Source organism: Manis javanica, chromosome 7 (genome assembly GCF_040802235.1).
Source record: "Manis javanica isolate MJ-LG chromosome 7, MJ_LKY, whole genome shotgun sequence".
Lineage (NCBI taxonomy): Eukaryota > Metazoa > Chordata > Mammalia > Pholidota > Manidae > Manis > Manis javanica.
The window spans coordinates 302,827-368,171 of record NC_133162.1 but is presented as its reverse complement, the minus strand read 5'-3'; the positions used below and the strand labels follow the sequence as shown (position 1 = coordinate 368,171).

General features: G+C 50.8%; 2 protein-coding genes and 1 pseudogene across 10 annotated transcripts; all 3 read left to right on the top strand.

Annotated features, from left to right (window-relative positions):
• Window positions 1–5,547: 5,547 nt before the first annotated feature.
• SCART1 (scavenger receptor family member expressed on T cells 1) lies at window positions 5,548–46,299 on the top strand. 9 transcript variants are annotated; one of them, XM_037011718.2, is made up of 19 exons: window positions 5,655–6,827; window positions 30,108–30,177; window positions 30,826–30,961; window positions 31,156–31,266; window positions 31,995–32,213; window positions 33,777–34,094; window positions 34,970–35,266; window positions 36,204–36,259; window positions 36,389–36,512; window positions 36,885–37,190; window positions 37,329–37,646; window positions 37,718–38,032; window positions 39,574–39,888; window positions 40,060–40,131; window positions 40,205–40,519; window positions 40,773–40,808; window positions 41,411–41,548; window positions 42,056–42,246; window positions 42,723–42,925. In XM_037011718.2, the coding sequence occupies exons 5-18, from the start codon at window positions 32,147–32,149 to the stop codon at window positions 42,235–42,237; spliced, it is 2,859 nt and encodes a 952-aa protein (XP_036867613.1). In that variant the 5' UTR covers window positions 5,655–6,827; window positions 30,108–30,177; window positions 30,826–30,961; window positions 31,156–31,266; window positions 31,995–32,146; the 3' UTR covers window positions 42,238–42,246; window positions 42,723–42,925. The 9 variants fall into 9 exon arrangements, 8 of the variants coding, with proteins under 8 accessions (XP_036867611.1, XP_036867614.1, XP_036867610.1 ...); XR_005059491.2 differs by adding an exon at window positions 43,144–46,299 and having other exon boundaries at window positions 5,656–6,827; window positions 36,204–36,512; window positions 42,723–42,826; XM_037011715.2 differs by having other exon boundaries at window positions 5,553–6,827; window positions 36,204–36,512; window positions 40,063–40,131.
• A 102-nt stretch (window positions 46,300–46,401) lies between these two features.
• LOC108395413 (olfactory receptor 13A1-like) lies at window positions 46,402–53,024 on the top strand (annotated as a pseudogene).
• Window positions 53,025–59,319: 6,295 nt separating this feature from the next.
• LOC140850322 (olfactory receptor 13A1-like) lies at window positions 59,320–63,940 on the top strand. The gene is made up of 2 exons (XM_073240080.1): window positions 59,320–59,923; window positions 62,099–63,940. Exon 2 carries the CDS (start codon window positions 62,177–62,179, stop codon window positions 63,104–63,106), a length of 930 nt encoding a protein of 309 aa, XP_073096181.1. The 5' UTR covers window positions 59,320–59,923; window positions 62,099–62,176; the 3' UTR covers window positions 63,107–63,940.
• Window positions 63,941–65,345: the final 1,405 nt, after the last annotated feature.

Genomic DNA, 65,345 nt, shown 5'->3' with positions numbered 1-65,345 from the left:
TCATTCAGATCTGAAGGAGAGATTAAACTTTTCCCAGATAAATGGAGGCTGAAGGAATCACTACCATTAAACTGACATTATAGGATATGTTAAACGGACCTCTGTAGATGGAAATGTTCTTAAGCCTTAATACTTTTCACAGTGAAAATAAACCCACAGTAAATGTAGGAGACCAATTACTTACCAAGCAACTATAAAATTAAAACAAAACAAAAGTAGTAAAACCAACTATACACGAATATCAGTCAAGGGATATACCAAAAATGCAGATTATAACATCTAATACATAAAGTGTGGAGGAGGAAGAAGAAAAAAGTACTTTTAGATTGTGTTCAAAATAGAGCAATCATCAACTTAATATAGACTGTTACATAGTTAGGAAGCTATCATCAAACCTCTGGTAAACACACTAACCTAAAGCCTATAACAGATACACAAAAAGTTAAAAAAGAGAAATCTAATCACAACACTAAAGAAAACCATTGAATAACAAGAAAAGAGTGTAAGAGAGGAAGAAAAGAACAGAGAGGAGCTATAAAAACAACCAGAAAACAATTAATAAAATGGTAATAAGTAAATACCTATCAATAATTACTTAAATGTAAATGGACTGAAGGTACCAATCAAAATACATAGGGTGGAAGAATGGATAAAGAAACAAGACCCATCTATATGCTGCCTACAGGAGACTCACTTCTCATTCACACAGATGAAAGTGAAGGGATGGAAAAAGATATTTCATGCAAGTAATAGGGAGGAAAAAAAACTGGAGTAGCAGTACTTGTATCAGAAAAAAGACTTCAAAACAAATAAAGTCACAAGAGACAGACACTGCATAATGATAAAGGGCTCAGTCCAACAAGAGGATATAACCATTATAAATATATATGCACCCAACACAGGAGCACTGGCATATGTGAAACAAATACTAACAGAACTAAAGGGGGAAATAGAATGCAATGCATTAATTTTAGGAGACTTCAACACACCACTCACTCCAAAGGACAGATCCACCAGACAGAAAATAAATAAGGACACAGAGGCACTGAGCAACACACTAGAGCAGATCGACTTAACAGACATCTACAGAACACCCCACCCAAAAGCAGCAGGATACACAGTCTTCTCAAGTGTACATGGGACATTCTTTCAGAATAGATCATATACTAGGCCACAAAAAGAGCCTCAATAAATAGTTTGTCTACCGTAAAGATCCTCTGAGCTTTGCCAGTTAAACCCTCACTCCTTCCCCCTCACCCCCTGGTAATTGACTTTTTACTGTCTTCATAGGTCTGGCGTTCAGTTCCCTTGGATATACACCCAGGAGTGGCAGTGCTGGGCCCGGGGGTCCTGGCCCTTGGGCAGCTCGCTCTTCCTGGGCAACCTGGGGGACCAGGCCTGCAGAGGGCCTGGGTGGTCCTGGCCCTCGGGTGGCTCCCCTGTCCTGGGCACAAGCCGCCTGGGCCTTCTCACCTCTTGAGTGGTCTTGTCAGTGGGAAATCATGGATTTGAACTGCCTGTACCTATCACAGGGAAATTATCAGAAATAGGGGAACAACTTTTGGCCAATGCATGTTTGTAAGAGCATCAGTGGTCTGACGTGAGAGGTTGGGGGCGGCACTGTGGTGGGCGTGCGGTCCTGGAGCGCCTCGGAGAGGGGAGGTCTCGAGACTCACACCGGGAGGAGGAGCTTAGAGGCGGCGGTGGAGCTCAGGGTGGTGGCTTCCAAGTGCAGATATTCTCCAGACTCATTGGATGATACGTTAAGTACGTACAGCGTTTTTGTACATCAACCACACGGTAAAAGAGAAGAAACGAGCTCAGAAGTGAGCCTGCGTGTGAGCCCTAAAAGCTGACAGGGTAAAACGAGACCAGACACGCTGGCTGTCTGTGTCTCAGAAAACCTTCCACTTCTGTATCTTCCCAATTCCTAGGGTGTCATTATACTTGGGAAGATAGGTTTACTGAGCCAAATGGGGAGCGGCCCCCTGTTTTCCCAGACAAGCGGCAGCCCCACAGCGGGTGCTGACTGGGAAGTCCATGCACCTGCCTCGGGGGAGACCTCCCATCAGCTTTTAATGAGCTCCCGGTTAGAGGCAGCCCGGACTCCAGGGCCTCAGCGGCCCCGAGGTGGCACCGGAGTGCCCAGGGCCGGTAATACTCCTCACCAGGCCTGGCAGCAGGGCTCAGTGCACGTCCTGGCTGCCAAGCACCCCTTGTCTCTGGGCCTCATCAGGACCTGCTCTAGCGGGCACCCACCCTGACTGCAGATGGGGGAAACAGGCTGAGCACTGGGGGGCACACTCCCATCACCTCCCAGGAGCCCTGCCCCAGGCAGCCAAGACCTTGGCACATTCAGTGTCCTGCCAGCCAGCCCAACTCCACACAACCCTGAGGGTGCCCCACAGGTGTACAGCAAAGCCCTCCGAGGGAGATGCTGGCACAGCTCAGAGGGTGAGCCCTTGCCCACAGCCGCCCGACTGCCAGCAGCCCACCCACATCACAGCTTCCTCCCATCCCCACTGGGCTGGGGCACCCCGCACAGGGCAGCAGCAGACCCCAGCTAGTCTCTGGCGGCAGCTATTTCTGGAAGGCGAGGCCAGGAGTGGGGCAGCCTACGGTTTGCTTTCCAACCTGTGGGGTGTCATCTCCTAGTTTACAGAGAGCGAAGCTGAGGTGCAGAGAACCTGCCAGGAGCACCCAGTGCCCTGTGACAGCCTGGGCCTGGAGCCCCACCCCAGCCCCCACTCTCACAGAGTGGGCACCAGTGCAGGGCATGGCCCAGGAGACAGCCCAGCGCAGGTGAGGAATGGCTGCCAGGCAGCACCAAGGGTAGGAGGCCCTGCTCAGGCCCTGCACCACCCCCGAGCCCTCCCCAGCCTCTGCAGAACTGGCAAGACCCCCTTGCAGGCCTGAGCCCTGGGGAGGCCAGGTGGAGGGCACGAGTAAGCGGGCACAGGGCTCACCCTCCGCCCTCCCTCTGGTGGGTGGGCAGGCCGGGCTGTCTGGAGTGGGGCCCCTGGCTCTGAATCAGATGGATTTGCTGCATGGGGTTCTAGCTGGAGCACCAGCAGCCTCAGATCTGGGCTCCCGGGAGGGATGTCAGTCGGCAGCTCACGGCCTTGGGGTTAGGGAGCCATTACCCTGGAAGAGGAGGGCCTGCCTCTGAGGGAGGAGGGCAGCCTGGGGGCAGGATGACGCAGCGGTGCTGCTGGCTCCCCCAAAAGGCTGGGGCCTGGGTCTGCACCGGGCTGGGTGCTGCTGGCCACCTGAGCGACGAGAGTCCGTGTCACCCGGCGGAGCTGTCCCCGGACCTGCAGCACTGTGTTGGTGGGCAGTCAGGCCGCCTTCCTGGGTGGCTGGAATCTGCCTCCTGGCCACTGCAGTGGGTGTGTGGGAGCTGTAGGAGGGCTCGGGCTGCTCCCTGCAGGCCCGGAGCAGCCAGTGACCCCGGAACCCGTTCCTTCCTGCCACGTCTCCAGGACATAGGCATCAGAAAGCAAGCGGCTGAGCCAGCAAGAGACCGTTGCGGACAAGTGAGGGGGTCTGCCATCCACAGTGGCATGCCTGCACTCCCCTCCTGCTTCAGGGGGACTGTCCTGGGGCCTTCACAGACCCCCAATCACACTGTGTCCCCACCTGCCAACCTGCCAGAGCAGGTTCTCCCCCACTGCAGGTCTGTTTGCCCCCTCTGGCCCCTAGGAGGAGTCACGTTATGTGGGGTCCCCACAATGGGCTCATTTTGTCCCTTTGAGTCTTCTCAGGGGACACCTTGCAAATGGGGGCGATTCCGTGGGATCAGGGTGGTATGCACCATGCACTGCTGGGTGGATCCTGATGCTCACCCACTGGCACATGGGAGCAGTGCCCTCTCCTCCCACTGTGAGCTGCTACGTGGGAGCCCTGGATGCGGGGTGGTTGGAGTCTTGCTGAGGCTGAGTCCTCGTGGTGGTGACGTTCAACAGCCACAACGGTTTTCTAAATGAGAGGCTGTCTCCTGCAGGCTGAGAAAAAACAGCCCCACCCCTCGGGTCCAGACCCAACGCCCCAGGCTGAGTGGCTCTTGCTGGCAGCTGTGGGCTGCAGGGCCGAGGATTGTGAACTGCACAGCAGACCCAGGCCCCAGTCCCACCTAGGCAGGGGTCTATGCCCACCCAGGGTTCAGGAGACCGGCAGGGAACGCACTGCTGCAGATGGTCCTCTAGGGGTTTGTTTTGTCTGAATGCCCACTGCAAGGCTGCGTGGCTGTGGAGGCAGCGGCCCAGTGCCAGGGCAGGTGTCTGGCGGACCTGGCTGGAGCATGGGCCATTTTGTTTCTGTCACTGCCCTGTGGGCCGAGGGACCCTGAGTCCATCGGGAAGGGGGTTAGTGCTCCGTGGGCTGGTCCAGGGAGTGTGAGCGTGCACACAGTGTGAGCCCAGGCCCCTGAGTCCATCAGGAAGGGGGTTAGTGCTCCGTGGGCTGGTCCAGGGAGTGTGAGCATGCACACAGTGTGAGCACAGGCCATGAGTGTGTTTGCAGCAGGAGCACCTGTATGGTGGGTGTGCATGTGACGGTGGTGAGACAGGGACCATGGGTTTAGGCAGAGTAGGGTGAGGGCCTCCGGAAAATGACCCCTACCAAAACTCTGTATTGAATAATTAAGCAAAGTCAGAGTCACATTAATTCTTTAAAGTAAAATATCAAACTAGGAATATAAGCATTCTTAGTGAAATTAGTTAAAACCAAAAAGCCAGGAATAACTTGGCCTGGAATGTTTGAATATCCCCCAGATAAGAGAACATCTCCGTATAGCCCATGTCTTCGTTGTTTCAGTTAAATCAGGCTATTGTAAAATTTACTTTAGCCTGCTAAAAGGCCCAGCTTATTTTCTGATGCTGCTTTTCTTCCTCCAGCCCTAAATCAAATGATTTGCAACCTGGGCAATTAAAAATGGCAAGCAAACCCAGTCATAAACAACATAATAAAAACAGGAAGGACTCCATCTTAAAGATAAGATTGCATTTTAAAATCCAAGAAGTCAAAAAATAAGTTTCTTGACATAACAGACAACTCAGCCCTCCTTGGGAGCAGGACAGGCAGTCTTGATTGATGTGCTCCCAGACCAAGAAGCTGCTCTTCGGCGAAAGAATCAGCAGTGAATTTCTTGTGTTAATAACTGCAAAATAACCCAGACGACTGATAATAAACTTAGTGTCTCTTCAAAAATAAACATTTGGGGACCATCTGGCAGGTCAGCATCCCCAGCCCTCTGCCTCTCAACTGCCTGTAAAACCCCTAAGCAAGGCACAACCACGGGCTCTCTTGTCCCCTCCTGGTGCAAGCCAGGAGCTCTTTCCTCTCACTGTCTCTCTAAATAAAAGGCTCTCCCTTGCTCTCCTACTGGAGTGTTGGCGAAGTTCATTCTTTGACTCCGTGAACAAGAGTGAACAAGAACCCCGGCATCTGCCTGGGAGGGGTGGGGTCAACCCAGCACGCGCTGCGCCCGCCTGTTGCCGTGGCTGCTGAGCGTCTGGAGCTCTTACTGACCGGCCCGCCTGCCTTGAGCCGGTGCCAGTGGGTCCGGAGCAACGAGCGCACGGGCCTCGGGCACCAGGTCCAGACGCGGGTTCCGGGAGGGTCGCGGGAGGCGCCGAGGCCCCCGGGATACCCCCGCGCCCCGCGCCCTCCCCGCTCCTTCCCCGCTCCCCCAGCACTGCCATCCCAGCTCCCCGCCGGCAGGGGGCGCCAGGGACACAGCTGTTGGCGATTTCTCATCCCAGCGGCGCCCGCCTGCCTCGGATCCCAGCTAACAAGGTCCCGGTGGGCAGCCCCTGGGGGAGGAGGACAGGCCCCTCTCCCACAGGGATGCTAGGCCCCACTAGGGTCCTGGGATTGTAGGACGAGTAAGCCCCAGAGAGGGCTGGGGAGGGCCAGGCCCGCTGTTCCTGAATCCCCGGGAAGACTGCGCGAGGGGGAGCCTTCGTGCTGCTGGTGCTCTGTGTCCCCACACGGCTTCGGGGCTGGGGCCACGGCCAGAGCCTCTCCGCAGGGCCGCTCATCCTGCTGGGCTTCCCGGGGCCTGCTCCTCCCGGTCATGCATCTGCTCCCGGTGGCCGGGAACCCGGCCATCAGCTCCCAGGTGAGGGCGCTCCGCCGCCTCCAGACACCCGTGTATTTCTTCCTCTGCAACCTCTCCTCCCTGGAGAGCTGGTTCGCCGCGGCCTGCGTGCCCCAGACCCTGGCCGTGCTCACCCCGTGGAGCTGGGCCCTCCACCGGCCGTGCTGCCCAGGTGCACATGGTCTTCCGGGCGGGCTGCTGCGGGTACTTCCTGCGCGCTGTGGCCCCCCGCCGCTGCCTGGCCATCTGCTTGCCGCTGTGCTCTGTCCACACGATGACGCCCAGCCTCTCCGTGTGCCTGGCCCTGGGCTCCTGCCTGTGCGGCTTCTCCTCCATCACCGTGCCTGCCTCTCCTGCGGCTCCTGTGTCAAACCAGCCACTTCCATGACATCGTGCCCTGGGCCGCGCTGTCCTTCCGTGACTGGTGGGAGGTGGAGCCCGCATCCTTCAGCATCGCCTTCTTGCTTCACCACGCTGGTCTCCTATGCCTACATCATTGCCACCGGAGCCAGGACCCCCTTGGCCCAAGGTCCAGGGCTGGCACAGGGCCTTCTCCACCTGCTCTCACAGCAGTCCCGGCAGCTCCACTACCTTCCTGCACGTGAGGACCTTGATGGAGAGCTTGCTGGACTTGACCAAGGCTGTCAGTGCTCAACACCGTTGTGACCCTGGTGCCACAACCCCGCATACACCTGGAGGAACAAGGACATCAGGCGGCTCTGCGGAGGTGGGTGCAGGGTAGCTGAGCCCCTCAGAGATGGCTCTGCAGGGCCAGGTCCTCCAATTCCCCATTGTGGGGAGTCAGTTCTGGGTACCAGTCTCTGCACAGCTGAAGCTGGTGCCCTGATATCACCAGGTGGCTGGGGCTCCTGGGAGGCTGAAGCCTGGGCCCAGTTCTCAGCAGTCTGGAGGGGGCTCCCATCCTAGCCTCCGGGAGGTTCTGTGGCTCTCACAGGGCTTACCAAGGGCTGCTCAGGCCCCCTGCATTCCAGACACAGATTCCAGAAGGGAAATTGGGGCACACAGCCCTGGAGGTCAACCACAGAGGTGACAACTCAGAGAAATCTGTGTGAAAACCAGTATCAGGAAGCTAAGCAGCCTTGGACGGCTATTTAGGGTCAGTGTGGGAGTTTGCCTCTCTTTAGGGATCCCCAGAGCACGCCCACCACGGTGGTCTCACATTTCTGGGGGCCTGAACCCTGAGCCCTCAGGCATCAGAGGAAGGGGCGCTTGGTGCCGCCTCTGAGTGATGTCACGTGAGGTCGCTGGGGACCGGAAGCTCCATGAGAGGCCTGGCCCAGCCTGACAGCCATGCTTACTTGTTCTTGGGGCCGCATGATGGGGTTAGAAGCACAGGCTCAGAAGCTGGGTGTCTGGATCCACCCTGCTGCCCCATGACTTGTAACCACTCTGTGTCTTCATCTGTAAGTGGGAATCTGAAAGCACAATCTCATGGAGCCCTAATGAGTATCAAATAAAGTAATGTGTTTGAAGTGCTTAGAATAAGGTGTGACTGGAACAAGCCCCGGGGAGACACTGTTGTTACTATTAATGTCATCTTAGCAGATGAACCAGTGCATGGGGCACCCCTTGTTTCTCCTTCACCAATCAGGCCGTGTCCCTGGCCCAGCACCCACCTTGGTGGCCCAGTCACCAGGGACTTCCAAGAGAGCTAGACTCTCCTGCCAGCCAGGCCCAGGACTGCCTGGACTTGGCAGGCACGGGCCATCAGGAGCTATGGCCACAGCGTCTACCCAGGGACAGAGCATGATGCTCAGGCACGAGGCCCGTGGTCACGCCAGCCCAGCCTGCCCAGGGCTGCTGGCCAAGCTCAGGAAGGGCCTGTGGGGCGTCCTGGGCTGTGGGAGGCCACTGCAGTGTGAGTGCACAGGGCCCAGGGCCCTCTGAACAGTGCGCTGCCCCCTCCATCTTGGCCCAAGAAACACTGCTTGAGCCTGGGGCCGAACCCCGAGTTCAGAGCCGCACACTGGCCCGGGCCCCTGCCACTGGCTCCGTAAAGGACACATTTCTCTCTCTTGGACTGGGACACCGTCATCTATAGCTAATGACACTTGTGCAGTCTCTGCTTTTGTGAAGCTGTTTTCCGAATAATGAATTAAAGAGCGTCCGCATTCAGTTGGCGCATGCTTTTGCTGGCCTTATGGGTGAATCAGGACCCTCTGAATCAGCATGGTGTGTGGTGCTCACAGTCACACTGCAGGGGAACTTGATTTGGCCTGCAGACCTGCCTAGGGAAGGGGAGGGAGGGACGCAAAGGTTGGTAACTCTATCGCTGGGGCACCCAAGGCCCAGAGAGGCTGACTGACCCCTCAAAGCCACACAGCAGGCATCACCAGGGCCCACCTCAATCCAGGTGGTCCATGCTGCCACAACCCTTCGCTGTAGATTTCTCTCCTCTGAGACTGAGGCAGGGGCTGTGAGTGGCCCTGAGAGGTGTGGGGGTGCCACCAGGGCCCCTCCTTGCCCTGCCCCTCTGCCCTGCCCTTAACCTTGGCCCCAAGTCCTCCAGCCCTGGCCTGTGCCCCTTGGTGCAGGTTAGGGCTCCGGAGCAGCGGGCAGGCTGCCAGACCCTGGGTGTGGCCTCAGGGCAGAGGCCGATGCTGCGTAGATGGCCACCTGACCAAGCCACCTCCGAACGCTTCCTGTCCTTGCTGAGGTCAAGGGTTTTCCGGGGCTAAGGACCGAGGGCCCGAGGCGGCCACGGCTGGGCTCTCCGGGGAAGGCGGGCGCGCGGACGTGACCGAGCGCCGGACCACGGCCTGCAGGCGTCCTTCCTCGCTCCCCTGGGGGGGAGACTCCGCAGGGAACCCGCGGCTGGGACGCGGGCTCCTTGGCTTTAGGCGCTGGCGGGTGGCGATTCCTCGGGGAGCGGGGTGCGGGCGGCGCTCGGGGCCCCGGTGCGCTTCGGCCGGCTGATCCCCGGGGCCTCATTCCTCTTGCACGCGTGTGGCGATCGCAGCGCCGCCGGGTGTCAGCGCGGCTCCAGGGCACCTGTGGATGAATGGGCACAAGTCTCCGGAGGACAGGCGCCTCGTGACCTGCGTGGACGTGGGCCTGGCTTTGGAAAGTTGGGGCTCTAAAACGGGCAGGTCTGCAAAGAGCAGCGCGCCCCACGTCGTATGAACCTTGCACTTGAATGTCACTGTTACGCGTAAACCCGTTCTTCTCAGGGCCCAGCTCAGACCCACCCGGGAGCTTTCTCCTTGCAGCGCCCGGGGCTCCCTCCCGCTGAGCAGCCAGTTGGCTCTGGGGTTTTGGGGATCCCCAGTAAGTCAGTGAAGGAGAACCAGACTTGTAACATTTCCTGCTGTTATCATCCTTCTCTCTCGCTCTTTAGGTGAAAAAATTTAATGGTGGCTTTTAAACGTATAAACTTAGCATTTTTAGATTTATAGAAAAATTGAGCAGAAAGTACAGAGTTCCCAAATAACACCCCCACTCCAGTTTTTCCTTATTAACATCTTGCATTAGTGTGGGGTACCTTTGCTACAACTGGTGAACAAATACTGTGCATCATCATCGACTCAAGTCCCTGACCGACGTCAGGGTCACTCTGCTGTCCAGTCCATGGGCTCGGACAAATATATACGCAGTGCATCCACCATCCCAGTGTCATGGAAGTAGTTTCCCTGACCAAAAATCTCCTGTGCTCCACTCGCTCATCCCTCCTCCCCTCCGTCCTGAACCCCTGCAGTCTCTCATCTTTTTCCTGTCTCTGTATTTTATCTTTTCCAAACTCACACAGTTGCAATAGTCCACTATGGAGTCTCTTCCGACTGGATTGTTTGACTTGGTAATATGTGGTTAAGCTTCCTCCATGTCTTTTTGTGACTGGATAGCCCATTCATTTTTTTAAATTACCGAATAATATTCCAGTAATTTAAATTACTGAATAATATTGTCTGGATGTACCACAGTTTATTTATTCATTCACTTATTAAAGAGTATCTTGGCTGCTTCTAGATTTTGGTAACTGAATAAAGCTGCTATAAACATTTGTGTGCAGGTTTTTGTGTGGATGTTTTCAACTTGTTTGGGTAAGTATCTAGGAGTGCGATTGCTGGATACTGAGGGAAGACCATGTCTAACTGTGCGAAGCCGCCGACCTGTCTTCCGCAGGGGCATGCCACTCTGCGTCCTTGCCAGCGGTGAGTCAGAGTGCCTGTTGCTCCACTTATTTGCTAGGATTTGGTGGTGTCAGTGTTTTTGATTTTAGTCATTCTGTGAGATGTGTAATGGGATCTTGTGCTTGTTTTAATCTGCAGTCTTTGATAGGCATCTTTTCACACGCTTATTTTCCTTCTGTATATCTTTTTTTGTGGGGTGCCTATTTAGATTTCTTGCCCCTTTAAAAATTACTTGGTTTTCTCATTGTTGAGTTTTAAGAGTTCTCTGTGTATTTTGGATACCAGCCCTTTTCAGATGTGCGTTTCTCCTAGACTATAGCTTGCCTCTGTATTCTCTTAACTATGTCTTTTGCAGAGCAGAAGTCTTTAATTCTAATGATTTCCAACCTACCCATTTCTCTTTCATGGATCGTGCTCTTGGTGTCGTACCTTAAAAGCCATCATCTAACTCAAGGTCACCTCAGTTTTCTCATATGTTATCTTCTGGAAGCTTTACACCTTTTCATTTAACGTTTAGTTCTAGGACCCGTTCTGAATTAGTATTTTGGTGAAAGGTGTCAGGCCACTAACTCGATTCAATTTTTTTTTCATGTAGGTGTCCAGTAGCAGCACCCTTTGTTGGAAAAACTGTCCTTTCTCCATGTGTTGCCTTTGCTTCTTTGTCAAAGATCCGTTGACTATACTTACGTGGGTTTGGACTCTCTCCTCTGTTCTGTTGATCTGTGTATCTATTCTCACATCAATACCACGTTGGCTTGATCACTGCAGCTTTGCAGTGAGTCTGGAGGTCATGTATCCATCCACCCGTCCATCCTCCTGTCCATCCATCCATCCATCCAACCATCCACCCATCTGTCCATCCATGAACAGGTGGCATGTGGGGAACCTCAAGAGTTCTGCTTTGCACACCTAAGTCTGTGAGGTGAGAACACACCTGAGTGGAAACTGGGTGAGCAGCTGGACCCAGGTGTGGACTTCAAGGGAGACTTGGGTGGTGGCCCTCATTTGAAGATGTCACAGTGCAAGTCACAGGACTGGGTGAGATCCCAAGAGAGGGGGTGGGTGCCAGAGAGAATAGACGTGGGTGATGAGCCTGGGCTCATGATGCTGGGAGGCTGGGAGTGTGTGGCAGCGCCAGCCTCGGAACCAGGGGCCAAGGGCAGGTCCTGCTGATGGCGCCGTCCCACCCTCGTCCTGACCTTGGGCTCAGCTGTGGGGGAGGTCGCGTGACTGTGGCAGGGCAGGTCAGGTGAGGTGGTGGGGATGGAGCGGAGGCGAGTATTGAGGGCACACCGATACCCCATCAAGGAGCCAGGAAGTGGGGTGAACCTGTGGGTATCATCGTGTTTGAGAGGATGCCCAGGAGCTGGACAAACTCAGCAGCGTGCTGGAGTGACCCTGGGTCAGGTGAGGCACTGTGGGGCCACCCTGTGCCTCTCCGGCCCTAGGCTGAGGCTCCATGTTTGAGACTTTTAGACTATTTCAGTAATTCTTTGAGGGCCAGAGGGAAATGTGGCACCTGTTTTCCTTGTATCTGCAGACATGGAATCTGGAGCTCATCCGTGGGGAGACCCAGGGCTGGAGCTCTGCCGCAGCTGCCTCCCCCAGCAGGTGCTGGTGCACTGACGCCTGTGGGGGAGGCAGCGGCTGGCTCCTTGCTGTCAGCAAGGGCCTAGGCGTGCCCGGGTCTCTGCTTAGCTGATTTCACACCCTGGAATCTCAGCCTTCCTGGCGGGTGTGTGCTGCTAAGTCTCGACAGGCATTCTAGGCAGCAGGTAGCAGTTTCCACCTGCAAGGAGCTGAGGTCCAGTGGTGGCTCTGCTTCCTGTGGGCTGTCCTCCAGCACAGCTTAGCTGCCCTGCAACTCTGCCTTGGGCTGTCTCCCCATCCTTTGTCCCTTCCCTGACCTGTTGAACCCCAGGGAACGTCTTTTATTCTGAGCCCTGTTTCTGAGAAAAAGTTTGTGTTCTTCAGGCAACTGGGGAATTGTTTATAAACCTCTTGGTACCCAATCAAGTGTACAGTTCACAGATTCCAGCCAACTTTGATGGGAGAAGTTTTAAGAGCTGGGAGACCTCCGTGCTGCCTTCCCAGGGGTGTTGTTAAAAAGAAGGCAGGAGAGTTTGTGGGAGGCCGAGCAGCTGCAGGGAGGCACCTTGCCAGGCCTCGGTCAATTAGAAGTCGGGTGGTTGTGGCTCGTTAGGCACAAGGAAGCCCAGGTCAGGCCCCAGGGGGACACCATGAGGATGGTGAGGGCTACCCCAATTTAATAACGACACCATATTCACTGCAGGGTTCAGCGTGGAGGAGTCAGTTAATTACAAACAAATAATTATGTGACAGGCAAGGTGCCCCCTGAGGGCTGCAGTGTCTGCAGCTGGAGACAGAGCCGAGAGGAGAGGGTTGCAAACAGTCTCGTGGAGGTTTCCTTCTCCCAAGATCTTACCAGGGGCAGGGCTGTGGGGGACGAGGCATGCGGAGCTGCTGGGTCTCCTGGCTCCGGGAAGCTCGCTGTAGAGTGTGTCGCCATCACACAGCCAAGATGTGTGAGTGCTGACCTGCTGTGAACCAGGCTGGGCCATCTGCGCTCCCCCCACCTGTGACCAGCACACGGCCAAGCCCTGCAGGCAGCCACCAGGCCGTTTCATTTCGTAGTGTACTGATTTTCAGCCATTCAGCATCTCTCACTGTATTTCAAAGGGATTGTATTTTTTTGGTCGGTGTGTGGTTGTTTTTGATTTCTATTAGGCTATATATTATAAGCAAATATGTGAAAACTTTGGTAGCCCTTTGCATTTTTATCTATTTTTATTGAGATATAATTGACATATAACATGATATTATTTTCAGGTGTACAACATGATTCGATATTTGTATATATTGTGCAATGATCACCATAATAAGCCTAATTAACATCCATCACCACACAGAGTTCAAAATTTTTTATAAGAACATTTATTATCTACTCTCCTAGCAACTTTTAAATATGCAGTACAGTGTTGTTAAGTAGAGTCCCATGCTGTACATATATATATCCAGTGTGTGAAGTTTCATTGAGGTATAAAATACATTTAGAAAAGCACCCAATCTTAAGTGCCCAAACATAATTTGATAAATTTTCATGTCCTGCACACACCCATGCAACGAGCATGTGATTGAGAACCCGACATGGCTAGGACCCCAGAGCCCCTGTCCCTCCCCCCATGGCCCCCAGTGGTAACCACGGTGTTGACCATCTGACACCATAGACCAGTACTGCCCATTGTTAGTCTTTATGTAAGTGGGATCGCACAGAATGTGTTCTTTGTGCCTGGGTTTTCCTCAGCATCATATTTGTGAGCTTCCCCCCAGGTGCTGTGTGCAGCTGTGACCTACCATTGCATGAAGAGGCCACAGTTCATCCGTTCCACTGCCGACGGACATTTGGTTATTGTAACAGTGGTGCTCTGGTAATTCTTATACGTGCCTTTTGGGGGGAATTACAAATATTTCTGTTTCGTAGATACCCAAGAAGGGATTGCTGGGTCATAGGTCTGTGTATGATCACCTTTAGCAGGTAACTGTCTTCCCAAGCAATTGCCACACTGTCCAGTCCCTTCGGGAATGTAGCAGTTAACTCCATCCCTGCCAACACTTAGTACTGTCTGTCTTCATTTTAGGCATCTTGGATGGTGTGTATCACATTGTGGTTTCAGTCTGCATTTTCTCTTCATCAAAACAAATAAAGATTTAAGCATAAAACCTGAAATGGTAAAACTCCTAGAAGAAAACATAGAAGAAAAACATCTTGACATTAGTCTAGGCTATGGTTTACTCTTGTTAAAATTCACCTTATATTCCTTTCTTCTGTAATTTGAATGAAGATTTTTTGAAAAAAGAATTTTAAGAGGTTAAGCAGTGAAAGTGCTTAGATACAAATTTGGCCAGCCATTGTCTGGACAAAAATGCTCTAGCTCACTGAGTGAACCTAGCTTATTTCCAGGTAGTTTTTATGAATATTTTAAGGACAACGTAAAGCAGTGTTAAGCACTTGAGAGTGGGTGAGGACCCACAAACACACACAGGTGCTGGGGGCACTCTGGGGCCATGTCATCTCCATCTGGGGCTGGCCTTGCTGCCCTTGAGGAGGCATGCTGCCATACTGTCAGGGGCCTGTGCAGAGGGCCACATGGCAGTCAGAAAATGGGGACATTGTCCTACAGCTATAAGGAGAAGATTTTGGCCAAGAACCCGAGGGAGCTTGGAAGAGGGTCCTTCCCTCGTTGAGCCTCGGATGAGATCGTGGCTCTGATTGCAGCCTGGTGAGGGCCTGAGCAGAGGACTCAGCTGAATTGTGCTAAGACCTCTGATTCATGGAGGCTGAGATCATACACATATGTTGGCTGGGTTGCTGGGTAATTTGTTGCATAGCAATAGAAAACCGATATAAATGGTGAAGGCAGGGTGGTGGAACGTAAGGTTGAAAATATTTTTAAAGTCAACAATTATCTGAAAGGTTTTGTGTGTCGGCATTAGCAGGTCTTCTCTGAGAGAAATGGGATGGTTTAATTAGGTGCTCTGATGGTGGGCACAGAGGAGAGGCCCCTTGGGAGGTGGTCCCCTGAGCTGCACTTGGGAGTGTGTCTGGAACCTTCTTTAAAGTCTGTGCCAGTCACTTCTGAGTGTCCGTGGTGGTGGCAAGCCTCCACATGAGACGTTTTAGGAGAATGAATCCAAGTTACCACGTGCACTTCCCTGACGTGGGATTTGAGGACAGCGAGTGCTTTCAGCTCCTTGAAGACATTGTTTCACCGACTTCCAAGCTGTTGCTGAGTCAGATTCCAGTTCCTTAGAAGGTCGTCTGCCCTTCCCCGGCTGCTTTTAAGAGTTTCTTTTCATCTTTGGTGGTCTGTATTTTTAGTGTAATCTGTCCAGACATTGTTTTATTAATTCTGCTCAGGATTCATTGACTTTTTTGGAACCGCAGATTTCTATTGTATATCAGTTCTGGAATATTCTTGATTACTGTCCCATCAAACACTGCTCTATACCCGGGACAGAGGGTCAGGTAGTATGTATTTTGAGCTGTGCAGGTCTTAGTTGTCCTGCCTGCCCCTCCCTAACTCCCCACAGGCAACCATTGATCTGCTGTCTCTTACTGTTGATCAGTTTACATTTTCTAGATTTTTATATATCAGACTTTTTCATTCAACATAATTATCTTGCATGTATCAATAGTTCATTCCTTTTTATTGCTGATAAATCCAGTATCTGGATATACCATAATTGGTTATACCATAATCTGTTCACTTTTTTGTGGACATTTGAGTTATTTCCAGTTTTAGGCTATTACAGATAAAGCTGTCAGGAATATACGTTTACAAGTCCTTGCAAGGACGTATGTTCTCATTTCTTTGGGTAGATATCTAAGAGTGGCTGGGTTACATGGTAGGTGTGCATTTAATTTTTGGGGCAATTCCCAAATTGTTTTCCAGTGTGGTTGTACATTTGCATCCCCACCAAGACACATGATTTGAAAGTATTTTCTCCCAGGCTGTGGCTTGTCTTCAGTATTTTAACTGTCTTTGCAAAAGCAGATTTTAATTTTGATGAAGTCCAACTGAAGAATTGTTTTTCTTTTACTGATTTTGGTTTTACTTTCATTATCTAAGACATTTTTGCCTAACCCCAGGTTCTCATATTTTTTTTAGAAGTTTTAGATTTCATATTTAGTTCTATGATCTCCTTTGAGTTTATTATTATATATGGTGTGAGGTATGGATCAAACCCCTTTTTTGGGAGTCTGGATATCTAATTTTTCCAAGTCTATTTTTTGAAATTGCCTTTGCGCTTCTGTCAGAAATCAGTTGTCCTTATGTATGTTGGTGTATTTCTGGAGTCTCCCTATTACTCCCTACTACTGTTTATCTTGATGTCTTTTTTCTGTACCTTTATAATAAGACTTGACATCAGGTGATGTTAGGTTTTGACTTTGTGGCTCTTTCCCTGACTTGTTTCTGGCTTTCTTAGTGAGATGAGCCTGGCTGAAAGGACCCCCCTCACCATGAAGGAGGCCTCTTAGTCAGAGACAGCACATGGCGCTCAAGACAGAAATGGGGGCCTCCAACATCCATATGTCCCAGGATTGGGGGTTTTGGAGGAAAGACACAAGGGGCACCCAGTCTCCCACTGTTGAGTGTATCCCTTCTGTGTGGGGAGAGTGGCCGAGGGCCAGGCAGCCCCCAGCTGATGCCCCCACCCCCAGCTGCAAGTGTGTTTCTAAAAGCTAACCGAGTAGTGAGTGAGGAGCCGACCTGGGCCCTCCCTTCTCACATGACAGGAACTCACAGAAGAGACACAGAAGGAGCCAGAGCTGGTAGAGGGCAAGGGAGAGGCTCCTTCCCACCCCACTGTCCCATGTGTGTGTGTGCGAGACACCAACACAGGGCACAGCTCCTCCCAGGGTCCCCTGTGACCAGCAGCATCAGCCAAAGTGGCCGGAATCAGAGGCCAAGTGGAAAGCTGCCTCCTTCCCTGCTGTCCTCTGGGCACAGGCAGTTGTGACCTGCAGGTAGTACGTGGGTACAGGTGGACACCTGCACCCACCCAGCAGCTGCTTGGAGCAGCAGAAGGACCCAGGTAGAAGCTCCTGGCCCCACCCTGGCCAGGGCTGTGGGTTCAGTAGTGGACCCAGGTTGAACCCCAGACGCTGTAGTCCTGGGTGGGCTCCACCCTGCCTGCTCAGAGTGGGGGCTTGGGCCCCAGGCCTGCCTCTTGGTCACCCCCTCCCTGATCTCTGGTTGGTCCACTGGGAGGGTCACAGCAGGTAGACAGAGAAATCCCTTTGTGAGCTGGGAAGAGGCCCAGGCACCTGAACCCTCTGCCTGGGTGGGGGAAGTCTCCCAGCACCTCACAAGAGGGCTGTGCCCAAATGACCCGTCAGTCTCTGTGCTCAGAGAAGGGACCCTGCAGGCTGCAAGGGACAGCTGGCCAGCCCCTTAGAGGTAGGCAAGGGCTTGCTGACCTCTGACCTGGGGTCCTGGCTCCAGTGGAACCCAGATCTGGTGGCCCAGGGTGCGGGTAGGTTGGTTCTGTGTCCCTTTGCCCCAAAGTCATTTCACAGCCCTACTTCCTCATTTATGATTTAGTGATACTTGCTGGGTCTTACTGTGTGTCAGGCGGGGCTCTGGACCCCGACAGGACAGCGAGCAGACAAGTTCCTGTGTGGAGCTCAGGTGTCGGTATAGTGAAGCCTGTTGCCAGCCAGCAGGAGGGGGAGGAAACTTGGGTGGGCAGCTGGTACAGAGTCCTGGAGACAACAGGGAACAGTGTGCCAAGTGGAGGGAACAGCGGCTGCAAAGGCTGCGGAGGGCATGGGGCTGGTGTTGGGGGGAGGGGCCTGGGCCTGGGAGCTGGGGAAGGTCAGGTGGGCTATGTGCTGGGAAGGGGCGGCGGGTGAGGCAGCAGATCTCAGGATGGTGCTGGGTCAGTACAGTGGGCCTGGCAGTGCCGCTTGGCAGGTGTGGAGGGTTCTGGGCAGAGGCTGATGACTGCGCTGTGGCCAAGATGCCACTGGATGGGTTTGGGGCGGGGCCTGCTGATGGTCTGGAAGTGGGTGTGGAAGAATGAGGGGTCCAGGGCTCTGGGATCAGTGGTCTTGGGGGGCTGGAAGGAGTCAGGAGCAAATTTTCAGTGTGCTAATTTAGAGGTGACGGGACACGTAGGTGGGGATACGGACAGGTTAGTCTGGAGTTTGGAGCTGGGCTGGAGGCAGGCACTCAGGGCCTGCCTGGTACATGTCATTTCATCATGAGACTGAGAAGAGCACCAGGACTGGGTCCCCGGTTGAGGGTGTGGAGTGGGGAAAGCCCCTGAGCAGTGGGGGGGGGCCCTGTGGGTCCACACATCTGCTCTTCCATTGCTGTGGGCCAGGTCTGAGTGTGCTGGAGCTCATCTGGGCGACTGAGCATGGCCAGCACAGAGGACCAAGGGAGGACCCACATGTGCTGATGTGCGCCATGTCCACCCTCACAGCCCTATGCAGTCTTCCTGCTGGGCCTTGGCAGGGGGCAACGGGGCACCCAGGCAGGACTGCCCACCCTCAGCCTGTGTCTGCAGCACTGGTCTGGGTGCCCTGCTGCCCCCAAGTCCTATGCCAACCAGGTAGCTTTGCAGAGGGGAGGCCAGGCCTCCTAGGGAACAAGCGCATGGCCCCGCATGCATGCCCAGCCCTCCCTCAGGTGCTTCTGCGCCCCTGCACCCTCCCAGGAGCCTGACGCTGTGCCTCCCCAAGTCATGGGTCCTGGCTCCCCAGGCTGCTCACAGCAGGTCTCTGGGCTGCTGGGAAGTCTCGCCTGTTTGCTGAAGCCCTTGGCGCGTGGGTGGAGCTTCTCGGGAACCCCAGCACCCATGGACAGCCCCCCTGACCAGCTACTTCCCAGGGCCTGCTCCCCACAGGTACTTGGCTTAATGTGGCCCAAATGTCACCTCCAGGTCCTACAGTCCTGCCGATTTCTCAGTCACTCTCATAGCACCCAGGCCCACCTCAACAAGTGCCCAAGATGTGGGGCTGCCACCCCTCCCATCCCCCAGGGTTAGCATTCACCTGGCCCCCTGCAGTGGCCCTCCTGGCCCCTGCCTTCCCCACAGGCTTCCTAAACCCTACACCCTCACGCCGCTGTTCTCAGAAAACAAACCAGGGGGCAGATGCCCCACTTCCTGCCTCCCCTGCAGAGACCTGATCTTTATTCACACACATCCCAGGGCGCCCTGCCAAGCCGGGCTGGCCTCCTGCAGGCTGTCTGAGTACTTGACTCTGTCCCCCACCCGAAGGACCCCTCCCTGGGCTTTGTTCCTAGGCCTTACCTTTCCTGGTTCTAATGTCAGCATGGAAACAGGCTCCAGCCTGCGGTCTTAGAGAGGAAAGGAAGCAAAGCCCAGGCGAGCAGCCGCCCCACCTCTCCTCACAGACCCCCCTGTCCGTGACCGTTCTGGTGGTCCCTCAGCAGGGAGGAGGCCTCCCGCCCCTGGCCTGTGGCTGGCTCTTGGGGTCGCTCAGTGTTGTCTGTGGGGAGGAGGGAATCCACCCCCAGCCCCGCCGTTTGCTTCTGTCTACACTGCGAGGTGCACACGCCAGAGGCCGCCCAGCTCGGTCCTGCCTGTGGCTCACCTCGGTGGCGCTCCCAGCCCTTTGGGTATCTGTGTGAATTTTAGAATCATTTGTCAAAACCAGTGTTTGGGGGAAATCTTACATCTTTGCGAAATTGAATCTTCTGTAAGCTTGACTTAAAGTTGGTGTATTTCCATATTTGCTTAAACTTTCCCTTAATGCCGCTCAGTTTTCTGTGTAAGGGTCTTTCCCCATCTTTCATTAGTGTAAGTCCTAGATATTTAATATTTTCATATCTTTTATACGTTGTAGCTATCTAAAAGAATTAATTTTCTGTTTATTGCCCTTATGCAGAAAAAAATTGACTTTTGTTTATTGACTGTGTAATAAATCAGCTTGCTGAACTTTGCTGCGAATTCTGCTAGTTCATCTGTAAATCCTGGTTCTTTGCATTCCCAGTGGCACGTGGGTAGTGACGGCTTCACCTTCGTTTCCAATCCTTAAAACTTTTCTTCTAGTAAGTACCACGCAGGTGAGGACCACAGGGCGGTCATCGGAAGTGGTGAGGGCGGCCTCAGAAGCAGCTTCTGATTTCAGAAAGTAGGACATTTGCTGTGAGATGCTTGTTATCAGATTTAAAAGTTTTGACCTATTTTTAGTTTGCAAAGACTTTATTACCATAAATGGATATTGAATTATGTATTAGAAATTTGTATCTCTTCAGGTGATAATGTGATTTTTCTCCCTTAGTATTTCAGTGTGGCAAATCACAATGCCTGATTTTCCAGTGTTAAACCAACTCTGCACTCCTGAAGGAAAGCCAGCTTGGGCACAGTTAGTATGCCTGGTACACATTCCCTCTGTACTGGTCCTGGGGGGCGGTTTTCCTTTGTGGGAGGTTTATTTTTCTTTAAAACACCATTATTGAGGTGTAATTGACATATAATAAATAGCACATATTTCAAATGTACATTTGATTGGTTTTGACATGTGTGTCCACCGCAAAACCATCCCCACACTCCAGAGCACGCTTCCCCTGCGCCAGGGCCCCTCCCTCCTGCCCCACCTCACACCCACTCCTCTGGGCTACCGAGGACCTGCTTCCTGTCTCTGTAGGTCGCTGTGTTTCCTGGAAGTCTGTGCAAATGGAATCATGTACCATGTGCTCTCTTTAGTCTGGTTCCTTCTGGTCAGCTTTATGTTGAGGCCTGCCCACAGCTCACCCCTCTATTCCTGAGCTGTATTCCATGTGGGGATGTGCCAGTTTGTTTATCATTCACCTGCTGATGGACATTCCAGCTGTTGACAGCTTTTGGCCCTCATGAATTTTGCTGCTAAGAATATTCATGCTTAAGTCTTTATATACACATGTTTTACTTTCTCTGGTAAATACTGAGGCGTGGAACGGCCAGATCATGTGGTAGGGGTAAGTGTAACTTACCACAAACACCCAAACTGTCTTTCAAAGTGGTTGTACTGTTTTGAGTTCCAGTCCCTCCACATCCTCTGCAGCAACTGGGGTGGTCAGTCTTCCATTTCAGCCGTTCTGCAGGTGTGAGTGGCGCTGTGCTCTGGTTTCAGTTTGCATTCCCTAGTATATGCCCTCCATGTTTCTTCTTGGAGAAGTTCAAATATTTTGCCTATTATTTTATTGGATTTTTTGTTTTCTTATTCTTGAGTGTGAGAGTTCATTATATCTTCTGGGTATAAGTCTTTCACTAGATATATGGTTTTCAAATATTTCCTCCCAGGCTATAGCGTGGAGGAATATATTCTTTTTATTCTTTTAAGTTTATTTTGAGGAGAAATTTTAAATTTTGATGAAGTCTAATATTTTTACTGGTTCTTTTATATTTTGGCATATTAAAGAAATATTTGCATGATGCAAGGTCACAAAGATTTTTTCCTCAGCTTTCTTCTAGAAGTTTTATAACTTTAGGTGTTACATTTTGGGCATATGACACATTTTTGAGTTACTCTCTGCATATGGAATGAGGTATAGATCAAAGTTCATTTTTTTCCTGCTGAATTGCCTCTGTGTTTTTGACAAAAAGCGGCTTTCCGTGTTTGTGAGTCTATTTCTGGTCTCCCTATTCAATTCCATTGATCTCTTTGTCTATTTTGACACTGGTACCACATTTTCTTGATTATTATAACTTTATAATAAATCTTCAGATCAGGTGGTGTTAGTCTTCCAAATTTGGCACTTTTTCGGAGTTGTTTGGCTCTTCTAGGTCCTTTACTTTTCCATATGAATTTTAGAATAAGGTTATCAGTTTCTACAGAAAAGTTTTCTGGGGGTTTTGGTTGGCATTGCATTGAATCTGTAAATCAGTTCGGTAAGTTTAATATTAACAGCGTACAGTCTTCTGGGCCAAGTGTATCTCCTTTTTACTTAGGTCTCTTTAATTTGTCTTAGCAGTCACTTGTAGTTGTTGATGCATAAATCTTTCACATCTTTTGTTGGATATATTCCTAAGTAGTTCATATTTTGGTGATATTGTAAGTGACGTTTTCAAGTTTTAGTTTGTAATTGTGGTAATGTATAGAAGAACAGTTGATTTTTGTGTATTGATCTTGTGTCATGAAACATTGTTAAACTCACTTATTAGGTCACAAAGTTAAGTGGAGACATGGAAGAAACATAAAAGAGCCAAATCAAGTCACTGAACAAAATTAATCCCAGATAGGACATGAAATAAAAGGATCATATGAACATAATACTAATATAGGTAGACTGTTTGGAATGCCTATTGTGTTAGGAATATAGCTAAAAAGCCAATAGAAATAAAGTGGAATACTAAAGAAGCTTAATTAACCCAAAAGAAGTTAGGAAAAGAGGAACAAAGAGTAGATAGACAAATAGAAACTCTGCTGTATCAGTCATCACATTTGGTGTAAATGCTTCAACAATCTAATGATAAGGCAGATTGGATTAAAAAAACATGGCCAAGTTATACACTATTTACAAGTGATGTACTTTAAATATAATGTCACAAATAGGATAAAAAAATATATATATATTCCATGCAAATAGTGAGTACATGAAAGCTGTTGTGGCTACATGAGTGACAAACAAAATTAGACTTTAAGACACAGTGTATTGCTGAGATTGAAGATCACCTTATTGTGCTGACAGGGCCAGTTCACCACAATAACAAGGTGATCTTATCAGTGAATGCAATTATTAACACTTTGAAAATACATGAGGCACAAATCGACATAAGAGCAGAAATAGACAAAACCACCTCACAGTTATTGTACAGTATGTAGACAAAAAATTCCATAATTCATAGAAAATGTAAACATTATTAACCAAATGATGTAATAAAAATTCATGAACATTATACTGAACAACTGCACAATATACATTCTTTTCAAAACCTTATGGTATATTCACCTGTATAGACTGTATATGGGCCATGCAATGAATGTCAGTAAGTTCGGAAGGATTGAAACCCTGAAAGTATCTTCTCAGACCACACAGAATCCGACTAGAAATCGGTGTCAGAAATACGTCTGGAAACCTCCTAAATATTTGGAAATCAAGCAACACACTTCACAGAAACAGGCTAAAGCAGAACTCACAAAGGGAGTTAGAAAATATTTCAAGCTGAATGATGGTGAATACAAAACAAACCTTTCTATAAAGGAAAATCCAGACCTATATGACCTCGCTGGTGAATTACATCAAATATTCAAGAAAAAAGAATTGGAACTGCAGATTGGAGGGGAGAAGGAAGTATTTTCCACATCTTTTAATGAGGCCAGCATAACCCTGAAATCAGAATCTGCCAGGGAAATACAGAACAATATGATTTATAAATACAAAATCCTTAACAAAATATATACAATCAGATTTTAGCAGCATATAAAAAGGATAACATATCATAAGCAAGCTCGGTTTGGCCCAGGAATGGAAGGTTAGGTTAACATTAAAAAATCATTGAAGTAATTTATTAACAGAAAAAGGGGGAAATTATATGACCATCATAATAGATGCAAAGAATCCATCTGACAAAATTCAATGCTTATTTATCCCGAATATAAGATTTGTATGGATATGGAAAGGACTTAGAATGGCCACAGAAATATCTTGAAAAAGAATTAAGTGTCAGGATGTATAATATCCAATTTCAACATTCATTTTACAGCTACAGAAAGCAATGACACTGTGGTGTTGGTGTAGATAGAATGGAACAAATGGACAGTCTGGAAATAAGCCTACACGCGCGTGCGCGCACACACGTTCAGCTGATTTCAGTCAGAGTGCAAAGGCATTTTAATGGGGGAGGGAAAACATCAGCCAGTTGCATCAGGTACCCACTTGGGAGAAATGGAAGCCCTGGCATCTCCCTTGGCACACACAAAGGGATTTGAGATAGTCCTTGACCTAAATGTAAAGGCCCAAACTGTAAAGTATCTAGAAGAAAACACGGGACATCTCACAGCCTTGGGAAGGTAAAGTTTTCCTAAAGATATTACAAAAAGGAAAAACATGACCTCTTCTCATCAAAATACACCAAAATGTAAAGGCAGCCAGAAACTGGGAGAAAACAACCAAGAACTTGTGTGCAGAAAATATAAAGTACAACAAATCAGTAGTGAAAAGACAGACAGCAAAGACAAAAAGACAAGTTGCTCCAACAGATGACTTTCAAAATACGTGATTGGCTAATAAGCACATAGGAAGGTGCTCAACACCATTAGTCACCAGGGAAACGCAAATTAAAACCATAATGGGAGAGCACGCTGCACACACAAGAATGGATGAAATCAAAAACAATGACCACACCGGTTGTTGGAGAAGATGTGGAGGGACTGGAACTCAAAACAGTACAACTACTTTGGAAGAGAGTTGGGTGTTTGTGGTGAGTTACACTTACTCCTGCCACACGATCTGGCCATTCCAGTCCTTGGCATTTACTGGAGAGAAATGAACATATTCATCCACCGAAAGACTCATACAAGAGTGCTCACGATAGCCTATTTGTAATAGACCCAAACTATACCAGCCCAGGACAACACGGGGCCTGTCCAGGGGGCTCCTTCAGAGTTTGCTGGTCACTCATGCACTCCAGTGTCACGGTTTCATCACGCTGTAGCTTCATGCAACCGCCGCAGGAAGCAAGCTGACTGCCACCCCAAAGACCCTTTATTGTCGCCCTGCCTCCATTGCCACACACCTGACCCCAGGAAACTACTAATACGTTCATCTCTGTGGTTATCGTATTTCAAAAAAGTGGTATAAATGGGGTCATGTAGCACTTATGCTTCTGACATTGCTTTTTAAATTCAGCACCATTTCCTGAGGTTCATCCAGGTTGTGGCATGTATCAGTAGTTCATTCCTTTTTGTTGCAGAGTAAGATTCCATAGTATGGATGCACCACAGTTTTTTTTAAACTATTTGACCATTAAAGGACATTTAGGTAGTTTCCAGTTTCTGGCTACTATGAATAAAGCTGCTCTGAGCATTGCTGTAAACATTTCTTCATGAAAATGAGTTTTCATTTTTCTGGGATAAGTGCCCAAGAGTGTGATTGCTGGGTCACATGGTGAGTCTAGTTTTAGGCTTAAAAAGAACTGTCAGCATTTTTCATTGTCATTAATTTAAAAAAAGCCATTCTGGTAGTTCTGTAGTGATATCTTGTGTCTTTAGTTTGCATTTACTTAATAATGGCTAATGAAGTTGAACATCTTCTCATGTCCTTTTATGACATCTGTATATCCTCTTTAGTGAAATGACTGTGTATAAATTCTAACTGAATATTTTTTAATGCTGAGGTTTTTAGAGTTTTTGTATACTCTGAATACAAGTCCTGGGTTGAATACACGATTTGCAAATATTTCCTCCCAGTATGTAAGCATTTTCACAATACTTTTGCAAAGCAAAGATTTTTAATCTTTACAAGGTCCATCATTTTTTAATACAATTTTGCTTTTAGTTTCAAATCTAAGAATACTTTGCCTTATCTTAGGTACCAAAGATTCAAAAAAATCTATTTTTTTCTAGAAGTTTTACATTTTACATTTAAGTCCATGACCCTTTTTGAGTTAATTTTTGTATAGGGTACTAGGTCAAGGTTGACCTTCATTTCTTTAGAGAAATTGTATTGCATTTTTTATTGTATTGCTTTGTTCATTGATAGTAGATAGAAATGCAGTTGACTTTTGTGCTTTGATCTTGTGCCTGTGACCTTGTTGAGTTCATTTATTAGTCCTAGCAGTTTTCTTTTCATAGACTCTCTGGTATTTTCTACATAGACAATTACATCATTTGTAAATGGAGACAATTTTCATTTCTGTTTTTTTTTTCCTTGGGTAAATGTTCCTAATTAGGTTGACAAGTTATCTTCCATTTCTAGTTTTCTGAGAGGATTTTGTTTATCATGAATGGGGTATGAATCTTGTCAAGTGCTTTTTCTGCTTTATGTGAGATGATCATATACTTTGTCTTCTTCTGCATATCGATGTAGTGGTCCACGATGATCGCTCTTCAAGTATTGAACCAGACTTGCATGCCTGTGATAAATTCCACTTAGTTGTAGTCTATTATTCTTTTTACATATCAGACTATTTTTGACAAAGTTTTGTTGAGGGTTTTACATCTACATTCATTAGTGATATTGTTCTATGGTTTTCTTCCTCTGTGCTGTCATTGCTTTGAATATCAGGGTAATCCTGGTCGTATAAATTAAGGTGGGGAGTATTTCATCTTCTTATATTTTCTGGAAGAGATTGTGTAAAATTAGCGTATCTCTAAATGTTAGTAAAAGTCTTTAGTAAAACAATTTTGTCCTAGAGATTTCTTTCTCAAAAGTATTTAGACTTCATTTTAGAACAGTTTTAGTTTTACACAAAAATAGAGAAAATAATATAATAAGTTACCATATATTCCACACCCAGTTTTGTTATGATGAATCTTTTACATTAGTATGGTACATTTGCTGCAATTAATGAAACAATATTGATACATTATTGTAAACTGAAGTCCACAGTTTATTCAATTTCCTTAGTTTTTACCTAATGCCCTTCTTCTGCCGGAGGACACTGTTTAGGACACCACATTATGATTATTCATCACGTCTCCTTGACTCTTCGTAGCTGTGACAGTTTCTTATACTTTCCTTGTTTCTGATGACCTTACAGTCTGAAGAATACTGGTCAGGTGTAGGATGCCCCTTTACTGGAATTTCTTTGATCTTTTTCTCATTAGACTGTGGTGAAGGGGTTTTGTGAGGGCGATCACAGTTCATCACATTATACCAAGGCTACATGCAATTAACATGACTATGGCTGTTGATGCTGACCTTGAGCACCTGGCTGAGGTCGTATTTGTCATGTTTCTCCACCATATAGTTACTGTTTTCTCCCTGTCTGTATTTTACTCTTTGGAAGGACTATGTGTGGCTCACACTGAAGGAGTGGGGAGCTATGTTTTCTCTCCTTGAAAGCAGAGTGTCTACACAATCTATTTGGAATTCTTCTGCATGGGAGATTTGTCTCTTCTCTCACATCTATTTATATTAGTATGACTCATGGATATTTATTTTATACTTTGGGTTATAATCCAATGTCTTAATTAATTAATCAGTCAATTAATTTTGGTCGCTCACTTGCTCCAGCTTTTGCCTTTAGGAGCGCTTCGGTTAGCCCTGTGTGCCTCTGGCATACTTCATCATCAACATTTTTTGTGCATTGTTTGTTTTTGATCACTTCTTTATTTCTGGCACTGTAGCTCCAGGCTCATCTTATATATTTCCCACTCCAGGCTTAGAATCAGTCGTTTCTCCAAGGAGCGCTGGTTCCTTTTACTGGAGTGGGATATCAGAGACCAGTATCTGGGCACTGGGATGTCACTGCTTCCCGGCACTCTCAGCTGGCAGAGCAAAGAGGTATATGCGTGCATCCACATATCTATGTACGTATCTATACAATATAGAATGATTTATATCTATATAAATATATGCATACAATATATATATACACATACCTATGAATATCTCTGTATGCAGCCATCTGTACTGCACGGGCTCAGCGTGAGACCTTGCTGATGCTGCCCCATCCGATCCACCACCGTGTGGGGCATCCGGGCCCCCTCCCCTTGCTGATCTGTACGTGTTCACTCCAACAGTGAGAAGCTTGGATTCAGGAGCATTTTGGTCACAAACATTTCATTTCTCTAACAGTTGTAGGACTATTCAGGTTATCAGTTTCATCTTGGCTGAGTTTAGTAGTTTGTGGTTTTCAGGGAATCGGCTCATCTTTTCTAACTTGTCATGTTTATGAGTTTATTAAAGTTGTTCTTGGCGTTTCCCTGACATCCTTCTAGTGGCTGCAGGATCTATTGTGATATCACCTTTGTTATTCCTGATATCGATTTGTGTCTTCCCTTTTTTAATCTTTCCAATCTTCTTAATTTCATTGTTTTTTTCCAGAGCACTAGCTTTTTGTTTCACTGATTTTCTCTATTGTTTTAATGTTTTCAATGTCACTGATTTATGTCTTATCTTTGTTTCCTTCCTTATCCATATTTTGGCTTTATTTAGTTCTTTTTTTCCCCTTGGATGTTTGAGATAGGAATTTATTGATTTGAGATCTTTCCTCTAATGTAACTATTTAGAAATATAAAAATCCTTAGAATTACCTTAGCTGTAGCCCACAAATTTTGATAGGCTGTTTTCTTTTCTTTTTTAATTTTTTAAAATTTTGGTATCATTAATATACAATCACATGAGCAACATTGTGGTTACTAGACTCCCCCCATTATCAAGTCCCCCCCACATACCCCATTACAGTCACTGTCCATCAGCGTAGTAAGATGCTATAGAGTCACTACTTGTCTTCTGTGTGTTCTACTGCCTTCCCCGTGCCCCCCCTCCACCCCTACGTTATGTGTGCTAATCATAATGCCCCTTTTTTCTCCTTCTCCCTCCCTTCCCACCCATCCTCCCCAGTCCCTTTCCCTTTGGTAACCGTTAGTCCATTCTTGGGTTCTGTGATTCTGCTGCTGTTTTGTTCCTTCAGTTTTTGCTTTGTTCTTATACTCCACATATGAGTGAAATCATTTGGTACTTGTCTTTCTCTACCTGGCTTAGTTCACTGAGCGTAACACCCTCTAGCTCCATCCATGTTGTTGCAAATGGTAGGATTTGTTTTCTTCTTATGGCTGAATAATATTCCATTGAGTATATACACCACATCTTCTTGATAGGCTGTTTTCATCTTCATTCAGTTCTTTGTGTTTCAAAATCCCCTTTGAGATTCTATCTTTGACCCCTGGATTATTTAGAAGTGTGTTGAATTTCTAAGTACTTGTAGATTTTTCCATTGTATTTTTGTCATTAATTTCTTGTTTGGTTCTGTTATGGTCAGAAAACATACTCTGTTCTAAATTCTTTAAAATTTGCTAGGGTTTGTTTCATGACTGAGGGTATAGTTTTGGTGAATGCTCCATGTGTGCATGAACTGAATGTTTGCTCTGCTCCTGTTTTGTGGGGTGTTCTGCAGGTGTCAGTTAGATCCTGCTGGTTGATGGTGTCGTTCAGTCCTTCTAGACCTTGCTGATTTTCTGTCTAGTAGTTTTACAGTTGCCGTGAGTGGGGGTGTCAAAGTCTCCAGCTAGAATTGTGAATTTGTCTACTTTCAACTTGACCCATTTTTGCTTCATACATTTTGAAGCTCTGTGGTTTGGTGTGTACACATTCAGGATTGCTCTTTTTGGTGGATTAGCTCTTTTATCACTATATAATGTCCCCCTTCTCCCTAGTAGTTTTCTTCCATCTGAAATCTTCCTCTGATATTAATGTAACCTCCCCTGCTTTTTTTGATTAATGTTTACATGAAAAATATTGTTCTTGGCACAGAGAAGACAAGTAGTGATTCTACAGCTACATCTTGCTACACTGATGGACAGTGACTGTGATGGGGTGTATATGGGGGACTTGGTGAAGGGGGGAGCCTAGTAAACATAATGTTCTTCATGTAATTGTAGATTAATGGTAACAAAATAAAAAAACATTGTTCTTGGAACAGCATATATTTAGATAATTTTAAAGATTCAATATCTGTCTTCTAATTTGTGTATTTACACCCATTTATGTTTAAGATTTCACTGATATGTTAGGGCATAAGTCTGCCATTTTTCTTTCTTTTTTCTATCCCACCATTTCTTATGCCTATGTTTCTTTTTTTCTTATCTCCCTGTGGGTTATATGAACATTTTGTAGAGTTCCACTTTGATGGATTTATAATGTTTTTTTAATTTCATATAATTTTCTTATTGGTTGCTCTAGATACTGTGTAACTTACATATGATAGTATATGTAACTTACATGTTTGGTATTGACATTTTACCACTTCAAGTGAAATAGGAGCCTTACTTACATTTAGATTCTTTGCCCTCCCACTTAAAAAATATAATTGTCCTAAGAATTTCCTCTGTATACATTGAGTACCACTTCAGGTAGTGTTGTAATTTCACTCCAGACATAAAATATGATTAAAGAAACTCACAAACTGAGGGGCTATCTGTTATGTTCACCTCTACTTTTCCTGTTTCATGGTTCTTTCCTCTCTGGAAGTCCTATCTTTCAGTTATTATTTTCTTTCTGTTTGGAGGATTTTATTTAGCCATTATTTAAGGGTGTGTCTGCTAGCAACAAGTTCTCTTAGTTTTCCTTCATTTGGGGACATCTTTATTTCCCTTTAATTTCTATAAGACAGTTTCAGAGATCTAGGACTCAGTCTTGACACACTTTTTCTTTCAGCACTTAGAAACTGGCGTGCTACACAGCCTGCTGCCTCCATCTCTGATGAGAAATTTGCTGTCAATCCTCTGTAAGTAATGCACCATTTTCTCTGGCTGTTTTTTGAAAAGTTTTCTTCATCTTTAGTTTTCAAAAATTTAACTGTAATGTGTTTTGATGTGAATTTCTTTGGGTTTACCATATTTAGTGTTTACTTAGCTTCCTGAATCTGTAAGTTTATGTCTTTTACCGAATTTGGGAAGTTTTCAGCCATTGTTTCTTCATATTCTTTTTGGTCCCATGCTCTCTGCCATCCTTCCCAGATCTTCAGGGATAGAAAGATTAGACCTTTGTTATTGTCCCAGAGATCTCTGAGGCTCTATTAATTTTTTGTGTCTGTTTCCTCCCTGCTGTTTACGTTTAGTAAACTCGATTTGTCTTCAGGTTCACTGATGCTATCCTTTGTCATTTCTATTCTACTATTGAGTTCATTGAGATTTTAAAAAATTTCAGTTATTGTATCTTCAGTTTTATAATTTCCATTTAGTTCTTTTAAAAAATAACAGCTTTATTGAGATATAATAAACCACAAACATTCTTTAAAAATGTGCAATCCAGTGGTTTTTAGTGTATTCAGAATCACGCAACCATCACCACCAGCTGATTCCAGAACATTTCATCACCCTCGAGTGAAGCCCTGTGTCCATTCACAGTCATTTCCGTTTCCTCCTCCTTCTAGCTCCTCGCAGCCACTGATTCACTGTGAATTGCCGGTTCAGGCCATGTCATACAAATGGGATCACACATGTGGTCTTCTGTGTCTGACTTCTTTCACTCAGCATCCTGTTTCCAGGGGTCATGATGTTGTCGTGTGGGTCAGTACTTCATTCCTTTTAATGGCTGTATAATATTCCATGGTATGGAATATATCACATTTTATTATCTATTCAATTAATGGATATTTAAGTTGTTACTATTATTTTCTGTTTGTGCATTCTGAATGCTGCTGCTGTGAACATTTATGTACAGGTTTTTATGTGGAGTAAGTTGTCATGTCTCTTTGATACAGACTTAGGAGTAGACTTGCTGTGTCCCAGACTACCTCCATGTTTAACATTTTGAAGAAGTGCCAAACTGTTTCCCAAAGTGATTAACCAATTTCCAATCTTATCAGCAAAATGTGTTTCAATTTTTCCACCTTGTTGTCATTGGTTCATTCCTGTAACTTCTATTTCTTTACTGAAGTTTTCTATTTTTAATTTGTTTCAAAAGAATTTGTAATTTATTGTGGAAGCATTTTTATTATGGCTGTTTCAAAATTCTTGTCAGATAAATCCAACATCTAATTTATCTTGGTATTGGCACCAGTAGTGTTTTATCATCAAACTGTGTTTTTCCTGATTTTTTCATATGATGAGTGATTTTCAGTTGTAGGGTGGACATTTTGGTTATGATGTCAGGAGATCCTTGATTCTTTTTAATCTTCTATTTCAGGAGGTGGTCACCCTGTTCAGGTCCGGGGTGTAGGTACTGGCCTTTAGTGGTGTTAGTTCCAATGACAGTTTAGTTTTCAGAGTCCTCGCAGAACTATCCTGGTCTGTCTCGTTCTTCTGGCACCGTGGGGCTCCAGCCCAGTTGCTGCTGGGCCCCAGAATGCCTGGTGTCACTGCGTCCCCATCCGTGATGGGGAGCTGAAGCCACTGGGCCTGGGCAGAGGACAGAGGCACACAGGGCTCTGCTGCTGTTGTGGCTGTGGACAGATTGGACCATCTGCCTGCTGTGGGTTCTGAGTGAAGCTGCCCTGTCAGCAGCTGTCAGTGTGGGAGGAAACCCACAGCCTGGGCCCCCTGCTCGTGCCTGGCAAAGCCAAGGTCTGCCGAGGTCATTGGCTGCTCTGCTTGCTCGCAGACCAAGAGACAGAGCCTGATACGCTCTCGAAAGGCCCTCGCCCACTCATTGGTCCTGGAAGGCCGATGGCGGCGCCTACTTCTGTATACTTGATCTCTGCCACTGCTCCAGCTGACGCAGGAGCTGGCTGAAGACCTGGGGGCTGCAGGGCCATGAGGGCAGCTTTCTGGGCCTCAGGATTCGGGCCCCTTCTTCTCACTCTCAGGGCAGTACACACTGGTAAGTTTCTCCTTTCTTCACCCATGGAAGCTTCTGGAAGCAGAGGCCCTGTAGATGCTGAGGCCTGGGGTATGAGGATCTCTTACTCTGACTGCTGTCTGCCTGGGTCTTGTTTAGCCCAGAGGTTAGTGGGATGTCCTGGGGCAGGAAGGCACATAGGCTCCGAAGTGTGGACTGCTGGACATTCTTATCCCAATACTGACTGAGTAGGTTTAATTCCAGGGTGAACCCTGCAGACCCACTGCTCAAAGCCCAGAGTGTGGGGCTGGGTCAGAACCTGGACGGCATGGGGGCCATGGCTAGTATCTTGTCCCAATGACCCAGATGGACAGCAGGAGCTGATGAGTCCTGCAGAGGGGCTGCTCCACCCCCTGTCCCCTGGGCAAGGCTGGGCGGCCCGTGGGGAAGTGGGACCACTGGCTGCACCTGGCAGTGAGGGTGAGCAGGGGCTTTAGTCTGCAACATGGAGGGCAGCCACAGGCCCGGTGGATGCTGCGCCAGAGGGTCACAGGGGGGTGGGGTCTGCTGGGCCCAGAAGCCAAGAGGCAAGTCACGCGCAGGAAGATGGAGAGGGTGGGGATCCTGCCGGAAGGAACGACAGGGAGAGGGTACAAGTTGGAGACTGCCCTAGGGAGCTACATACAGTAGCATGGGACTCATGACTTGGCGAGTGTGACTGAGAATGTGGAAGGGTGTGAGAATTTGTGCAAGCATGCATGGGACTGTACACACATGTGAGTGTGCACGTGTGGGCATGCACATGCATGAGTGTGCATGCCTGGGTATGCACTTGTGGAGTGTGCATGCCTGGGTATGCACTTGTGGAGTGTGCATGTGTGTGTGTGTGCAGGTATGTAAGTGTGCAGGTGTGTAAGTGTTCTGAGACAGGGAGGCAGGAGAGGGTAGCAGCATGTGGTGCTTGGAAGCTGATGGAAGAAACCCTCACTGGGCAGGGTGATCCAGGGGTCCCAAGGATGGAGGGTCCTGGGGCTGTGATGAGGTGGGATTTGCCAGGCTCTGGGCAGGAACACCCACGTGCAGAGACCTAGGAGGAGCTGGTGAGGGGATGAGTCTGGTGCGGTGGGGAGGCCAAGGAGGGGCTGAGGCCTGGGAGGCAGAGGGGCAGTCAGGAGTCGGGGGAAGGTGGGGCCTGAGGAGTGGGGGCTGGAGGGTGGAGTTGGGAGGGCAGAGTACCTCCAGGTGGGGGGCCGTGGTGAGCAAGGGAGAGCGTTGGGCGCCCCGGCAGATGTGAGGAAATCATACTTGGAAGGCCGGGGTGGAGTGGCGGGAAGAGCTAGCTCCAGGTGGAGGAGGACAAGGGGTGAGGCCACCCCTGACATGGGAGCTGCAGAGGACCCGGGAGAGGAGCAGGGCACACGCAGGCCATCGGGCAGATCTCTGTACGACTCCCTCTGTCACCTGTCTGGACTGGCTCTGTGGGGTGGGGGCTGGCTTCCTGCCGAGGACTCACAGTGAGGCCTTGGAGGCGGACCAGGGAAAATGTCACCACGTAGCTGGCTTTCCTCCCCCCCTGACCCCCAGGGCTGACTTGTCTGTCTGCAGGCGGACAGGGTGACCTGAGGCTGGCATACAGACACAGTCCGTGTGATGGAGTGGTGCTGGTCCGACACAAGGGCTCGTGGGGGCACGTGTGCAACAAGGAGTGGACGCTGGCCGAGGCGTCTGTGGTCTGCAGGCAGCTGGGCTGCGGGCATGCCGTGGGTGCCCCCAAGTACGTGCCACTGCCCGGAGAGAAGGTGCAGCCCTGGCTCCACAACGTGTCCTGCAGGGGCCACGAGCCCTCCCTCTGGGAGTGCAGCCTCGGGGCATGGGGGCAGAGCGAGTGCCCCTACGAGTGGGTGGTGGTCGCTCTGTGTGCCAGTAAGTCTGCGGGCAGGGGGCGGGGATGGGAGGGGAAGAGGAGGTGGCTTGCAGAGTGAGGGGCACTGGTCTGGGGTCTCCTTGCCGGCTCCTCTCTGGGCCCTGGGCCTGTTCCACACTCCCACCTCACAACCCCTCCTGTGTCAGGTGACCTGAGTTTTCCTCCAGCTGTTTGCAAGGCGCATGCTAGTGCTGCGTGCAGCTGTGCGTCAGCCAGCCCAGATTCTGCGGCTGGAGCTTGTCCCTCCCAGGGGGAGACAGGGCAAACGGGTGAAGCAGTGAGACAAGAGTGTGGAGTGTGGGGCGGCGTGAAGCGGAGAGCAGGGTGGGAGGCAGGGGCTGCTTTGTCTTCTAGACACGGGAAGGGGTCCTGAGGGGCCCACCGAGGGATCCAACCATGATTTCTTAAGAAAATGATGGGGAGGCAAGTGTTTTCCCTCTTGAAGTCTGTCTTGAGGGCCTTCAGCTGTCTCTGGATGCTTGTGGGACCTAGAGCGTAGGACACTTATGGCATGCTGTCTCTGAAGCTGACCCACTACATGGTTTGGGGGCCACTGAAAAGCAAAAATGCAGGGGTCTGGGAGAAAAATTTAGAATTTCAAGAGACTGATAGCAGAGCATTAAACCAGGCATGGGCCCTTCTTAGCGGGGGGCCTTCTGGACGAGGGGACTTTGGGACTCAGAAAGGGTCCCTGCTCAGCATTGCATTGACCCCCTTGAAGAGGGAACAGAGCTGGTCTCAGGCTGCAACCCTTGGCAGGCTCTGAGGCTGAGGGCAGAGGGCCTGCTGGGGACTGCTTTGCCCAGATGGAAGCATCCGGTCATCAGGGCAGGCCAAAGTCTGTGCCTTCTCTAGTGTGGACCTTGCTTCGCAGATGGTACTTTTCGGGAGATCCGGCTGGTGAAGGGACACAGCCCCTGCTCAGGACTCCCTGAGATCAGGAATGTGAATGGGGTGGACCGCCTCTGTGGCCTGCACAAGGAGGAGGCCACTGTGTTCTGCCGGGAGCTGGGGTGTGGTCCTGCGCTCCAGGCCCCCCGCCAAGATGTGGGCGTCGTCAGGAAGTACATGACCTGCAGGGGCTCCGAGCCCACCATCCGAAACTGCAGGCTCAACAACAACCTCCGCAGCGGCTGCGACTTCCTGCAGGATGCTGAGGTGGTGTGCGCAGGTGGGGCTGCTGGGGCAGTGTGCTTGGACGGGGCTGGCCTTGCCGGCTCCAGGGCCCCTGCCCTGCCTGAGGCTCTGGGTGCAGACGCTGTGGGGTGGCCGGAGGCTGTGGCTCCAGCTCTCATAGCTGGCTCTTGTCAGCGTCACCCTGCTGTCTTAGAGGAGATAATGGCAGGCTGGGCAGGGTGAGGAAAGGAAGAGAGGAATGAGCTCTTCCTGCAAATTCTGACATTCTTTTGCTCATGGTTGCTTTGGATAGAGACTGAGAGGTAGGAGCACAGAAGAGCTCTCAGATGGCTCCCAGTGGGGCAGCACCAGGGGGCTCCCAGCGTGCACAGTCTGTGGGCACATCCCAGCAGAGGTGCCCAGCTCAGAACCCCAGGCTGGTGGGAGCTTCCGGCTATTGCTATGGCATCTGCGCTGTTTCAGCTGCGATGGTCGCATATCTGATGAGCTCAAGGTTGGGTAGCGAGCCACTCCCTCCCAGCCCAGCCTCAGAGCTGTGAGAGTGAACTGGCGCTCATAGATCCTGGCTGTGGTCTGGGAATGGGGCAGGCTAAAATGAGGGGGTCGGCCCATTCTCTTCAGTGCCCACAAAGGGGCTGTGCTCTGTGGCCTGAGGATCTCACTGCAAAGACTATACAGGGCTCAGATGCCACCACCCTGGGCAGGCAGAGGCTGTGTGATACGCGTGGGCACTGCAGGAGGTGACCCTGACCTCTGACCTTAGGGAAGTGACCGGGGAGCCCTGCTCTGTTCTGGGTATAGCCCATGTAGGTCTCTGGCTACCACTTCTTGTCCAGGGCTTGGCAGACTCACTGCCTGGTGACATCTGCTCTCCCCTGGCAGAGCCTCTTACTGTCCAGCACGGTGGCTTACAGCTGAGCTGTTCCCCTTAGAACACGTCTCCCTAACTGAGAGAGTATGTCTTCCTCCAGGACACACAGAAGCCCGGCTGGTGGGCGGTGAGCACCCCTGTGCTGGGCGTCTGGAGGTGAGGAGAGGCCTGACCTGGGGCACCGTCTGTGACACTGACCTGGATGAGGCCACAGCTCACGTGGTGTGCGGGGAGCTGCAGTGTGGCTCGGCCGTGTCCACACCTGGGGGCGCCCACTTTGGCCAGGGCTCTGGGCTGGTGTGGACAGAGGCCTTCCGCTGTGCCGGCAATGAGTCCCTGCTGTTCCACTGTCCCCGGAGACCTGGGCACCAGTGCGGACATGGCCAGGATGCTGGGCTCAGGTGCTCAGGTGAGGCCGAGGCTCTGGCCTGTCTCCTTCCCCACCAGCCTCCTTCTGTGGCTTCTGCAGGGCACTAAGCCCAGCTCATAACGGTGCCTCTGGCCAGGAGGGCGTATGTGATCCCTTTTGAGGAAGTGTTTCTTCTATGGACCGAGGACGGGCCGGGAGAGGGAGGCAGGAGCTCTGGTCTCAGAGGGATGTGCCCAGGCTGCACCAGGGGCGTGGGCTCCCCTGCAGATGTATGAGCTGGATGCTGAGGCTGAGGTGGGCGTGGGGCTGGTGAGAGAAAGGGCGTGACTGTAGCCACCACACTGGGCACAAAAGAAACCACCACAAGCTGGGTCTGCAGGTCAAGGATGCTGACACCCACTCCCTCCCCAGAGTTCCGGCTGGTCAACGGCAGCGGCAGCTGTGAGGGGCGCGTGGAGCTCCAGGTTCAGGGGTCCTGGGCACCTCTCTGTGCTGCCCACTGGGACTTAGCAGATGCCACCGTCCTCTGCCACCAGCTCAACTGTGGCAACGCGGTGGCCACACCCCGAGGAGGCCATTTTGGGGGCGGACTCGCTCCCATCTGGCCCGATGTGTTTCACTGCGTGGGGACAGAGCCCTACCTGTGGAACTGCCCAGTGAGCACCCTGGGGGCCCCGGCCTGTGCCCCAGGAAACTCGGCCACTGTGGTTTGCTCAGGTGGGTCGGCGAGAGCGCCGGACGGAGGGAGGCTGGGCGGGCGGCAGAGCTCTGCCGGGAGGTGGTGGTCCTCTCTTCTTCGCAGGCTGGAGCCCGACCCCCGATCCCTGCTGGCCCTCCTGCGCTGCCCCTCCCCAGGTCTCCAGCATGCCCTGCGGCTGAGGGACGGACAGAGCCGCTGTGATGGCCGCGTGGAGGTCTCCCTGGACGGGGTGTGGGGCCGCGTCCTGGACGACGCATGGGGCCTGAGTGGCGCGGACGTCGTGTGCCGGCAGCTGGGCTGTGGAGGAGCCGAGCGGGCCTATGATGCGCCTGCGCCCGGGCGCGCGGCCGTTCCAGTGGGCCTGGGCCAGGCGCGCTGCCTGGGCACCGAGAGCCGCCTGACTCAGTGCAACGTGTCCGCGTCCCTGCTGGTGTCTTCGGGGGCCTCGCGGGACGCCGGCGTCGTTTGCTCCGGTGAGTGAGGGCCCCGGCGCTGCCCGTGCTCTCCGCGGGCCGGGCGCCCACTAGTCTCTGTCCGTCCGCAGGGAGCAGGCGGGTGCGGCTGGCTGGGGGCCTGGGCCGCTGTGCAGGGCGCGTGGAGGTGCTCCACGGCGGTGCATGGGGCACTGTGTGCGACGACGGCTGGGACCTGCGTGACGCCCACGTGGTGTGCGGGCAGCTGGGCTGCGGCCGTGCGCTCAGTGCCCCGGGGGCCGCGCGCTTCGGGGCCGGCGCCGGGCGCATCTGGCTGGATGAGTCGGGCTGCGGGGGCCATGAGTCTGCGCTGTGGCAGTGCCCGTCGCGGGGCTGGGGCCGGCACGACTGCGGACACAAGGAGGACGCTGGCGCCGTCTGCTCAGGTGGGTCCAGGTTGCCAAGCCGCTCGTGGATCCTGCAGTTCCTGTCCTGCCTGACGCGGTGCACACTTGCCCACCGGCCTGCGAATGCCCCCGCCCACTGCCCCCTTCTCGGTGTGGAGAACTCTGCAGTGCATTGTGTCAGCGTCCTGTTACTGATGCCACCTGGCAAGGGCCTGCAGGCGGGCGGGGCCCCGGGTCTGCTCGGATGCTGCCGGCGGGCCTGGACCAGCGCGCCCAGCCTCCCCCCTGCCCACACACTCATCTCACGTCGGTGCCTGAGGGTCCCTGTCCCACATCCCTAATTCTGACCTGTGCTCAGCGCACTGGATGATTTTCTCCATGTATTTTTAAGGTGGTGTATGAAGTTTTCCTTTTTTGCTCATATCAGAGGCATCCACATCAGAGCTTGTCTGGGTGTGATCATTCTTAAGTGACAGAATTTTGTCATTTATTGGGGGTGAGAGCCTGTGAGTGGGTCTGGGTGGTACTGTTCCCCAGGCATCTCCCCACAGACCTCCAGGGCAGGGCTGGGCACCCAGGTGTGGACTTTCTCGTTGAGTTTGGTCCCCTTTTTCGCTTTAGAAAAGTTTTCTGCAACTATTTCTTGGATGATTGCATCTATTTCAATCGTATTTCTTTTCAAGTAATACATAGGCTCATCATTTTGGGTCTTCCCCATCATTTTAATTCATTATTTGGTGGGGCAGGGGCTCCACTCTTTTCTCACGCATTCTGGAGAGTTCCCCTAGGTGCTGTCCACATTGCTAATTTGCTTTTCTGTCAACCTAATCTTACATTCTTGGATGTCCCTTCCAACTTGCCACTGTGTCATCCTGGAAATCCTTCCTTCCTCTGACCTGCAGGCTCAGTCACCAGCTGGCTGATAGGGCTCTGCTGCTGGAGGCGTGGCTGTTGGCAGAGGCAGGGAACAGGACGCTGTGCTTTTGTTAGGATTCAGCTTGACAGCAGGGTTCCAGAAGTAGGCGATGCCCTCTTGAGGTCCTGGCATAGAGCAGGCACTGGTCACTCTTATTCCACCCATTAGTTGGCCAGTTCTGAGGCCAGCCCAGATTCAGGGGGTGGGAAATAGACTTATTACTGGGGGAATGGATACTGGCAGGAGATCTGTGGCAGTGGCCACTTTCATAATCTATCATGTGTATTTTCTTCCAGAGCTTCTTATAAGCTGTTTCAATTAGTTATGATCCTGTCAGATAAAATTTTTATTTAAAAATTTTTATACTCACTGCTAAATTGATCATCTTGTACAAACAGATTATTCTGTATTTTGAGCAATTTCTGGACAATGATGCCTGCTAAGAGTTTAAGTGGGGATTACATCTGGTTACCCGTGGTTAACTGCTACCTGCATCACTGCAGAGGGAGATTGTCACGGGGACGCCTGCTCAGTGTGAGGTCGGTGCCAGGGCCTCGCTGGGTCAGGTGCTCTTGAGTGGCATTGATTTTGGTGCTGGGACCCCCTGTCGTTTTGACTTCCTTCTTAAGATATGTCCTCTGTCCTGACTGTGCTTGTCTTCCAGGGTCAGTGGCCCTGAGGCTGCGAGGTGGCACCCATGGCTGTGCTGGGTGGCTCGATGTATTCTACAATGGGACGTGGGGTGCCGTGTGCAGTAATGCTCTGAAGGACACCTCCCTGTCGATCATCTGCAAGCAGCTGGGCTGTGGGGAGCAGGGCTGGCTGGAGAACAGGCCCTTCCACACTGGATCAGGCACCTTCTGGGTGGACAAGATTGAGTGCCGCAGGCTGCGGAACTCCACACTGTGGCAGTGCCCCTCAGCCCCATGGCACCCGCACTCCTGTGCCCATGGAGAGGAGGTCTGGGTCACCTGTGCAGGTGGGGCCCTGGTGGTCTGTGGGGGGCCTGGAGGTGGCTTCTGTCCTGACAAGTCACCTGCAAGGGCTGCCAGTGACCCATAGCTCGGGATTTGAGGGTCACTTGGGCTCTGCCACTTCATTCTGAAGCTTTTCAAGGCATTTATACTGGGATGGCCATTGTTTAATCCAGTAGGGTTGTCAGAGAAAGCGACGCAGGATTCCGCGGAGACCCTCAACTGTTCATCCACTCACAGCTGCCCAGGTACCCCTCTGCCAGTCTCCTCATCCAGTCCCCATCCTGGTCCCGCCCTCCAGTGACCGCAGTCCTTTTTCAGAGGAGGGCGCACTGCGTGTTCGCGGGGGCGAGGGCGGCTGCTCTGGCCGCGTGGAGCTCTGGCATGCCGGCTCCTGGGGCACCGTGTGCGATGATTCCTGGGACCTGGCGGACGCGGAGGTTGTATGTCGCCAGCTGGGCTGTGGCAGGGCTGAGGGTGCCCTGGTGGGGGCCACCTTTGGGCCGGGCTCTGGGCCTGTGTGGCTGGATGAGGTGGGGTGCCGGGGCAATGAGGCGTCTCTGTGGGACTGTCCGGCGGAGCCATGGGGGCGCGGAGACTGTGGACACAAGGAGGACGCAGGCGTGTGCTGTTCCCGTGAGTGCGCTGGGCTGGGGAACGGGGTGCTGGGGGGTTCCTTTGGCGCGCTGCAGACCACGGCCCTGGGGCAGCCTCCCATGCTGGGGCCCTCTGGGCCCCTCTGGGCCGGGGCACAGGCTGCCTCCGTGGCTGTTCCCCAGGCTGAGTGGGGCTGTGGCTCTGCTCCAAGGGTCTGGGTAAGGTTCTGTGCTGCTCAGGGCTGTGGTGCCTCCCCTCCCTCGCCCTCAGGTACTGCCCATTTCTCCTGCAGGTGACATGGGGACCGTGGTCCAGCTGCCAGCATCAGGTAGGTGTGCTCTTCCTGAAGCTTCAGCCCACACACACCTGCCTGGCCCTAGCCCAGAGGGGCCCTACAAGGTGCTCTGTGTGGAGGGGCCCCTGGCTCCTCCTGTGGGTGCCTCGGTTGCCCCTACTTCTGCTTCAGGCAGGGGTCAGGAAGACCTGGACTTCGGTGGAGACACCCCCTTCTCTGAGGAAAACCACTGCCTCTCCCCTGTGCCAGCCTGGGTGGAGAGCCATGGGGAGGGACAGCAGACCCAGGCCCTGCCCAGACACTTCTCTGGGGTCTTTCTCTTGCAGCTGTGGGGTCTGTGCCCTGTACGCTGTGGCTGTGGGTACTGGCTCTGTGTCCAAAGCACAGCTGAAGGCCATGGGCAGTCAGGACCATAAGACCTGCCCTCCTTGCCCTCCTCCCTGACCCCTCCCTCCTGTGACTCCCTTCGTGCCCCTCAGCCCTGTGACCGCAGGGCCGCCTCTGGGGCAGGAGCCGCACAAGGCCCATTTCTCCGCTGGGTGCCCTTCCCCTTCCCCAGAGGCTCGGGTGGTCCGGGGCCAAGGCCACAATACCCTGGGCACACAGGGAAGAGCCCTCTCCCACTGTCCCCACAGGCCCTCCGCTGGCCCCTGCACCTGCCCTCAAGACCATGACCCTGCCTGTGACCTTCTGCCTTGTCCTTAGTGCACTCCTGGTCATTGTGTCCCTGGTCCTCGGGGCACAGTGGTGCCGAGGCAGAGGACCCTGCAGGGGTAGGTGGGCATGGCTGGTGAGGTCAACGCAGGGCCCTGGGGAAGGGGGGCCGGGAGCATGTGCTGAGATGAGAGCCAGCCCATCACAGGCCCCCTGTGTCCTCGTCACTGCTGTGGCCAGGTCCCACCTGGACCCTTCCCCATGGTGACTTCTCAGTGACTCTCTGTAGACCTGAGTAGCTGGGGATGGGACTCTGGGCCCTGGCCTGCTCCTGAGGGCAGAAGACTTGCAGTCCTGGACTGCCTGGTATGGGAGCCGGGCCACAGGGGCTCATGGATCCTCATGTTGTCTGAGCAGCTGGGGGTTCTCTGGGGTGTGCTCAGGGCTGGACCAACCAGGACCCCTGACATGGGGCCACATGTGGGGCAGCTGCTCTGGGTCAGGAGCTGCAGCCAGCAGCCAAGGATCCGGAGGGTCTCAGCACAAACGCAAGACCCTGCGGGGCAGCGGGGCAGCTTAGACTCAGGGCGTTTCTCTTCTAGAAAGTTCTGGCATGGCCTTTGCAGGTTCCGGAATGCTGGGAAATATGCCCTCTGAGGGTGTTTATGAGGACATCGGAGCTGTCGCCATGGGGGAGAAAGACGAGGGGCCCTGGGTGGCCCCGGGCCTGGAGCTGGAGGACGGCTATGATGATGCTGCAGAGCCTGAGGACAGCCCCGAGTGGGGGCCGCCGGCCGGGAGCCCCTGAATCCCATGGGTGTGCACCTCTGCGTCAGGCCTGGGTGCACTCTTTCTGCTGTTTGGTGCCTACACCCAGGGCTCTGCCCTGGCCAGCACCCACATTTAAAGACCCCAGAGCAACCTCTCTGCACGTGCCTGCCTCTCACTCCTCACTCCCATCACTGGCATGGGCACTGGCATGCTTGGCCATCCCTTCAAAGCTGCTTGTTGGGCTGCAGTCTTCTCAGGGGTAGACATAGACTCCAGTGAGGTGCCCAGGTTTTTATTCGGTTTTCTCTTTGTGGCCGCACACAGAGAGTCCTTCTAAGCACCTTATCTGCAGGCAGGGGGTCTGAGCAGGCAGGTTGGAAGAACCACGTGTGAGCAGAATCTGTCACCCCCTCTCACACTGTTGGGTCCTTGTCTGAGCCTTGGGCTTTGAGGAGCAGAGACAAACCAGGGTTCTGGGGGACTGGTAAGGGTCCCAGTCTGTGTCTTTCTTCTTAAATGTAGGTGGGACTCCTGTCAGCCTGGGCCCCACAGCTCAGGCTGGGGAAGAAGACCACGGTGGCCCCTGCCCCAGGACACGATGGCCACGAGCTGACCACAGGCCCTCAGTGAGCCTGCAGGGGGAGCGGGGAGGAAGAACCCAGCGCCCCGGGCCTTTCCTTTTCCTCATTTCTAAAAGAGATGCTATTAAAGACCCTCTGAACTCATCCATCCACCCATTAATTCATCTCAGAAATATTCCTCAGACTCCCAGAACAGCCCAGGCCCCCTCTGCAGCGGCCCTGTCCCTGTCTCCCCTGGCCTGACGTGAGCTCAGTCCTCAGTTGTCCTCATCCACAGCCTCCTGCCCACACGGTTCTCCTGGGCTTGTGGGGCGGGGCTCCACAGTGAATGAGCCCCCGGCCACCCCTCCTTCCACCTGCAGCTGCCTGTGACCTGGCTCCCTGACACAGCTGTCGTGCTCCGATGACCCCAGCCCTTTGTGATGACACCCCAAGTATCTAGATCTTTCTGGACTCCTGCTTTCCCATCCCAGCAGCCCGGGAGAGACCAGGTCTGATCCTCCTGTGGCTCCTCCAGTTACAGTCTGGCAATGCCGGCCTTTACCACCTACCCCTCAGTGTTCCCCTCAGGGTCTGGCTCTGGGAACTTGGGGTCTCTCCAAGCACTGCCTCCCCCTCAGCCCTTCTCTGTGCCCACCCACCTGGGTGCTAAGAGAGGCCCTACTTGTGGTGTCAGTGACTGCTGTGCTGGCAAAGATGGTCTTGAAGCTCCTTTTGGGTAGGGAGCCCTGATGCGGGAGCTGGGGCAGCACCCAGAGAGGCTGACCGGGCCTCTGGGGTGAAGGGGGGTGAGAATCATCAGGCGCCAGGGTCTGGAGGTCTTCCTGGAGCAGCTCCTGATGGAGTCTTGAGGGGGAAGGAAGGGCTTCCCCTATGTCTGAGCTCACCTTGCGCCCCTGTGCACACACACAGACCTCTCTCTTTCCTCAGGAGTTGGCCAGCCTGGCTTACTGGTGCACCCTGACATTGCTGGGGCTGGGTATGGGGGAAAGTGTTCAGAGGCAGAGCATCCCTGGGGTCGTGAGGGAGAGAAGCGAGCTGGAAGGAAATGGGGTGGGGGTCTGAGCATAGGACAGGGAACCCAGAAGACACCGGGGAGCAGGGTAAGGACGTCTGGCCAGCAGTCAGAGAGGATCGGGACTCAGGGGAGGGATGCAGCCCAAAGCACCACAGGCTATGGTGCGGGTTCTTCCCTGAAGGCTCCCAATCCCCTCAGTCCCTTTGGAGGCCCCAGTCAGGCACCGTGCAGGTGAAGAGTGCCGGTGACCTGCCACCTGCAGGTCCCTGAGGCCTGAGCTGGGAGTGTGGCTCAGGGCGCAGTGAGGCTGCTGTCCAGGAGGTGCCGGAGCTGGTGCAGGGAGGGTCTCCCCACCTTCTCTGGGAATTCCTCATCCAGACTCTCCCCACCTCCTCCACTGGCCTGAGAACTGGAGCTGCCCTCCCAGACTGGTTTTCTGGCACATCTCTCGGAAAGTAATGTTTGTTAATTTTGTTCCGGTAAGTAATCTTGTTGACCTAAAACACATTTATTACTGTAAGTTTAAAAACCATAGAAACAAGAAAGGAAATGGAAAACAATCTGTCAGAAATGAACATCTCAACATTGTGGTTCATATCCACTGAGAAGTGTTCTTTGCATAGATGTAGATATGACACGATTACGATAATGCACTGGATCATGCACACCCCATTCCCTGCGTCTTCACCCAGAGCATGCAGCTAACCTACTGGCCTGCCATGTCTTCACCCTCAGTGGCTAGTATTCCTTCACATCGCCTTCCATCACTTACTTATTCCTTGCCTGTTGCAAGGGTGGCTGCTTCTCAAGACTGCAGCCCTCACAGAGAGGTGTGCATGCTTTATGATGCTGACCTCAGGTCATGCACACTTTCAAGGGTTCTGATCATGCTGCTGTCAGTTCACAGCATGCTGGAGCTTGGAGTGATCTTCCTTGTTCAAATGTTTTTTGTGTGAGGCCAAGAAAGCTATTTTCCACCAAGCCCTGGTTCCTGGCCACAAGGCCATTGCTTCTCTGTGAGTCTCATACCTGGGTCTGTGCAGGCAGGTGCTCTGCAGGAAGCCAGGCCCAGGCCTCGCTGCATGCTGCTGGCTCCTCCGGGCTCAGGCCCAGTGGCCAGCTCCTGCTGTGCCCCCCAGGTGACAGACCCTGTACCGCTGGGGAGGGTGGAGCTCCCTGGGAGTTGGAGTGGCCCCTGGTATGAGGGTGAGCACGCTTGTCTGTCTCTGCGGTGGCTGCAGCAGCAAGGGGACCAGGGACAGTGCTGTCCTCTCTGCAGCTGTGGCCTCCTGGACCCTCCCTCCAGGTGACCTACAGGGCTCTGCTCCGAGGACCTTTGTGAGGGGAGCAAACAACAGACATTCCCTGAGTGTCGCAACCCCTGGGGTGATGGGCTGTCTCCACCCTTTGCAGGAGCCACCCATACACGCGGGGGTGAAAGGCTGAGATCATAACGCTGTGGAGATTTCATGGAAAATGGGTCTTGGGCATTCATTTTTGTTAACATTTTACTTTAATGTCATTGACACCATCAAAATAAAGTGTGAGCAAATGGGAAAACTGAAATTAAGGAAACAGATTGGGATAGAAGGTAAAGATTAGATTTCCAGTTTCTGAAAATTCTGGACAAGAGGTCCTCCAGCACATCTTTGCCTCGAAGAACCTGCCTGTGTTCTTGCCCTGAAGGCTGAGCGGAGCCCCAGGCTCTGCTGGGGTGAAGGGACTGTGCCCTACAAATATGCAGTCGCAGGCAGCTGGGCTTCAGCTGTGCACCATGGGCCCTGTGTTGGCCCCAGCAGACACAGCCACCCTTGCTCTGGGCGCAGGGCCTGGTCCGGGTGGAGATGCCTGGCCCTGGGAGCACTCTTGGGGTTGTGCGTGTGAGTGTGCAGGAGGGGTGGGTCCTGGAGGGTGCCTTCCCAGTCTTCCCTCACCCACCCCTCTCCTCATGGGCACCCCACCGCATGAGGAGAGTTGGTGCCCGAGGCAGCCCTCAGGGCTGTGACCCTACAGCCCGCAGCACATTGTGATGACAAGGCAGTGGAGGGGCCCCTCCCAAGGCCAGGCGAGGAGCACATGTCATTTCCCACCTGAGGGTGACACACCTAGGTCTGCTCTTTCCAGGTCGGCCTGGCTGCTTGGCTCAGTGGTCAAGCGTTGGCCCAGTGGTGACCACACGGCCTTGTGGAGTGAAGGCTTCCGGCTGGCCTCCCCCAGGAGCTCAGGCTGTCTTCCTGGCCCAGAGGGTGTGCGCCTCATCCCTGCTGTCCCTGTCAGGAGGCCCGTCCCCCCTCCTCTGGGGTCCTGGGCCCTTGAGTGCAGGGCTGAGGGGCTGTGATCTGAGTGGAAGCCAGCACACCAGGGAGATGCTGGGGACACAAGGGTCCTCCCAGCCTGTGGGTCCCCAGAATTCCCAATGCTCATCTCAGGCCCCCCAGAGCTGTGCCAGGCCAAGAGGTCCTGGTCGTCCCGCTTCCTTCCTGTGGGACGGGAGAGCAGGGCATGCAGGTCACCTGCTCAGAGGCCTGCAAGAAGCCTGTGCTGCCCCCGAGGGGCTACTTCAGTTCAGGAACTGCACCCAGACCCCAGTGGCGAGAGCAGGACCACTGGGCTCCATGGGCCTCCTGGAGGGAAATGCCCCACTTGGAGAGGCCTGGGATCCTTCAACCTGGGCCTGGTCTCTTGGCGAAATGTGGAGAGTTCTTTTCCTTTGGAAGCAGAAAGAAAGGAAAAGGAAAATAAAAATATTTCACAGAATTTGCAACTGCTTAGCTTGCAAATATCAAATGGGCCTAATATTCCTACACAGCAAAGGCAGGGGCTCTGGGGAGACCCTCAACTGTTTGGATACTCAGGCCTGCCCAGGTTGTGTTCTGTCTCCTCCGTCTACCTCCCCGAGCTGCCCTGCGCCTGCTCACCTGTCCCTCTCACCTGCAGAGGGGTGCTGTGCAGGCACGTGTGGAGCCCTGGCACGCTGGCTCCTGGGGCCCCATGTGCGATGATTCCTGGGACCTGGTGGATGTGGAAGCTGTGTGCCACCAGCTGGGCTGTAGCAGGGCTGAGGGTGCCCTGGTGGGGGCTGCCTTCGGGCCAGGTCTGGGCCTGTGTGGCCGGGGCACAGAGGCTTCCCCAGGGGATGCCCGGCGGAGCTGCAAGGACACAAGGGGGACACGGGCGCACACTGTTCCTGTGAGCGCGCTGGGCCTGAGGCTCACCTTCTGCCCCTTCCCTGGCCGGGGAGGGCCCCAAGGGGTGGTGGGAGGGTTTTCCTCATTGTGTTCTCGTGAGATAAGCTGCGTGGTTGTGATTTCCTTTAATGTTTTAGGGGCGTCTCTTGTTTTTACGCCCTGTGCATGTTCACTCAGGGGGAGGGGCTACCTTGGGTCACGTGCAGCGCTTCGGCGCCTGTCTCCGTGGGCACTGTCCGTGCTCCCCGGTGCTGCACCCGCTTCTGTTTGCAGGGCAGAGATGGTCATAGTGACGGCTAGGGCAGCCTCCCAGTGGGCTGTAGCTTTCCCTGAGCCCGTTGCTTCCTGTGCCCCACAAGTCACTTGGTGTGACTGCTCGGGGCCCTGTTTTGGGGCCACAGTAGTCAGTGTTTCACCAAGGGGGGACTGCCCCTTAGAGCAGAAACCTCATGCCCCGCGCAGTACACACCAGCTGATTCTGGGTACTCTGCCCAGAAGGGACCAGCACGTGCCTCCCCCATCACTTCTGAAGCCACTGACTGGCCAGTGAGGTGAGGGCCCTGGGGAACTTTGAGGGTGACACGGATGCCCTGTCCTGGGCTCCTCGCCCCCCAGGGGCCTTGCTCTCCATTCCTGCCCCACCCAGTTCCCTCTGGAGAGCCTCACAGTGGATGGTTGTGCCCCTTCAGGTTGACTGTGCATCCCTAATAGACACAAATTCGTATAGAAATCCAGTTTGGTTTTGTGTTTCTGTTTTTAAAAAGACATAAATGGCACCATTTTCAGTTACTGTATAAGCAGCGTCTGCTACCTCACTACGGACTGGAGAGCTCTCCTTATGGGAAGCAGGCATCTACCCTCCTCTTCTTGTGAGCGCTTCTTAATGGAATCTGAAGTATCTTGTACATTTCTTACATGTGTGACCATGTCCTCTGTGAATAGTGTCAAATTTAGCCTCTCCTTTCCTGATCTTATACCTATAATCTCTTTTCTGTGCCTTGTTTCACAGCCAGGATCCTCAGTCCAGTTTTGCATGGAGGGGACCTAGTGGACCCCTTGTCACTTTGACCTCACAGTGAAAGTGCCCCACATTTTGTTTCACTATGAAATATAATATTTGATGTTCTTTTTTGTAGTTACCATCTATTGGATTGAGGAAAATACAGACTAGTCCTAATTTTCTAATGGTTTTGCTTATCATGAAAAGTGTTGGCTTTTCTCAGTGCTTTTTCTGTGTCTATTAAGATGATATGTTTTTTCCCCCTTTTTGGTTAACATGGTGATTGATCTTCAAATGTTAACCAACCTCGAGTCAAACAAACTCGATTTTGTCATGATGCATTATTCTTTATGTATCCATAGGAATCAACTGGTGATATGTTGGATCAATATTTAGGGGAGAGTTTGATGTGTAATTTTACTTTTTTGCAAATGTTTCTGTTTCATTTTTTTTGATGAGGATTATTCAGGTCTCATAAAAGCCAGAACTTATTCCCCATTAAAAAAAATATTTCCAAGAGTTTGTGTAGTGTTGGGTTTATTTCTTCCTTAAACGTTTGGAAGAACAGGACAGTGAAGCCATCTGGGTCTGGAGTTTCCTTTGTGGGAAAATTTTACTCAAGATCCAGTTTTTAAAACTATAGATACTTGAGTATTCAGGTTTCTATTTCTTCTTAGATCTGGCTTGTTATGTCCATTGTTTAATGAATTGACAGTTTTACCTAAATTCTGAAGTTATCGGCATGAACTGTTGATGGCATCTTCATGCACCTTTCTGGCATCCGTGACGGCTGCGTCTGCTCTTGGCCAGTGTGGCCAGAGGCTTGTTCGAGAGCGTTTCCAAGGGCAGGTGGAGTGTGTGCATTTGGCTTTCTTAATTTTTCCAACTCAACATCCATTCTCTATTTTATTTATTTCTGCTCTTATCTTTTTAATTTCTTTCTAGCTTTTTGATTTTGGTATTTAGACCATTGATTTTCAGCATTTCTCTTTTTTAATGGATACATTTAAAGTGAAAACTTTTCATTTTACATAGCTTTAGTTGCATACCAAGAGCTCTGAGATGTAGTTGTTCTGTTTCACTTCTAACAGCTTTACTGAGTAGAATTCATATACAATAAACTGCACATATGGAAAATGTTGCCGTAAGTCCTGATGCATGTATATGCCCATGAAACCACTGTGAGGGTCAGGGGACCTCTTTCCCTCCCTCCCCAAAGATGTTTCTGTCCCTTGGCATGTCTCTCTTGTCCCTCCCTGTGTCCCACCCCCACCAGTGATCATTCAGATTTTTGTCACTGTAGATTAGTTTGCACTGTTTGAAGTTTATATAAATGGAATTACACAGTATATATCTTTTTGGGTGATGGGTGGGGAGTCTGGCTTTTGTTCACTCTGTATAATTACTTTGTTTGGAAAATTTGTTTAGGAAATTTTATTTAGAAGGTTTGTACCCAAAAGTATGGGAGACATTGGTATTCAGTTTTCTTGTTGTCTTTCTCTGGTTTTAAAACAAGGTGACACTGGCCTCACAGAATGAATTGTATCCATTAAACAAGAATCCTTCCCTTTTTAATTTTATGAAAGAGTTTGTGTAGAATTGGTTTTACTTCTTTCTTACATTTTTGGTAGACTTTGCCAGTGGAGCTAACCAGCCCTGGGCTTTCCTTTGTGGGAAAGTTTTTAACTACAGATTAAAATTTTTAATAGATGTAAGACTATTCATGTGATCTATTTCTTTTTGCATGAGCTTTGTTAGTTTGTATCTTTCAAGGAATTTGTCTATTTTGTGTATGTTTTATAGTTTATTGGCACAAAATAATTCATTATATCCCCTATTTGATACCCCTTTGCTATCTGTACAATGTGTAGTGGGTGCCCTGCCTTCCGTTCTTGATGCAGGTTAACTGTGTTTTTGATTTTTTTCTCCTAATCAGTCTGGCTAGAGGTCTATCAATTTTAGTCTTTTTCATAAACCAGTTTTTGGCTTTGTTGATTTTTACTGTCTGCTTTCTATTTTATTTATTGCCACATGGATTTTTTTAATCTCCTTACTTATGCTTACTTTGTGCTTAATTGCTCCTTATTTTCTAGAGTGTTTCTGTGATAACCAATGTCATCAATCTGCCAGTTTGGGAGAGAGACTTCGAACCGTGGCCCCGGTGGGCCTTTAAGCAGCAGGAGCAGGGAAGTGGCTGCGAGAGCAAGCCGTGAGGCCGGGTCCGAAGTTTGTGGTGACAGCTGCAGAACGTCACTGTTCGGCCATAGGGGCCGCCACCCGAGTGCTCACCACGTGGGGGCCACAGCCCCTCCATTGCAGGCTCAGGGCTGGGTCCAAGGCTTATGGCTGATCACATTGGTCACCTGCAAAGTCCTGAGCTGTGACTACTTCCACAGAGGCCGGCTTCTCCACTTGGATATCTCACAGGTACCTCATACTTAAATTGTGTGGCTTACAGATTCAATGCAATCCTTATAAAAATTCCAAATGATTGTGCTTTTCTTTGCAGAAATTGGCCAGCTGATCTTCAAATTTATACAGAAATTCAGGGACCCAGAGTAGGCTAACAATCCTGAAAAGAAAGAACAAAGATGGACGATTCACACGTCTTGATTCCAAAAACTATAAGGACAGACATATAGAATTGAATTGAGTCTAGAAATAAACTCGAATATCTGTGGCCAATTGATTTTCAACATGAGTGCCAAGACCATTCTATAGGGAATGAATAACCTCTCCAACAAATGGTGGCGAGACAATTGGATATCCCCGTGCAAAAGAATAAAGTTGGGCTCCTAGCACACACCACATACAGAAGTTAACTCAAAATGCAGCAAGACTTCTTGAGAGCTAAAACAAAACTCTCAGAAGGAGACACAGGGGTAAATCTTCATGACTCTGAATTACTTGAAGATTTCTCAGATTTAAAACCTAAAGCATAAGCAATCAATGTAAAATAATAGGTAAATTGGACTTTATCAATATTAAAACCTTTTATGCATCAAAGGACAATATCAAGAAAGTGAAACAAGAACCCACAGAATGGGGGGAAATATTTGAAAATCATATTTCTGAAAAAGGCCTAGTACCCAGAAAATATAAATGACTCTTACAACTCATCTATGAAAAGGTAACCCAATTCCAAAATGGTCATAGAATCTGAATAGGCACTTCATCAAAGGAATTACACAATTGGCCAAAAAGCACATGAAAATTTGCTCAATATTATTAGCCATCAAGGAAATTCAACTCAAAACCACAATGAGATACCACTTCACACCCACTAGAATTGTTGTAACAAAAATGATGCACAGTAACAAGTGTTAACTAAGAAATAAAAGAATCAGAACCCTCATACACCTCAAAATGGTGCAGCCGCTTTGGAAGACAGTGTGGAAGTTCTGCAAAGGTGAATGCAGAGTCACCATTGACCCAACAGTCCCACTCCTGGGTACATACCCAAGAGCATTAAAGTGCACATTCACACAGAAACTCGTGCACAAATGTTCATAGCAACATTAGCCATAGTAGCCAAAAAGTGAAAATGACCAAATATCCATCAACTGATAGATAAACCTTTTGGAGACTATTACCCCGTGTGAGGAGGGGTAAGGTAGACACCACACCGTGATGGGTCTCAGGGTGTCCGTGGGGACGTGGCCCTGGGCCAGGCAGCAGGATGGAGAGGCTGTGAGCGCTCCTGCCTACTTCTCTGTGGGGAGCCTGAGAGTTGGTGATGCCTGAGTCTAATGAAGTAAGAAACTATTTAAATTCTGGGAGATTCTGACATATGAAAGCATCCTGACCTACCTATACTGACCATTAACCTCAAACTCTTGCAGATCAGCTGCTGAGGAAGAGAGACTCTGAATAGACTAGTCAATGGCCGTGAGAAACCAGCTGTGGTGGCAGAGTTCACCATGCGCAGTTTCTCAGCAGCGCCACAGCTCCGGGCTCTCTTCTTCATCCCCTTTAACTCCCTCTACACCATGGCGCTCTCTGGAAATTCCCTCTCTGTGGCAGCCACCACCTTTACCTCCAGGCTCCACACCCCCATGTACTTGTTCTTGCTCAGTTTGGCTGTTTTTGATGTCATCTGTGCCAGCACTGTGGTGCCCAAGCTGCTTGAGATGCTGGTGGCAGAGAAGAGAGGCATCTCTTACTGGGGCTGTGTGGCCCAGGTGTACTTCCTGACGTGGTCTCTAGCAGCAGAATTACTGCTCCTTCCCGCTGTGGCTTATGACAGCTACCTGGCCATCTGCCATTCTCTGCACTATGGATCCATGATGAGCCCCAGGGTGTGTGTGGTGCTGGCTGGGGCTGTGTGGGGCATCAGCATGCTCGGTGCTGGAGTCAATGTCTGCCTGATTTTATGGTTGACCTTCTGTGGGTCCAACGTGATCGATCACTTCTTCTGTGAGATCCCCCCTCTGCTGCTGCTGTCCTGTTCCTGCACGTACGTGAATGACATCACGGCAGTTACGGCTGACGTCTTTGCCATGCTGTATTTCCTACTTACCACGGTGTCCTGTGGCTTCATCATCTCCACCATGCTGAAGATGCGTACAGCCAAGGGGAAGAGGTGAGCCTTATCCACCTGCTCCTCCCACCTCATTGTGGTCACCATGTACTACTCCACCATCATCTACATGTACCAGAGCCCCAGATCCAGCTACTCCCCCGGGATGGGCAAGGTGGTGGCTGTGCTTTATTCCACTGTGAGCCCCACTCTGAACCTTCTCATGGACACTCTGAGGAACAAGGATATCGAGGCAGCTCTCAAGAAAGTTTTTACACTTTTAGCAGAAAAACTGTAGTTATTTTTTTACAGGTAAGGGCTGGCTCAGGGAAGCTGAAAGTTCCAAGTCCTCACAAGCAGAGTGTGTTCATTAGGTACCATCCTGTATTGGGAACCCAATCTAGATTGACACGCAGTGTCTCCTGTTACAAATATGGGCTCTAGACATTCTTGAACCTGCGCCAATACAGATAGGGACCCTGGAAGTCTGCTTGATATCTAACAAGCGTAGAGCTTAAATAAATGGATGTTTTCAGGAACTACTGGCAGTAAGATATGCACTTTGAGTCAAAGAGGAAAACATGGCACAAACATGATCCGACTGTGGGGACAGTTTCCCGAATCCCCAGCACCATCAAAGCCTCTGCACACAGCACTTTGCTGTAACACTTTCCCAGATGCCCCTGCCAGTCTGTGAGGCTCTTGGGAGACAGTGGCCATGTCCAGAAGTTCAGGGATGCAGGTTGAAGTGAACGAAAACATGGAGGATGGAGGGGCCATGGTGGTCATCAGGGGAGGACAGAGAAGGGGCTGGGCATTAGAAATGGGGGCAGATGCACCTGTGGGTTGCGGGTGACACAGGGAACTAGCTGTGTCCCCAACGAAGGGGCCCAGCCAAAGCTCCTGCCCAGAGGAGAGCAGTGGTGACCTAAAGGACGACCAGGGGTTTTAATGTGCCCTGCAGGATGAGCAGCCCTGTACAGATGCCTTCCGCAGGAATTGTTTCCACCGAAAGTCAGAGCAGCCCCTGGCCTCTCCCTGCTCCATAGCATGGTGCACACAAGGCAGCCACTCACAGTGCAGGGGCCCCCTCTGCAGGGGATGGAGCAGAGGGGCCTGGGCAAGGTGCCAGGCCTCATGTGGCAGCTGAGGAGCATGGCCTCTTTCCCTGTGGTCCTGCCACACGTGAGGAGTTGCTGCAAGGGGAGGCCAGTAAGGGGCAGGGGACAAACAGTGCCACACGGGAGTGGAAGGACTCCCCCTTGGCCAGAGGTCTTGCCCAGTTGTTTACAGAAAAGGATTTAGTGTCAGTTCCATTGTGGGAATTCTCAGTTCTTGTCAGTGTGTCTGCGTGTGCGTGTGTGCAGCACATTAGGGATCACACAGAGTTCAGTGACTCTAAATTCACTTTATGTTCACAGTTCATCATGTGGATAATCACAAGTCAACATTTGGTGGGCATAGTGACATTCCAAATTAAAAATCCCTTGCTGATATAGTTAACTTTAAGTTGAATGGAGCAAGGAACCCACCCCGATATGTATTGTAGACACCTGACGGATGGATGGGTGGATGGATGGATGGAGAGATGGATGGATGGGTGGGTGGGTGGGTAAATGGATGAGGGGTGAATGAATGGAAGGGAACAGGAAAGTATGTGGGAGGGCTGGTGGACGGTGGGTGGGCTAAGAGAAGGTGGTAGGACAGATGGAGGCATTCACAGAGTGGATGAAAACTAGAGTGTGTACCTCTTCCCAGAACACAAACCACTCTCTCAAAGAGAAGATGCCCATTACATTGCCAGGTCTTGCCACAATGAACCATTTGTGATGGGCTGGAAGTTGAGCACAGAAGCAATTGTCAATTGTCAGTATGGTGTTCACAGAAGCTTAAGCATGTTCTTGCAGGTTCTGATGAAATTCTGAAGATGGACTTCCTGTGGCCATGTAGAAGAACCATGGTCAGCTGCCTCTCTCTGAGGTGCCACCAGCATGGCATTGGCTGTGAGTTCAGAGACAGGGCAGACTCTTGACCTGTGTGTCCTGAGCTTTCCTCTCCCACATTTTGTCCAAAGGTTGTGAGGATCCCGCTCACCAGCCTTTAACTCCAGAACACGTACACGCGCTCAGACCTCCAGGCCGCATCAGACTCACACGAATCACCTCTTCTCAAGAGCCCCAGAGCACTGATAGAATCTAAAGCAGAGGAGAAGGACTAGAAAGAGATATCGGAGGACTGGAGGCATCCAGGCAGCCACGTGGCCCGAATCCCCACAATATACTTTTGCAGGTGGTGTTGTAGCGCCCGCCTGGAGGCCCCTGAGAGGCACCTCTGGTCGGCATGATGGCTTTTCTCTGGTCTGCGGTCCTTCCTTTGGATTCACTCCCAATAGTCTCCACGCGCCCTCATCCACCTGATGTTTCAAAGAGAACTAGGTACTAGACTTACAGTGTGCAGCATTGGTCAGTGGGGAGGAAAACAGCAAAGAAGGGGGCAAGGAGAGAGGAGACCTGCTCCTGGACAGACAGGAGCCTCCACACCTGGCCATGTACCCCCGTCCTGGCTGTGGCCTCCAGCCCTGGGCACCCACGCCTCCTCCCTCCCGCCCTGGTCTCAGCCTTTTCCACCACCAGCACATGCAGCAAGGACACAAGTGTGCCAGCACCTGAGTGTGCCCAACACCGTAAGGGAGTAAGCAACTCATTCACACCAGGAGGCCCACACCCCGAAACAGCCATGGGCCATCACAGGGACCCCACTTCTCCAAAGCATAGGAAGGGCCCTAACAGCCACGTTTTAGACAAGGAGAGGAGCAGGTTTGTGGGATGGCACTTCTCCCCATTCTCTGAGAGTCTGCAGGCTTCCACCCATCAGCCTGTGGCTGCCCATTGCCCGACTTTCTCATTGAAGCACAGATGCAAGGGCCTCAACGCCATGGAAGCACAGCATCGCCCCTGGTTGGCATCACTGTGGGTGGCACTTGTGCATGAACTGCTGTGCAGATGCCAGTCCCATTCCAAACAAACACTCATGTCCTTCATTCATTCCATAGACATTTCTTGAGTGATGCTGTGCGGCCAGTCCTGGGCAGTGTGGCCACTCCTATCCTGTGCCGAGGGCTCCAGAGGACATGGCCACAAGATTTGGCACAGTGCCCATCATGGCTTAGCTAACAACTGATCAGTGCGGCGAGGGAAAGGGAGCCTTCAGTTCCACAGGCTCACACTTGGTTTCAGATGTGATCCGAGCCTAAAACATTCAGACACGGCCTGCTGCGTTCCCAGTGGGTTAACAGAAGCACCTGCTGTTCCAGGGGGACCAAGGCTGGGTGACCTAGGAAGGTGACTCAGGTGACTCATCAGCCTAGCTTATGATTCCTAACAACGGGCAAAACCAAGTTTCTATCCTGCATGTTTCAAGGAACTGCAATTCATTGCCTGCTGTAGGTTCTACTTTTCCACTTAGGAAATACCTTAGCACTTACACAGCTAATTGGTCATTTATAAGTGAATAACATATTTATCTCCCTACTAATTAATTTCAAGAATCCAAATAGTGGATGATGAAGTATAGGTTTCCAGCCAAATACTTAGCAGTTACTCGGGTTCGTGGATGCTCTCTGAGGAGGGTGGAGGTGGGGAGGCCCCGGGGGTGGCACAGTGACAGGGTGTCTCAGGTCTCCCACCCCCACTGACAGGATCCAGGCTCAGGGCTCCTTGGGGAGTGCCTGACCCCAGGGCTGGGCAGGGAAATGCCGATGAGCCTGGAGCACCTCGTATGCCAGAACACAAGCTCGGAGGAAGAAGGGAAGGATGAGTCAAGGTTAGAGAAGCCGGCCTGAAAGAGTTTCTGACTGAGAAAACAGGAACATTTTGAGCAAAGAATAAGTAATGATTATGTTGAATCGTATCCCAAAGAATAAAACACACATCGTGAATCCACGCTGATGTAGAGGCACAAATAAGTGGGCGAGGAGGCGCACATCCCCACAGAAGAATTCCAATCGGTGCAGGAGGAATGAGGGAAACAGAACATCGCCACTAGAGAGTGACGGCCACGTGAGACCCACCAGTGGTGCCGAGATTTGTGAGAGGCAGTTGAAGGATGCACGGCATGTGGGCACAGTCTCTCTGTCTCTCCCAGAACACTTCGTGATTTCAAAGCTAAAATATTAGCTTCCTGGTGGGGAACCTGCAGCCATGATCAAGGCCAAGATCATCGGAGGAGACACATGGACGTCGTGCCCCATCGCAAAGCACGGAGAAGGGCACGTGGCCTGGGGAGCCCTTCCCAGTGACGCAGGACCTCCACCCAAGCACAAGAAGGCATCAGGCAAACCAGCCAGAGTCATTCTGCAAAATAAGTCATCAGTAAATGTCTCAAGCTCATGAACGTAAAGGAAGGGCAGGGAGCCCAAGGAGGCGCGACGGCGGGTGGGAAGAGGGGTCCTGGACTGCAAAGGGGCGTTTATAGGAAACAGATGAGGCTCAGATAAGTTCTGTGACATAGTTAGATAATGTCGTAGCGAGGTTAGTATCCTAATGCTGACACATCCAGATGTTGCTAGGTAATGTGAGAGCTTAGCAAAACAGGAAGCTAGCAGAAGGTAACTGCTGTTTTTTCACCTCTCGTGTAAATCTAAAATCATCTCAAAATTAAAAATGATCCTTCCCAGTCCCATGCTGCCACTCTCACTATTTTGTTTCCACTCCCAACAGTTTTGCGTTGCTAACAGCATTTGCACAACCTGAGATCTTTGTCTTGGGGGAGGAATTATGAGACCAGAACTTGCTGGATGCGTCAAGTCCGCTCTAGAAAATATGATGTGTCAGTTTCCTGGGGCCCCTGTGGTCTGGCCTTGGGAAAGGTAGCCTAGACTACTACCACCAGGACCCCAGAGCCCTGAGGGCGGTCCTGGCACAAAGCACAGAAGCCTGAGTCCAGGGCCCCCTGGCCGGGCTCTCCCGCCTGCAGGGTCTGGAGAGGAGCAATCTCAGCTCCTTCACCAGGCACAACACCTCAGCTAGCCTGTTCCCTTGCCGTCAGCGTTTGCCACCAAACATGGCTATGCTTCCTTTGGAAGGACGTGAGGCTGGAGGAAGTTGGATCCCTTCCCCCTGAATGGCACCAGGAAGAGCGCCCTTGCCCCACCCCTCCCCTGGGTGCGTCTCCAGTGGAACCTGTGTGCTGAGAAGGGGCAGGCCTGGGTGCCTGGCTGCCAGCACGTGCGGCTGCTGGACAAGTCAGTCTGGGCCTTCCACGCTGCCGTGCAGCCCAGCCCACCCACCCCGCTCTGACAAGGGCCCTAAGGAACTGCTTGCAGAGGATGTTTGGGGACATTATCTTTGGCAACCAGTCACAGTGAAGTGCTGGCGCCATGTCAGCCAAGGGACTTGGAGCTGGACTCCCAAGGGACAGCAGCTTTCTTCAGTTACGTCATACTGTTCAGGCTGTTCCCATTTAAACTGGGATTAGTGATGCCAACAGCCACCTCTGGACTCTGAGCAGCAAGACCGTGGCCACGCTGGAGCCTGCATGGTGTGGTGAGAGTCCCGGGAAGCCTCTGCCCCCTGCTAATGGCTGGATGCTTGGGCACCACTCAGGCAACTGCCATCCGGGTGTTAGAGTCCATTTGTTTAGGGACTTACCTGGAGTGTTTCAGTAGTTAAAAAAAAGCCTTTAAAAATGTTAACCACTTTTAAAATGATGGTGAACCTTTGTTTCTACCTTTCCAGTTGTTAAAGCAGACACGCATTTCCCGGAGTCTGTGGGAGCCCTGAGACCCCGGGACCCTCCTGTGTTGGAAGGACTTTGGTGAGTGTCTGGGAGCACTTCTGAGGTTGGGGAGGGGCTCACTTGTCTCTCACCATGTGTGCACCCCACGCATGAGGGAGGCTTGGTCCTTCTGTCCAGCAGGGTCTGCAGCTCAGGCCCGGGGAGTGGGGGACAGGGCCACAGGCACCATCTCTCTGTGTCAGGTTCCTCCCCAGGATCTCTGCAGGAAACCAGCCTGCAGTGCCTAGGGAGGCACACGTAGGGGTGTGGTGTTTACATTGCTTGTTCTAATCTTTTAGAAAATGGGCATTTTGTTTGTGACAAGAGTGAGTGTAAAGTCTTTCTCACTTTTGCACAGAAACGGCAGTGACAGATTGCAGAAGTCATTCCCATTCGAGCCACGCAATCTGGAGCAGAGTAAGGGAGGGATCACCTTCCAGCTGCTTCTCAGAGGCTGACACCCCGACGCCCTGGCGCCTGACCAATCTCTCTGGCCTCTTACTGAGTCACCTGTGCCTGCATCTGCCTCTGCCCTGCAGACGGCACGTGAGTCTGGGAAGGCAGCCCCTGCACGTCCCTGCTGACCTTGGGGGAGGCACCCTCTTGCTGCTCACAGCTGCTGCCCCCGTTAGACCCTAGGCTGCTGCTTTGGGGGTGTGAGGCACTCCCGTGCCCCAGGGCACCCTGTCTGGGTCCCAGCAGGTGGGTGCTGGTAGCCGGGGCACTGGGTGTGAGCCTGGGCTCTGGACGGGACACGGGTCTCAAGTCGGCCTCCAGGGGCGGGTCTCTGCCCCACACTGAACCTCTGAGCTAGGCATTCCTCCGGTTGCTTCTGGCCCTGGTTGAGTCTGGGCTAGGGCTGCCAGAGGAAATACGGGTGCCCAGTTAAAATTGAATTTTGGATCAATAAATAACGTTCACTATAAGAATTTCCCACGCAGTACTTCAATCATACACTAATAATTAACTCACTGTTTGCTTAAAATTCAAATTTAACTGAGTGCTCAGTATTTTTTCTGCTAATTGGGCACCCCGATCTGGGCACACATGTGGCTCAGGGGGTGCAAATAAATGACTCGGCCTCTGACCAGTAACCTAGCTGAGATCTGTGTGGAGACCAATTGGCTGTTTGTTGCGGGCAGTCTGCACGGCCTCTGTGGGGGCAGGAGGCAACTGGCCTGCGGCCCCTGTGGGCTTGGCAGGTGGAAAACAACTGAATGAAGGAGCCATTCCTGGAAGAGGCCCTGGTGTGGGCTGGACCTGGCTGCTTGTTTCTTCTGACACACTTTGTTTTTTGCTCTGAGATGAGAGAGGAGAGCTGCAGAATGGCACGCTGAGGTTACAGTTGCACAATTATTTATTCGCAGCTCTTATGGAGAGGGAGCAACAGAGGAGGTTGAAGTGGCGTCTGAAGTCTGTTTATTTTGGGGGCATTTCTTGTTCCACATGCCCCGACCCAGTATGTCCCTGGTTTGAGGGGGTGAATGTGGGAAGGCTGCTGGGAGCTCATGTGTATGTTCCAAATGCCCCCTGGCCCAGGGCAGTGAACCGTTTGCCACTCTCTGGCATCTGGGAGCAACCCTGTAGGAAGCAACCAGAGACTGCTCTCTCTGCGCGGCCACTGCTGTCATTGTTCCCCATGGTGAGTGAATTCACATTCCCCAACTTCTGTTGCGCACCCCCCGTGTGACAGGTGAGGACCTCGTTGCTCTCACACTGAGGGTGGGCGTCACCCACCTGGCCCCTATTACTAAGTCAGAGGACTTCCCACCAGGCGTGCACACCCGCTTGGCTGCAGCTGCAATTCCTGAGGCAGGCTGCCGGGACTCACCTGTCTATTTCAGTGGCCTGTGCTAAATGCATTCATTCTGGGAGGAGGCTCCCTGAGGCTGGGCCCTGCAGGACAGGGTGCTCAGCAAGCCAGGGATCCTCTCCCAGCATGCAGGGCCATATGCCCTGGAGGCACTGTGGACAGTGCCTGGCATTCTGTTCTGGATGTCTGCCTACATGCCCTGGGCCAGCTCCTGAGAAGGGCTTGTCCTTGGTGGGGTTGAGAATGTTGAGAGCAGAGCCCCAGGGAGCTTGTATGGCTCTGGGGTCTGTGCCAGTTCCATGTCGCAACAGCCCAAGGAGACCCCAGTCTGCAAACGAGCTCAGCACCTCTTACCTTCAGGATGGAAATTCCTCCTAAACACCTGCTCGCCCTGGAAGTGGGTCTGGCCATGTCTTTCTAGGGCCTGAGCCTGACTCTCCTGTGAGTTAGTCTTGCCACCATGGTCCCATCTCTCTCAGTGTACCCCTCAGGCTGTGCCCATTGCAGGACAATCTTCCCGACACAAACGAGCTGGGCATCGCCTTTCTCTGCCCCTTGTGTAGGGTGGGTGGAGGCTCCTGACCTGGGCCTGTTCATCTTGGCGTCTGGACTTACCTGGAGACCCTGCTGGTCCAGAGCCTGTAACGTGGGGTTAAAATAAAATACCTTACAAGGCTCAGGAGTGTGAACCCCTCGATGTCGTCTCCTTACCTTCCTGCCCTTTTCTTTTTTTTAAATTTTGTTATCATTAATCTACAATTATATGAAGAACATTATGTTTACTAGGCTCTCCCCTACACCGAGTCCCCCCCACAAACCCCATTATAGTCACTGTCCATCAGCATAGTAAGATGTAGAATCACTACTTGTCTTCTCTGTGTTGCACAGCCCTCCCTGTGCTCTTATACTCCACAGATGAGTGAAATCATTTGGTACTTGTCTTTCTCCGCCTGGCTTATTTCACTGAGCATAATACCCTCTAGCTCCATCCATGATGTTGCAAATGGTAGGATTTGTTTTCTTCTTATGGCTGAATAATATTCCATTGTGTATATGTACCACATCTTCTTTATCCATTCATCTACTGATGGACACTTAGGCTGCTTCCATTTCTTGGCTATTGTAAATAGTGCTGCGATAAACATAGGGGTGCATCTGTCTTTTTCAAACTGGGGTGCTGCATTCTTAGGATAAATTTCTAGAAGTGGAATTCCTGGGTCAAATGGTAAGTCTATTTTGAGCATTTTGAGGAACCTCCATAGTGCTTTCTACAACGGTTGAACTAATTTACATTCCCACCAGCAGTGTAGGAGGGTTCCCGTTTCTCCACAACCTCACCAACATTTGTTGTTGTTTGTCTTTTGGATGGTAGCCACTGCCCTTTTCTTGTGTTTTCTGTTGTGGGGTTTTTAGAAACATCAATATTATCAGTGTTCTAAAATGCTTCCCTGTATGCCTTGTGGGCAGGGTGTGATTCCTTTCACTGAAGCCTCTGCACAGCAATGGACACCATCACCAAAACAAAAACACAGCCTGTTGGATGGGAGAATAATTGGCAAACATATATCTGACAAGGGGATAATATACAAAATATATAAAGGACTCATACAACTCAATGGCAAAACCACAATTTAAAAATGGGCAAAGGACCTGAAAATACATTTTCTCAGAGAAATACTACAGGTGGTCATAATGCAAAGTGCTCCACATCACTAGTCATCAGGGAAATGCAGATCAAAGCCACAAGGAGATACCACCTCACACCTGTTAGAGCGGCTGTCATCAAAAGGACAAGAGGTCATACGTGTTGCAAGCATGTGGAGGATTTGGGGCCCTCGTGCGCTGCTGGTGGGCATGTAAAGTGGTGAAGCCAGTTTGGAAAAACTGGAGGTTGTTCTTTCTTTAAGTTAATGAGCCAGAGCTTATTACTATAAATTGAAACATTCACGTCATTGTTTTCCTTTCCAGTGTGATGGCTCATTAAATGTAATCAATTATTTTTAGTTTTTCAGTTATAAATAAAATCCACCCATTCCTTACAAGGAAGAAGGGGGTCCCTGCAGACGCAATCCGCTGTTCCCCATGGCGTCTGGGAACCAGACCGCTGTGACCCTCTTCACCCTGCAGAGCTTCACCGACGACCCCTGGCTCCGGGCTGCCCTCTTCTGTCTCTTCTTGGCCCTGTTTGCCGTGGCCCTAGCTGGCAATGGGCTGATTATTGCCGCCATCCGCTGCAGCCCCAACCTCCACACCCCCATGTACTTCTTCCTGGTCAACCTGGCCATGCTGGACATGATCTGCACCCTGTCCATCCTCCCCAAGGTCCTGCAGAGCCTGGTCGGTGAGAGCACCATCACCTTCTGGGGCTGCCTCAGCCAGATGTTCTTCTTCACCTGGTCGCTGAGCTCGGAGCTGCTTCTCTTCACCGCCATGGCCTACGACCGCTACCTGGCCATCTGCCGCCCTCTGCATTATGGCGCCCTGATGAGCGGGAGGGTCTGCCTCACCCTGGCCATCTTCGTGTGGTCCATAGGGGCACTCAATGCCTTCGTGCTCACGGGCCTGGTGCTGCGTCTGTCCTTCTGCGGCCCCCATATAATTGCACACTTCTTCTGCGAGATCCCACCGGTGCTGCTGCTCTCCTGCAGCCCGACTTTCATTAACAATGTGACGACCATGGTCGCTGACATATTCTGCTCTGGGATGAACTTCCTGCTCACCATGACTTCCTACGGCTTCATCATCGCCAGCATCCTGCGTATCCGCTCAGCGGAGGGCAAGCGGAGGGCCTTCTCCACCTGCTCCTTCCACCTCGTGGTGGTCTCCATGTACTACTCCACCGTCCTCTACGCCTACATCCGCCCGGGCCTGGGGTCTGCTGGGCTCCTGGACAAGGCTGTTGCCGTTCTGTACACCATTGTGACTCCCACTCTCAACCCCCTTATTTACACCCTGAGAAACAAGGAATTCAAAGCATCCCTTAGAAAACTCTTGCTGTTTTTCACCAAGTGACTCGTGAAGAGGATGCAAAAGGCCTGAACTTCAGGAGCAATGGGACCACAGCCTGAGAAATCCCCTCATGGTTGTCCAAAGGGCTCCGTATGTCGAAAGTGGTCACTCTTTGTACTTTATCTTAAAAGTGATTCATTAACCTTAAACGTTTGCTGAGCCTTGAAGCAATGCTTGCACAGTAATAGAATAACCATTCGCACATTCAGTTCTCTTCACCACTAAAAATATTTCTTAGACTCATTTAATCAAATCCCACTGTTTGCTAAAGCACAAATACAAGTGCATTTCAATGTAAGTCCCTTTAAATGTCTCAGGCCACACAAGCAATAAAACATGGCCAAGTTGTCACAGTGATGACACACATGCTACACCATACTTGAACCTGCTGTAAAATTCTTGATGTCATAGGTGTGCTTGCCTTTTCATCTTTTCCATTTTTATTTCATATTTATCTAGGGCTTCATTCACTGAGTAGTTCTGAAAAGGAAAACTACCCTTAGCAACCAGAAGTGTCACCAGTCTGAGCTTCCTACCCTGTGATTTTTCGGACCCTGGTCTGATGGTAGTTCCCAGGACACTGGGGCCCAAGCACCCAGCCTCTTCCTAGGGCCGCTTCCTGCCAGGGGCTCACTGTCTTCCTGGCTCTGGAAGGAGGTTTAGTGCCCCCATGACTGTCCTGTGTAACAAGCTACATGTGATATGTGATGTCAGCACAACTCCTGCCCCCATCAGGTCTAGACGTCTTGGTCTCACTGCAGACACGGAGACATAGTGAGGGTCACGTTAGCTTTCTGGGTCTCTCTCTAACACATATGGCTGTGGAAAACTCTTGTAAATCTAATCCCTATGAAATAAAGCTACTTCAAAAGTCACACGTGTCTCGTTTCAGCCACCCTTTTATACTATAATTATCTTTTTTTGACTTTATTTATTAAGGTATCATTGATACACAATTTTATGAAGGTATCACATGAGCAACATTGTGGTTACAACAGTCACCCATATTATCAAGTCCCCCACACCTACCCCATTGCAGTCACTATCCATCAGCGTAGTAAGATGTTATAGAATAACTACTTGTTGTCCGTGCTGTACTGCTCTTGTGACCTACGTATATTGTTTTTTTTTACATGAAGAACATTATGTTTACTCGGCTTTCCCCTACCCCAAGTCCCCCCCACAAGCCCCATTGCAGTCACTGTCCATCAGCATTGTAAAATGTTGTAGAATCACTACATGTCTTCTCTGTGTTGCACAGCCCTCCCCTCTCCCCCACTCCCCACATTATACATGCTAATCATAATAGCCCCTTTTTTCTTCTCCACCCTTATCCCTCCCTTCCCACCCATCCTCTCCAATCCCTTACTCTTTGGTAACTATTAGTCCATTCTTGGGTTCTGTGATTCTGCTGCTGTTTTGTTCCTTCAGTTTTTCTTTTGTTCTTATACTCCACCGATGAGTGAAATCATTTGGTATTTGCTTTCTCCGCTTGGCTTATTTCACTGAGCATAATACCCTCCAGCTCCATCCATGTTGTTGCAAATGGTAGGATTTGTTTTATTCTTATGGCTGAATAGTATTCCATTGTATATATGTACCACATCTTCTTTATCCATTCATCTACTGATGGACACTTAGGTTGCTTCCATTTCTTGGCTATTGTAATTAGTGCTGCAATAAACATAGGGGTGCATCTGTCTTTTTCAAACTGGAGTGCTGTATCTGTAGGGTAAATTCCTAGAAGTGGAATTCCTGGGTCAAATGGTAAGTCTATTTTGAGCATTTTGAGGAACCTCCATATTGCTTTCCACAATGTTTGAACTAATTTACATTCCCACCAGCAGTGTAGGAGGGTTCCCCTTTCTCCACAGCCTTGCCAACATTTGTTGTTGTTTGTCTATTGGATGGTAGCCATCCTTACTGGTGTGAGGTGATACCTCATTGTGGTTTTAATTTGCATTTCTCTGATAACTAGCGATGTGGAGCATCTTTTCATGTGTCTGTTGGCCATCTGAATTTCTTCTTTGGAGAACTGTCTGTTCAACTCATCTGCCCATTTTTAATTGGATTATTTGCTTTTTGTTTGTTGAGGTGTGTGAGCTCTTTATTTATTTTGGATGTGAAGCCTTTATCGGATCTGTCATTTATGAATATATTCTCCCATACTGTAGGGTACCTTTTTGTTCTATTGATGGTGTCCTTTGCTGTACAGAAGTTTTTCAGCTTGATATAGTCCCAC

Excerpts from the sequence above, each read along its gene's own strand:
- SCART1 (XM_037011714.2), top strand. The coding sequence starts at position 32,147 with ATGAGGGCAGCTTTCTGGGCCTCAGGATTCGGGCCCCTTCTTCTCACT. Across the intron at positions 37,191-37,328 it reads GGCCACTGTGGTTTGCTCAG|GTCTCCAGCATGCCCTGCGG; the intron begins GTGGGTCGGCGA and ends GCCCCTCCCCAG. Across the intron at positions 40,520-40,772 it reads CGCAGGCGTGTGCTGTTCCC|GTGACATGGGGACCGTGGTC; the intron begins GTGAGTGCGCTG and ends TTTCTCCTGCAG.
- LOC140850322 (XM_073240080.1), top strand. The coding sequence starts at position 62,177 with ATGGCGTCTGGGAACCAGACCGCTGTGACCCTCTTCACCCTGCAGAGC.